Below are 71,014 nucleotides of genomic sequence, written 5' to 3'. Positions count from 1 at the left end.
CTGTACACACAGCAGCTTTCTGTGAGGGGGTACTGTACACACAGCAGCTCTCTGTGAGAGGGTACTGTACAGACAGCAGCTTTCTGTGAGGGATACTGTACACACAGCAGCTCTCTGTGAGAGGGTACTGTACAGGCAGCAGCTCTCTGTGAGGGGGTACTGTACAGGCAGCAGCTTTCTGTGACGGGTAAGGTACAGACAGCAGCTTTCTGTGAGGGGGTACTGTACAGGCAGCAACTGTCTGTGAGGGGTACTGTCCAGGCAGCAGCTTTCTGTGAGGGGTACTGTACAGGAAGCAGCTTTCTGTGAGGGGGTACTGTACACACAGCAGCTTTCTATGACGTGTACTGTACAGACAGCAGCTTTCTGTGAGGGGGTACTGTACACACATCAGCTTTCTGTGAGGGGGGACTGTACAGACAGCAGCTTTCTGTGAGGGGGTACTGTACACACAGCAGCTTTCTGTGAGAGGGTACTGTACAGGCAGCAGCTCTCTGTGAGGGGGTACTGTACACACAGCAGTTTTCTGTCAGAGGGTACTGTACAGACAGCAGCTTTCTGTGACGGGTACTGTACAGACAGCAGCTTTCTGTGAGGGGGTACTGTACACACAGCAGCTTTCTGTGAGGGGGTACTGTACAGACAGCAGCTTTCTGTGAGGGGTACTGTACAGGCAGCAGCTTTCTGTGAGGGGTACTGTACAGACAGCAGCTTTCTGTGAGGGGTACTGTACAGACAGCAGCTTTCTGTGAGGGGGTACTGTACAGGCAGCAGCTCTCTGTGAGGGGTACGGTACAGACAGCAGCTTTCTGTGTGGGGGTACTGTACACACAGCAGCTTTCTGTGAGGGGGTACTGTACAGGCAGCAGCTCTCTGTGAGGGGGTACTGTACACACAGCAGCTTTCTGTGAGGGGGTACTGTACACGCAGCAGCTCTCTGTGAGGGGTATGGTACAGACAGCAGCTTTCTGTGTGGGGGTACTGTACACACAGCAGCTTTCTGTGAGGGAGTACTGTACAGGCAGCAGCTCTCTGTGAGTGGGGACTGTACACACAGCAGCTCTCTGTGAGGGGGTACTGTACAGACAGCAGCTTTCTGTGAGGGGGTACTGTACAGGCAGCAGCTTTCTGTGAGGGGGTACTGTACACACAGCAGCTCTCTGTGAGGGGGTACTGTACAGACAGCAGCTTTCTGTGAGGGGGTACTGTACAGGCAGCAACTTTCTGTGAGGGGTACTGTACAGGCAGCAGCATTCTGTGACGGGTAAGGTACAGACAGCAGCTTTCTGTGAGGGGGTACTGTACAGGCAGCAACTGTCTGTGAGGGGTACTGTACAGGCAGCAGCTTTCTGTGAGGGGTACTGTACAGGAAGCAGCTTTCTGTGTGGGGGTACTGCACAGACAGGAGCTTTCTGTGAGGGGTACTGTACAGACAGCAGCTCTCTGTGAGGGGGTACTGTACAGACAGCAGCTTTCTGTGAGGGTGTACTGGACAGGCAGCAGCTTTCTGTGAGGGGCCACTGTACACACAGCAGCTCTCTGTGAGGGGGTACTGTACAGACAGCAGCTTTCTGTGAGGGGGTACTGTACAGGCAGCAGCTTTCTGTGAGGTGGTACTGTACACACAGCAGCTCTCTGTGAGGGGGTACTGTACAGACAGCAGCTTTCTGTGAGGGGGTACTGTACAGGCAGCAACTTTCTGTGAGGGGTACTGTACAGGCAGCAGCTTTCTGTGACGGGTAAGGTACAGAAAGCAGCTTTCTGTGAGGGGGTACTGTACAGGCAGCAACTGTCTGTGAGGGGTACTGTACAGGCAGCAGCTTTCTGTGAGGGGTACTGTACAGGAAGCAGCTTTCTGTGAGGGGGTACTGTACAGACAGCAGCTTTCTGTGTGGGGGTACTGTACACACAGCAGCTTTCTGTGAGGGGGTACTGTACAGGCAGCAGCTCTCTGTGAGGGGGTACTGTACACACAGCAGCTTTCTGTGAGGGGGTACTGTACAGGCAGCAGCTCTCTGTGAGTGGGTACTGTACACACAGCAGCTCTCTGTGAGGGGGTACTGTACAGACAGCAGCTCTCTGTGAGGGGGTACTGTACACACAGCAGCTTTCTGTGAGGGGGTACTGTACAGGCAGCAGCTTTCTGTGAGGGGGTACTGTACACACAGCAGCTCTCTGTGAGGGGGTACTGTACAGACAGCAGCTTTCTGTGAGGGGGTACTGTACAGGCAGCAGCTTTCTGTGAGGGGTACTGTACAGGCAGCAGCTTTCTGTGAGGGGGTACTGTACAGGTAGCAGCTTCCTGTGAGGGGTACGGTACAGACAGCAGCTTTCTGTGAGGGGTACTGTATAGACAGCAGCTTTCTGTGAGGGGTACTGTCCAGGCAGCAGTTTTCTGTGAGGGGGTACTGTACACACAGCAGCTTTCTGTGAGGGGGTAATGTACAGACAGCAGCTCTCTGTGAGGGGGTACTGTACAGACAGCAGCTTTCTGTGAGGGGTACTGTACAGGCAGCAGCTTTCTGTGAGGGGGTACTGTACACATAGCAGTTTTCTGTGAGGGGGTACTGTACAGACAGCAGCTCTCTGTGAGGGGGTACTGTACACACAGCAGGTCTCTGTGAGAGGGTACTGTACAGGCAGCAGCTCTCTGTGAGGGCGTACTATACAGCCAGCAGCTTTCTGTGAGGGGGTACTGTGCAGGCAGCAGCTCTCTGTGAGGGGTAATGTACAGGCAGCAGCTTTCTGTGAGGGGGTACTGTACACACAGCAGCTCTCTGTGAGGGGGTACTGTACAGACAGCAGCTCTCTGTGAGGGGTACTGTACACACAGCAGCTCTCTGTGAGGGGGTACTGTACAGACAGCAGCTTTCTGTGACGGGTACTGTACAGCCAGCAGCTTTCTGTGAGGGGGTACTGTGCAGGCAGCAGCTCTCTGTGACGGGTAAGGTACAGACAGCAGCTTTCTGTGAGGGGGTACTGTACAGGCAGCAACTGTCTGTGAGGGGTACTGTCCAGGCAGCAGCTTTCTGTGAGGGGTACTGTACAGGAAGCAGCTTTCTGTGAGGGGGTACTGTACACACAGCAGCTTTCTGTGACGTGTACTGTACAGACAGCAGCTTTCTGTGAGGGGGAACTGTACACACATCAGCTTTCTGTGAGGGGGTACTGTACAGACAGCAGCTTTCTGTGAGGGGGTACTGTACACACAGCAGCTTTCTGTGAGAGGGTACTGTACAGGCAGCAGCTCTCTGTGAGGGGGTACTGTACACACAGCAGCTCTCTGTGAGAGGGTACTGTACAGACAGCAGCTTTCTGTGAGGGATACTGTACACACAGCAGCTCTCTGTGAGAGGGTACTGTACAGGCAGCAGCTCTCTGTGAGGGGGTACTGTACAGGCAGCAGCTTTCTGTGACGGGTAAGGTACAGACAGCAGCTTTCTGTGAGGGGGTACTGTACAGGCAGCAACTGTCTGTGAGGGGTACTGTCCAGGCAGCAGCTTTCTGTGAGGGGTACTGTACAGGAAGCAGCTTTCTGTGAGGGGGTACTGTACACACAACAGCTTTCTGTGACGTGTACTGTACAGACAGCAGCTTTCTGTGAGGGGGAACTGTACACACATCAGCTTTCTGTGAGGGGGGACTGTACAGACAGCAGCTTTCTGTGAGGGGGTACTGTACACACAGCAGCTTTCTGTGAGAGGGTACTGTACAGGCAGCAGCTCTCTGTGAGGGGGTACTGTACACACAGCAGCTTTCTGTCAGAGGGTACTGTACAGACAGCAGCTTTCTGTGACGGGTACTGTACAGACAGCAGCTTTCTGTGAGGGGGTACTGTACACACAGCAGCTTTCTGTGAGGGGGTACTGTACAGACAGCAGCTTTCTGTGAGGGGTACTGTACAGACAGCAGCTTTCTGTGAGGGGGTACTGTACAGGCAGCAGCTCTCTGTGAGGGGTACGGTACAGACAGCAGCTTTCTGTGTGGGGGTACTGTACACACAGCAGCTTTCTGTGAGGGGGTACTGTACAGGCAGCAGCTCTCTGTGAGTGGGGACTGTACACACAGCAGCTCTCTGTGAGGGGGTACTGTACAGACAGCAGCTTTCTGTGAGGGGGTACTGTACAGGCAGCAGCTTTCTGTGAGGGGGTACTGTACACACAGCAGCTCTCTGTGAGGGGGTACTGTACAGACAGCAGCTTTCTGTGAGGGGGTACTGTACAGGCAGCAACTTTCTGTGAGGGGTACTGTACAGGCAGCAGCATTCTGTGACGGGTAAGGTACAGACAGCAGCTTTCTGTGAGGGGGTACTGTACAGGCAGCAACTGTCTGTGAGGTGTACTGTACAGGCAGCAGCTTTCTGTGAGGGGTACTGTACAGGAAGCAGCTTTCTGTGTGGGGGTACTGTACACACAGCAGCTTTCTGTGAGGGGGTACTGTACAGACAGCAGCTCTCTGTGAGGGGGTACTGTACAGACAGCAGCATTCTGTGAGGGTGTACTGGACAGGCAGCAGCTTTCTGTGAGGGGCCACTGTACACACAGCAGCTCTCTGTGAGGGGGTACTGTACAGACAGCAGCTTTCTGTGAGGGGGTACTGTACAGGCAGCAGCTTTCTGTGAGGTGGTACTGTACACACAGCAGCTCTCTGTGAGGGGGTACTGTACAGACAGCAGCTTTCTGTGAGGGCGTACTGTACAGGCAGCAACTTTCTGTGAGGGGTACTGTACAGGCAGCAGCTTTCTGTGACGGGTAAGGTACAGAAAGCAGCTTTCTGTGAGGGGGTACTGTACAGGCAGCAACTGTCTGTGAGGGGTACTGTACAGGCAGCAGCTTTCTGTGAGGGGTACTGTACAGGAAGCAGCTTTCTGTGAGGGGGTACTGTACAGACAGCAGCTTTCTGTGTGGGGGTACTGTACACACAGCAGCTTTCTGTGAGGGGGTACTGTACAGGCAGCAGCTCTCTGTGAGGGGGTACTGTACACACAGCAGCTTTCTGTGAGGGGGTACTGTACAGGCAGCAGCTCTCTGTGAGTGGGTACTGTACACACAGCAGCTCTCTGTGAGGGGGTACTGTACAGACAGCAGCTCTCTGTGAGGGGGTACTGTACACACAGCAGCTTTCTGTGAGGGGGTACTGTACAGGCAGCAGCTTTCTGTGAGGGGGTACTGTACACACAGCAGCTCTCTGTGAGGGGGTACTGTACAGACAGCAGCTTTCTGTGAGGGGGTACTGTACAGGCAGCAGCTTTCTGTGAGGGGTACTGTACACACAGCAGCTCTCTGTGAGGGGGTACTGTACAGACAGCAGCTTTCTGTGAGGGGGTAAAGTACAGGCAGCAACTTTCTGTGAGGGGTACTGTACAGGCAGCAGCTTTCTGTGACGGGTAAGGTACAGACAGCAGCTTTCTGTGAGGGGGTACTGTACAGGCAGCAACTGTCTGTGAGGGGTACTGTACAGGAAGCAGCTTTCTGTGAGGGGGTACTGTACAGGAAGCAGCTTTCTGTGAGGGGGTACTGTACACACAGCAGCTTTCTGTGACGTGTACTGTACAGACAGCAGCTTTCTGTGAGGGGGAACTGTACACACATCAGCTTTCTGTGAGGGGGTACTGTACAGACAGCAGCTTTCTGTGAGGGGGTACTGTACACACAGCAGCTTTCTGTGAGAGGGTACTGTACAGGCAGCAGCTCTCTGTGAGGGGGTACTGTACACACAGCAGCTTCCTGTGAGAGGGTACTGTACAGACAGCAGCTTTCTGTGAGGGAGTACTGTACACACAGCAGCTCTCTGTGAGAGGGTACTGTACAGGCAGCAGCTCTCTGTGAGGGGGTACTGTACAGACAGCAGCTTTCTGTGAGGGGTACTGTACAGACAGCAGCTTACTGTGAGGGAGTACTGTACACACAGCAGCTCTCTGTGAGGGGGTACTGTACAGGCAGCAGCTCTCTGTGAGGGGGTACTGTACACACAGCAGCTTTCTGTGAGGGGGTACTGTACAGACAGCAGCTTTCTGTGAGGGGTACTGTACAGACAGCAGCTTTCTGTGAGGGGGTACTGTACACACAGCAGCTTTCTGTGAGGGGGTACTGTACAGACAGCAGCTTTCTGTGAGGGGGTACTGTACAGACAGCAGCTTTCTGTGAGGGGTACTGTACAGACAGCAGCTTTCTGTGAGGGGTACTGTACAGACAGCAGCTTTCTGTGAGGGGGTACTGTACAGGCAGCAGCTCTCTGTGAGGGGTACGGTACAGACAGCAGCTTTCTGTGTGGGGGTACTGTAAACACAGCAGCTTTCTGTGAGGGGGTACTGTACAGGCAGCAGCTCTCTGTGAGGGGGTACTGTACACACAGCAGCTTTCTGTGAGGGGGTACTGTACAGGCAGCAGCTCTCTGTGAGGGGTACTGTACAGACAGCAGCTCTCTGTGTGGGGGTACTGTACAGACAGCAGCTTTCTGTGAGGGGTACTGTACAGACAGCAGCTTTCTGTGAGGGGTACTGTACAGACAGCAGCTTTCTGTGAGGGGGTACTGTACAGGCAGCAGCTCTCTGTGAGGGGTATGGTACAGACAGCAGCTTTCTGCGTGGGGGTACTGTACACACAGCAGCTTTCTGTGAGGGCGTACTGTACAGGCAGCAGCTCTCTGTGAGTGGGTACTGTACACACAGCAGCTCTCTGTGAGGGGGTACTGTACAGACAGCAGCTTTCTGTGAGGGGGTACTGTACAGGCAGCAGCTTTCTGTGAGGGGGTACTGTACACACAGCAGCTCTCTGTGAGGGGGTACTGTACAGACAGCAGCTTTCTGTGAGGGGGTACTGTACAGGCAGCAACTTTCTGTGAGGGGTACTGTACAGGCAGCAGCATTCTGTGACGGGTAAGGTACAGACAGCAGCTTTCTGTGAGGGGGTACTGTACAGGCAGCAACTGTCTGTGAGGGGTACTGTACAGGCAGCAGCTTTCTGTGAGGGGTACTGTACAGGAAGCAGCTTTCTGTGTGGGGGTACTGTACACACAGCAGCTTTCTGTGAGGGGGTACTGTACAGACAGCAGCTCTCTGTGAGGGGGTACTGTACAGACAGCAGCTTTCTGTGAGGGTGTACTGTACAGGCAGCAGCTTTCTGTGAGGGGGCACTGTACACACAGCAGCTCTCTGTGAGGGGGTACTGTACAGACAGCAGCTTTCTGTGAGGGGGTACTGTACAGGCAGCAGCTTTCTGTGAGGGGGTACTGTACACACAGCAGCTCTCTGTGAGGGGGTACTGTACAGACAGCAGCTTTCTGTGAGGGGGTACTGTACAGGCAGCAACATTCTGTGAGGGGTACTGTACAGGTAGCAGCTTTCTGTGACGGGTAAGGTACAGACAGCAGCTTTCTGTGAGGGGGTACTGTACAGGCAGCAACTGTCTGTGAGGGGTACTGTACAGGCAGCAGCTTTCTGTGAGGGGTACTGTACAGGAAGCAGCTTTCTGTGAGGGGGTACTGTACAGACAGCAGCTTTCTGTGTGGGGGTACTGTACACACAGCAGCTTTCTGTGAGGGGGTACTGTACAGGCAGCAGCTCTCTGTGAGGGGGTACTGTACACACAGCAGCTTTCTGTGAGGGGGTACTGTATAGGCAGCAGCTCTCTGTGAGTGGGTACTGTACACACAGCAGCTCTCTGTGAGGGGGTACTGTACAGACAGCAGCTCTCTGTGAGGGGGTACTGTACACACAGCAGCTTTCTGTGAGGGGGTACTGTACAGGCAGCAGCTTTCTGTGAGGGGGTACTGTACACACAGCAGCTCTCTGTGAGGGGGTACTGTACAGACAGCAGCTTTCTGTGAGGGGGTACTGTACAGGCAGCAACTTTCTGTGAGGGGTACTGTACAGGCAGCAGCTTTCTGTGACGGGTAAGGTACAGACAGCAGCTTTCTGTGAGGGGGTACTGTACAGGCAGCAACTGTCTGTGAGGGGTACTGTACAGGCAGCAGCCTTCTGTGAGGGGTAATGTACAGTCAGCAGCTTTCTGTGAGGGGGTACTCTACAGGCAGCAGCTCTCTGTGAGGGGTACTGTACTGGAAGCAGCTTTCTGTGTGGGGGTACTGTACACACAGCAGCTTTCTGTGAGGGGGTACTGTACAGACAGCAGCTCTCTGTGAGGGGGTACTGTACAGACAGCAGCTTTCTGTGAGGGGGTACTGTACAGGCAGCAGCTTTCTGTGAGGGGGTACTGTACACACAGCAGCTCTCTGTGAGGGGGTACTGTACAGACAGCAGCTTTCTGTGAGGGGTACTGTACAGGCAGCAGCTTTCTGTGACGGGTACTGTACAGGAAGCAGCTTTCTGTGAGGGGGTACTGTACAGACAGCAGCTTTCTGTGAGGGGGAACTGTACACACATCAGCTTTCTGTGAGGGGGTACTGTACAGACAGCAGCTTTCTGTGAGGGGGTACTGTACACACAGCAGTTTTCTGTGAGAGGGTACTGTACAGGCAGCAGCTCTCTGTGAGGGGGTACTGTACACACAGCAGCTTTCTGTCAGAGGGTACTGTACAGACAGCAGCTTTCTGTGAGGGAGTACTGTACACACAGCAGCTCTCTGTGAGAGGGTACTGTACAGGCAGCAGCTCTCTGTGAGGGGGTACTGTACAGGCAGCAGCTTTCTGTGACGGGTAAGGTACAGACAGCAGCTTTGTGTGAGGGGGTACTGTACACACAGCAGCTTTCTGTGAGGGGGTACTGTACACACAGCAGCTCTCTGTGAGAGGGTACTGTAAAGGCAGCAGCTCTCTGTGAGGGGGTACTGTACACACAGCAGCTTTCTGTGAGGGGGTACTGTACAGACAGCAGCTTTCTGTGAGGGGTACTGTACAGACAGCAGCTTTCTGTGAGGGGGTACTGTACACACAGCAGCTCTCTATGAGAGGGTACTGTACAGGCAGCAACTCTCAGTGAGGGGGTACTGTACAGACAGCAGCTTTCTGTGAGGGGTACTGTACAGACAGCAGCTTTCTGTGAGGGAGTACTGTACACACAGCAGCTCTCTGTGAGAGGGTACTGTACAAGCAGCAGCTCTCTGTGAGGGGGTACTGTACACATAGCAGCTTTCTGTGAGGGGTACTGTACACATAGCAGCTTTCTGTGAGGGGGTACTGTACAGACAGCAGCTTTCTGTGAGGGGTACTGTACACATAGCAGCTTTCTGTGAGGGGTACTGTACACATAGCAGCTTTCTGTGAGGGGTACTGTACACATAGCAGCTTTCTGTGAGGGGGTACTGTACACACAGCAGCTTTCTGTGAGGGGTACTGTACACATAGCAGCTTTCTGTGAGGGGGTACTGTACAGACAGCAGCTCTCTGTGAGTCGGTACTGTACAGACAGCAGCTTTCTGTGAGGGGTACTGTACAGGCAGCAGCTTTCTGTGAGGGGGTACTGTACACACAGCAGCTCTCTGTGAGGGGGTACTGTACAGACAGCAGCTTTCTGTGAGGGGGTACTGTACAGGCAGCAGCTTTCTGTGAGGGGGTACTGTACAGGTAGCAGCTTCCTGTGAGGGGTACGGTACAGACAGCAGCTTTCTGTGAGGGGTACTGTATAGACAGCAGCTTTCTGTGAGGGGGTACTGTCCAGGCAGCAGTTTTCTGTGAGGGGGTACTGTACACACAGCAGCTTTCTGTGAGGGGGTAATGTACAGACAGCAGCTCTCTGTGAGGGGGTACTGTACAGACAGCAGCTTTCTGTGAGGGGTACTGTACAGGCAGCAGCTTTCTGTGAGGGGGTACTGTACACATAGCAGTTTTCTGTGAGGGGGTACTGTACAGACAGCAGCTCTCTGTGAGGGGGTACTGTACACACAGCAGCTCTCTGTGAGAGGGTACTGTACAGGCAGCAGCTCTCTGTGAGGGCGTACTATACAGCCAGCAGCTTTCTGTGAGGGGGTACTGTGCAGGCAGCAGCTCTCTGTGAGGGGTAATGTACAGGCAGCAGCTTTCTGTGAGGGGGTACTGTACACACAGCAGCTCTCTGTGAGGGGGTACTGTACAGACAGCAGCTCTCTGTGAGGGGTACTGTACCGACAGCAGCTCTCTGTGAGGGGGTACTGTACAGACAGCAGCTTTCTGTGACGGGTACTGTACAGCCAGCAGCTTTCTGTGAGGGGGTACTGTGCAGGCAGCAGCTCTCTGTGACGGGTAAGGTACAGACAGCAGCTTTCTGTGAGGGGGTACTGTACAGACAGCAGCTTTCTGTGAGGGGTACTGTACAGACAGCAGCTCTCTGTGAGGGGGTACTGTACACATAGCAGCTTTCTGTGAGGGGGTACTGTACAGACAGCAGCTCTCTGTGAGTCGGTACTGTACAGGCAGCAACTGTCTGTGAGGGGTACTGTCCAGGCAGCAGCTTTCTGTGAGGGGGTACTGTACACACAGCAGCTTTCTGTGACGTGTACTGTACAGACAGCAGCTTTCTGTGAGGGGGAACTGTACACACATCAGCTTTCTGTGAGGGGGTACTGTACAGACAGCAGCTTTCTGTGAGGGGGTACTGTACACACAGCAGCTTTCTGTGAGAGGGTACTGTACAGGCAGCAGCTCTCTGTGAGGGGGTACTGTACACACAGCAGCTCTCTGTGAGAGGGTACTGTACAGACAGCAGCTTTCTGTGAGGGATACTGTACACACAGCAGCTCTCTGTGAGAGGGTACTGTACAGGCAGCAGCTCTCTGTGAGGGGGTACTGTACAGGCAGCAGCTTTCTGTGACGGGTAAGGTACAGACAGCAGCTTTCTGTGAGGGGGTACTGTACAGGCAGCAACTGTCTGTGAGGGGTACTGTCCAGGCAGCAGCTTTCTGTGAGGGGTACTGTACAGGAAGCAGCTTTCTGTGAGGGGGTACTGTACACACAGCAGCTTTCTGTGACGTGTACTGTACAGACAGCAGCTTTCTGTGAGGGGGAACTGTACACACATCAGCTTTCTGTGAGGGGGGACTGTACAGGCAGCAGCTTTCTGTGAGGGGGTACTGTACACACAGCAGCTTTCTGTGAGAGGGTACTGTACAGGCAGCAGCTCTCTGTGAGGGAGTACTGTACACACAGCAGCTTTCTGTCAGAGGGTACTGTACAGACAGCAGCTTTCTGTGAGGGAGAACTGTACACACAGCAGCTCTCTGTGAGAGGGTACTGTACAGGCAGCAGCTCTCTGTGAGGGGGTACTGTACACACAGCAGCTTTCTGTGAGGGGGTACTGTACAGACAGCAGCTTTCTGTGAGGGGTACTGTACAGACAGCAGCTTTCTGTGAGGGGGTACTGTACACACAGCAGCTCTCTGTGAGAGGGTACTGTACAGGCAGCAACTCTCAGTGAGGGGGTACTGTACAGACAGCAGCTTTCTGTGAGGGGTACTGTACAGACAGCAGCTTTCTGTGAGGGAGTACTGTACACACAGCAGCTCTCTGTGAGAGGGTACTGTACAGGCAGCAGCTCTCTGTGAGGGGTACTGTACACATAGCAGCTTTCTGTGAGGGGGTACTGTACAGACAGCAGCTCTCTGTGAGTCGGTACTGTACAGACAGCAGCTTTCTGTGAGGGGTACTGTACAGGCAGCAGCTTTCTGTGAGGGGGTACTGTACACACAGCAGCTCTCTGTGAGGGGGTACTGTACAGACAGCAGCTTTCTGTGAGGGGGTACTGTACAGGCAGCAGCTTTCTGTGAGGGGGTACTGTACAGGTAGCAGCTTCCGGTGAGGGGTACGGTACAGACAGCAGCTTTCTGTGAGGGGTACTGTATAGACAGCAGCTTTCTGTGAGGGGGTACTGTCCAGGCAGATGTTTTCTGTGAGGGGGTACTGTACACACAGCAGCTTTCTGTGAGGGGGTAATGTACAGACAGCAGCTCTCTGTGAGGGGGTACTGTACAGACAGCAGCTTTCTGTGAGGGGTACTGTACAGGCAGCAGCTTTCTGTGAGGGGGTACTGTACACATAGCAGTTTTCTGTGAGGGGGTACTGTACAGACAGCAGCTCTCTGTGAGGGGGTACTGTACACACAGCTGCTCTCTGTGAGAGGGTACTGTACAGGCAGCAGCTCTCTGTGAGGGCGTACTGTACAGCCAGCAGCTTTCTGTGAGGGGGTACTGTGCAGGCAGCAGCTCTCTGTGAGGGGTAATGTACAGGCAGCAGCTTTCTGTGAGGGGGTACTGTACACACAGCAGCTCTCTGTGAGGGGGTACTGTAGAGACAGCAGCTGTCTTTGAGGGGGTACTGTACAGACAGCAGCTCTCTGTGAGGGGGTACTGTACAGACAGCAGCTCTCTGTGAGGGGTACTGTACCGACAGCAGCTCTCTGTGAGGGGGTACTGTACAGACAGCAGCTTTCTGTGACGGGTACTGTACAGACAGCAGCTTTCTGTGAGGGGGTACTGTACACACAGCAGCTTTCTGTGAGGGGGTACTGTACAGATAGCAGCTTCCTGTGAGGGGGTACTGTACACACAGCAGCTCTCTGTGAGAGGGTACTGTACAGGCAGCAGCTCTCTGTGAGGGGGTACTGTACAGACAGCAGCTTTCTGTGAGGGGTACTGTACGGACAGCAGCTTTCTGTGAGGGAGTACTGTACACACAGCAGCTCTCTGTGAGAGGGTACTGTACAGGCAGCAGCTCTCTGTGAGGGGGTACTGTACAGGCAGCAGCTTTCTGTGAGGGGGTACTGTACAGACAGCAGCTTTCTGTGAGGGGGTACTGTACACACATCAGCTTTCTGTGAGGGGGTACTGTACAGGCAGCAGCTTTCTGTGAGGGGTAAGGTACAGACAGCAGCTTTCTGTGATGGTAACTGTACAGACAGCAGCTTTCTGTGAGGGGGTTCTGTGCAGGCAGCAGCTCTCTGTGAGGGGTACTGTACAGGCAGCAGCTTTCTGTGAGGGGTACTGTACAGACAGCAGCTCTCTGTGAGGGGGTACTGTGCAGGCAGCAGCTCTCTGTGAGGGGTCATGTACAGGCAGCAGCTTTCTGTGAGGGGGTACTGTACACACAGCAGCTGTCTGTGAGGGGGTACTGTACAGACAGCAGCTCTCTGTGAGGGGGTACTGTACCGACAGCAGCTTTCTGTGAGGGGTACTGTACAGACAGCAGCTTTCTGTGAGTGGGTACAGTACACACAGCAGCTTTCTGTGAGGGGGTACTGTACAGACAGCAGCTTTCTGTGAGAGGTACTGTACAGACAGCAGCTTTCTGTGAGGGAGTACTGTACACAAAGCAGCTCTCTGTGAGAGGGTACTATACAGGCAGGAGCTCTCTGTGAGGGGGTACTGTACACACAGCAGCTTTCTGTGAGGGGGTACTGTACACACAGCAGCTCTCTGTGACGGGTAAGGTACAGACAGCAGCTTTCTGTGAGGTGGTACTGTACAGGCAGCAACTTTCTGTGAGGGGTACTGTACAGGCAGCAACTTTCTGTGACGGGTAAGGTACAGACAGCAGCTTTCTGTGAGGGGTTACTATACAGGCAGAAGCTCTCTGTGAGGGGGTACTGTACAGGCAGCAGCTTTCTGTGAGGGGTACTGTACAGACAGCAGCTTTCTGTGAGGGGTACTGTACAGACAGCAGCTCTCTGTGAGGGGTTACTATACAGGCAGAAGCTCTCTGTGAGGGGGTACTGTACAGGCAGCAGCTTTCTGTGAGGGGGTACTGTACACACAGCAGCTCTCTGTGAGGGGGTACTGTACAGACAGCAGCTCTCTGTGAGGGGGTACTGTACAGACAGCAGCTCTCTGTGAGGGGGAACTGTACAGACAGCAGCTTTCTGTGACGGGTACTGTACAGACAGCAGCTTTCTGTGATGGGGTACTGTACACACAGCAGCTTTCCGTGAGGGGGTACTGTACACACAGCAGCTTTCTGTGAGGGGGTACTGTACAGGCAGCAGCTCTCTGTGAGGGGGTACTGTACACACAGCAACTCTCTGTGAGAGGGTACTGTACAGGCAGCAGCTCTCTGTGAGGGCGTACTGTACAGGCAGCAGCTTTCTGTGAGGGGTACTGTACAGGCAGCAGCTTTCTGTGAGGGGGTACTGTACACACAGCAGCTTTCTGTGAGGGGGTACTGTACACACAGCAGCTCTCTGTGAGAGGGTACTGTACAGGCAGCAGCTCTCTGTGACGGGTAAGGTACAGACAGCAGCTTTCTGTGACGGGGTACTGTACAGGCAGCAACTTTCTGTGAGGGGTACTGTACAGGCAGCAACTTTCTGTGAGGGGTAAGGTACAGACAGCAGCTTTCTGTGAGGGTAACTGTACAGACAGCAGCTTTCTGTGAGGGGGTACTGTGCAGGCAGCAGCTCTCTGTGAGGGGTAATGTACAGGCAGCAGCTTTCTGTGAGGGGTTACTGTACAGGCAGAAGCTCTCTGTGAGGGGGTACTGTACAGGCAGCAGCTTTCTGTGAGGGGGTACTGTACACACAGCAGCTCTCTGTGAGGTGGTACTGTAGAGACAGCAGCTCTCTTTGAGGGGGTACTGTACAGACAGCAGCTCTCTGTGAGGGGGTACTGTACAGACAGCAGCTTTCTGTGACGGGTACTGTACAGACAGCAGCTTTCTGTGAGGGGGTACTGTACACACAGCAGCTTTCTGTGAGGGGGTACTGGACAGACAGCAGCTTTCTGTGAGGGGTACTGTACAGACAGCAGCTTTCTGTGAGGGGGTACTGTACACACAGCAGCTCTCTGTGAGAGGGTACTGTACAGGCAGCAGCTCTCTGTGAGGGGGTACTGTACAGACAGCAGCTTTCTGTGAGGGGTACTGTACAGACAGCAGCTTTCTGTGAGGGAGTACTGTACACACAGCAGCTGTCTGTGAGAGGGTACTGTACAGGCAGCAGCTCACTGTGAGGGGGTACTGTACACACAGCAGCTTTCTGTGAGGGGGTACTGTACAGACAGCAGCTTTCTGTGAGGGGGTACTGTACACACATCAGCTTTCTGTGAGGGGGTACTGTACAGGCAGCAGCTCTCTGTGAGAGGGTACTGTACAGACAGCAGCTCTCTGTGAGGCGGTACTGTACAGACAGCAGCTTTCTGTGAGGGGGTACTGTACAGGCAGCAGCTTTCTGTGAGGGGGTACTGTACACACAGCAGCTCTCTGTGAGGGGGTACTATACAGACAGCAGCTTTCTGTGAGGGGGTACTGTACAGGCAGCAGCGTTCTCTGAGGTGGTACTGTACAGGCAGCAGCTCTCTGTGAGGGTGTACTGTACAGGCAGCAGCTTTCTGTGAGGGGTACTGTACAGGCAGCAGCTTTCTGTGAGGGGGTACTGTACACACAGCAGCTTTCCGTGAGGGGGTACTGTACACACAGCAGCTTTCTGTGAGGGGGTACTGTACAGACAGCAGCGTTCTGTGAGGGGGTACTGTACAGGCAGCAGCTTTCTGTGAGGGGTACTGTACAGGCAGCAGCTTTCTGTGAGGGGGTACTGTACACACAGCAGCTTTCTGTGAGGGGGTTCTGTTCAGGCAGCAGCTTTCTGTGAGGGGGTACTGTACAGACAGCAGCTCTGTGAGGCGGTACTGTACAGACAGCAGCTTTCTGTGAGGGGGTACTGTACAGGCAGCAGCTTTCTGTGAGGGGGTACTGTACAGGCAGCAGCTCTCTGTGAGGGGGTACTGTACAGGCAGCAGCGTTCTGTGAGGGGGTACTGTACAGGCAGCAGCTTTCTGTGAGGGGTACTGTACAGGCAGCAGCTTTCTGTGAGGGGGTACTGTACACACAGCAGCTTTCTGTGAGGGGGTACTGTACAGACAGCAGCTTTCTGTGAGGGGGTACTGTACACACAGCAGCGTTCTGTGAGGGGGTACTGTACAGGCAGCAGCTTTCTGTGAGGGGGTACTGTCCAGGCAGCAACTTTCTGTGAGGGGTACTGTACAGGCAGCAGCTTTCTGTGAGGTGTAAGGTACAGACAGCAGCTTTCTGTGAGGGGGGAACTGTACAGACAGCAGCTTTCTGTGAGGGGGTACTGTACAGGCAGCAGCTTTCTGTGAGGGGGTACTGTCCAGGCAGCAACTTTCTGTGAGGGGGTACTGTACAGGCAGCAGCTCTCTGTGAGGGGTAAGGTACAGACAGCAGCTTTCTGTGAGGGGGTACTGTACAGTCAGCAACCTTCTGTGAGGGGTACTGTACAGGCAGCAGCTTTCTGTGAGGGGTAAGGTACAGACAGCAGCTTTATGTGAGGGGGTACTGTACAGACAGCAGCTTTCTGTGAGGGGGTACTGTACAGGCAGCAGCTCTCTGTGAGGGGTAAGCTACAGACAGCAGCTTTCTGCGAGGGGGTACTGTACAGACAGCAGCTTTCTGTGAGGGGTACTGTACAAGCAGCAGCTCTTTGTGAGGGGGTACTGTACAGGCAGCAGCTCTCTGTGAGGGGTAAGCTACAGACAGCAGCTTTCTGCGAGGGGGTACTGTACACACAGCAGCTTTCTGTGAGGGGTACTGTACAAGCAGCAGCTTTCTGTGAGGGGGTACTGTACAGGCAGAAGCTCTCTGTGAGGGGTAAGGTACAGACAGCAGCTCTCTGTGAGGGGGTACTGTACAGGCAGCAGCCCTCTGTGAGCGGTAACTGTACAGACAGCAGCTTTCTGTCAGGGGGTACTATGCAGGCAGCAGCTCTCTGTGAGTGGTACTGTACACACAGCAGCTTTCTGTGAGGGGTACTGTACAAGCAGCAGCTCTCTGTGAGGGGGTACTGTACAGGCAGAAGCTCTCTGTGAGGGGGTACTGTACAGGCAGCAGCTCTCTGTGAGGGGGAACTGTACAGGCAGCAGCTCTCTGTGAGGGGTACTGTACAGGCAGCAGCTCTCTGTGAGGGGTACTGTACAGACAGCAGCTCTCTGTGAGGGGGTACTGTACAGACAGCAGCTCTCTGTGAGGGGTACTGTACAGACAGCAGCTTTCTGTGAGGGGTACTGTACAGACAGCAGCTTTCTGTGAGGGGGTACTGTACAGGCAGCAGCTCTCTGTGAGGGGTACGGTACAGACAGCAGCTTTCTGTGAGGGGGTACTGTACACACAGCAGCTTTCTGTGAGGGGGTACTGTACAGACAGCAGCTTTCTGTGAGGGGGTACTGTACAGGCAGCAGCTTTCTGTGAGGGGGTACTGTACAGGCAGCAGCTTTCTGTGAGGGGGTACTGTACAGGCAGCAGCTCTCTGTGAGGGGGTACTGTACAGACAGCAGCTTTCTGTGAGGGCGTACTGTACAGGCAGCAACTTTCTGTGAGGGGTACTGTACAGGCAGCAGCTTTCTGTGACGGGTAAGGTACAGACAGCAGCTTTCTGTGAGGGGGTACTGTACAGGCAGCAACTGTCTGTGAGGGGTACTGTACAGGCAGCAGCTTTCTGTGAGGGGTAATGTACAGTCAGCAGCTTTCTGTGAGGGGGTACTGTACAGGCAGCAGCTCTCTGTGAGGGGGTTCTGTACACACAGCAGCTTTCTGTGACGTGTACTGTACAGACAGCAGCTTTCTGTGAGGGGGAACTGTACACACATCAGCTTTCCGTGAGGGGGTACTGTACAGACAGCAGCTTTCTGTGAGGGGTACTGTACAGACAGCAGCTTTCTGTGAGGGAGTACTGTGCACACAGCAGCTCTCTGTGAGAGGGTACTGTACAGGCAGCAGCTCTCTGTGAGGGGGTACTGTACAGACAGCAGCTTTCTGTGAGGGGTACTGTACAGACAGCAGCTTACTGTGAGGGAGTACTGTACACACAGCAGCTCTCTGTGAGAGGGTACTGTACAGGCAGCAGCTCTCTGTGAGGGGGTACTGTACACACAGCAGCTTTCTGTGAGGGGGTACTGTACAGACAGCAGCTTTCTGTGAGGGGTACTGTACAGACAGCAGCTTTCTGTGAGGGGGTACTGTACACACAGCAGCTCTCTGTGAGGGGGTACTGTACAGACAGCAGCTTTCTGTGACGGGTACTGTACAGACAGCAGCTTTCTGTGAGGGGGTACTGTACACACAGTAGCTTTCTGTGAGGGGGTACTGTACAGATAGCAGCTTCCTGTGAGGGGGTACTGTACACACAGCAGCTCTCTGTGAGAGGGTACTGTACAGGCAGCAGCTCTCTGTGAGGGGGTACTGTACAGACAGCAGCTTTCTGTGAGGGGTACTGTACGGACAGCAGCTTTCTGTGAGGGAGTACTGTACACACAGCAGCTCTCTGTGAGAGGGTACTGTACAGGCAGCAGCTCTCTGTGAGGGGGTACTGTACAGGCAGCAGCTTTCTGTGAGGGGGTACTGTACAGACAGCAGCTTTCTGTGAGGGGGTACTGTACACACATCAGCTTTCTGTGAGGGGGTACTGTACAGGCAGCAGCTCTCTGTGAGAGTGTACTGTACAGGCAGCAGCTTTCTGTGAGGGGTAAGGTACAGACAGCAGCTTTCTGTGATGGTAACTGTACAGACAGCAGCTTTCTGTGAGGGGGTTCTGTGCAGGCAGCAGCTCTCTGTGAGGGGTACTGTACAGGCAGCAGCTTTCTGTGAGGGGTACTGTACAGACAGCAGCTCTCTGTGAGGGGGTACTGTGCAGGCAGCAGCTCTCTGTGAGGGGTCATGTACAGGCAGCAGCTTTCTGTGAGGGGGTACTGTACACACAGCAGCTGTCTGTGAGGGGGTACTGTACAGACAGCAGCTCTCTGTGAGGGGGTACTGTACCGACAGCAGCTTTCTGTGAGGGGTACTGTACAGACAGCAGCTTTCTGTGAGTGGGTACAGTACACACAGCAGCTTTCTGTGAGGGGGTACTGTACAGACAGCAGCTTTCTGTGAGAGGTACTGTACAGACAGCAGCTTTCTGTGAGGGAGTACTGTACACAAAGCAGCTCTCTGTGAGAGGGTACTATACAGGCAGGAGCTCTCTGTGAGGGGGTACTGTACACACAGCAGCTTTCTGTGAGGGGGTACTGTACACACAGCAGCTCTCTGTGACGGGTAAGGTACAGACAGCAGCTTTCTGTGAGGTGGTACTGTACAGGCAGCAACTTTCTGTGAGGGGTACTGTACAGGCAGCAACTTTCTGTGACGGGTAAGGTACAGACAGCAGCTTTCTGTGAGGGGTTACTATACAGGCAGAAGCTCTCTGTGAGGGGGTACTGTACAGGCAGCAGCTTTCTGTGAGGGGTACTGTACAGACAGCAGCTTTCTGTGAGGGGTACTGTACAGACAGCAGCTCTCTGTGAGGGGTTACTATACAGGCAGAAGCTCTCTGTGAGGGGGTACTGTACAGGCAGCAGCTTTCTGTGAGGGGGTACTGTACACACAGCAGCTCTCTGTGAGGGGGTACTGTACAGACAGCAGCTCTCTGTGAGGGGGTACTGTACAGACAGCAGCTCTCTGTGAGGGGGAACTGTACAGACAGCAGCTTTCTGTGACGGGTACTGTACAGACAGCAGCTTTCTGTGATGGGGTACTGTACACACAGCAGCTTTCCATGAGGGGGTACTGTACACACAGCAGCTTTCTGTGAGGGGGTACTGTACAGGCAGCAGCTCTCTGTGAGGGGGTACTGTACACACAGCAACTCTCTGTGAGAGGGTACTGTACAGGCAGCAGCTCTCTGTGAGGGCGTACTGTACAGGCAGCAGCTTTCTGTGAGGGGTACTGTACAGGCAGCAGCTTTCTGTGAGGGGGTACTGTACACACAGCAGCTTTCTGTGAGGGGGTACTGTACACACAGCAGCTCTCTGTGAGAGGGTACTGTACAGGCAGCAGCTCTCTGTGACGGGTAAGGTACAGACAGCAGCTTTCTGTGACGGGGTACTGTACAGGCAGCAACTTTCTGTGAGGGGTACTGTACAGGCAGCAACTTTCTGTGAGGGGTAAGGTACAGACAGCAGCTTTCTGTGAGGGTAACTGTACAGACAGCAGCTTTCTGTGAGGGGGTACTGTGCAGGCAGCAGCTCTCTGTGAGGGGTAATGTACAGGCAGCAGCTTTCTGTGAGGGGTTACTGTACAGGCAGAAGCTCTCTGTGAGGGGGTACTGTACAGGCAGCAGCTTTCTGTGAGGGGGTACTGTACACACAGCAGCTCTCTGTGAGGTGGTACTGTAGAGACAGCAGCTCTCTTTGAGGGGGTACTGTACAGACAGCAGCTCTCTGTGAGGGGGTACTGTACAGACAGCAGCTTTCTGTGACGGGTACTGTACAGACAGCAGCTTTCTGTGAGGGGGTACTGTACACACAGCAGCTTTCTGTGAGGGGGTACTGGACAGACAGCAGCTTTCTGTGAGGGGTACTGTACAGACAGCAGCTTTCTGTGAGGGGGTACTGTACACACAGCAGCTCTCTGTGAGAGGGTACTGTACAGGCAGCAGCTCTCTGTGAGGGGGTACTGTACAGACAGCAGCTTTCTGTGAGGGGTACTGTACAGACAGCAGCTTTCTGTGAGGGAGTACTGTACACACAGCAGCTGTCTGTGAGAGGGTACTGTACAGGCAGCAGCTCACTGTGAGGGGGTACTGTACACACAGCAGCTTTCTGTGAGGGGGTACTGTACAGACAGCAGCTTTCTGTGAGGGGGTACTGTACACACATCAGCTTTCTGTGAGGGGGTACTGTACAGGCAGCAGCTCTCTGTGAGAGGGTACTGTACAGACAGCAGCTCTCTGTGAGGCGGTACTGTACAGACAGCAGCTTTCTGTGAGGGGGTACTGTACAGGCAGCAGCTTTCTGTGAGGGGGTACTGTACACACAGCAGCTCTCTGTGAGGGGGTACTATACAGACAGCAGCTTTCTGTGAGGGGGTACTGTACAGGCAGCAGCGTTCTCTGAGGTGGTACTGTACAGGCAGCAGCTCTCTGTGAGGGTGTACTGTACAGGCAGCAGCTTTCTGTGAGGGGTACTGTACAGGCAGCAGCTTTCTGTGAGGGGGTACTGTACACACAGCAGCTTTCCGTGAGGGGGTACTGTACACACAGCAGCTTTCTGTGAGGGGGTACTGTACAGACAGCAGCGTTCTGTGAGGGGGTACTGTACAGGCAGCAGCTTTCTGTGAGGGGTACTGTACAGGCAGCAGCTTTCTGTGAGGGGGTACTGTACACACAGCAGCTTTCTGTGAGGGGGTTCTGTACAGGCAGCAGCTTTCTGTGAGGGGGTACTGTACAGACAGCAGCTCTGTGAGGCGGTACTGTACAGACAGCAGCTTTCTGTGAGGGGGTACTGTACAGGCAGCAGCTTTCTGTGAGGGGGTACTGTACAGGCAGCAGCTCTCTGTGAGGGGGTACTGTACAGGCAGCAGCGTTCTGTGAGGGGGTACTGTACAGGCAGCAGCTTTCTGTGAGGGGTACTGTACAGGCAGCAGCTTTCTGTGAGGGGGTACTGTACACACAGCAGCTTTCTGTGTGGGGGTACTGTACAGACAGCAGCTTTCTGTGAGGGGGTACTGTACACACAGCAGCGTTCTGTGAGGGGGTACTGTACAGGCAGCAGCTTTCTGTGAGGGGGTACTGTCCAGGCAGCAACTTTCTGTGAGGGGTACTGTACAGGCAGCAGCTTTCTGTGAGGTGTAAGGTACAGACAGCAGCTTTCTGTGAGGGGGGAACTGTACAGACAGCAGCTTTCTGTGAGGGGGTACTGTACAGGCAGCAGCTTTCTGTGAGGGGGTACTGTCCAGGCAGCAACTTTCTGTGAGGGGGTACTGTACAGGCAGCAGCTCTCTGTGAGGGGTAAGGTACAGACAGCAGCTTTCTGTGAGGGGGTACTGTACAGTCAGCAACCTTCTGTGAGGGGTACTGTACAGGCAGCAGCTTTCTGTGAGGGGTAAGGTACAGACAGCAGCTTTATGTGAGGGGGTACTGTACAGACAGCAGCTTTCTGTGAGGGGGTACTGTACAGGCAGCAGCTCTCTGTGAGGGGTAAGCTACAGACAGCAGCTTTCTGCGAGGGGGTACTGTACAGACAGCAGCTTTCTGTGAGGGGTACTGTACAAGCAGCAGCTCTTTGTGAGGGGGTACTGTACAGGCAGCAGCTCTCTGTGAGGGGTAAGCTACAGACAGCAGCTTTCTGCGAGGGGGTACTGTACACACAGCAGCTTTCTGTGAGGGGTACTGTACAAGCAGCAGCTTTCTGTGAGGGGGTACTGTACAGGCAGAAGCTCTCTGTGAGGGGTAAGGTACAGACAGCAGCTCTCTGTGAGGGGGTACTGTACAGGCAGCAGCCCTCTGTGAGGGGTAACTGTACAGACAGCAGCGTTCTGTCAGGGGGTACTGTGCAGGCAGCAGCTCTCTGTGAGTGGTACTGTACACACAGCAGCTTTCTGTGAGGGGTACTGTACAAGCAGAAGCTCTCTGTGAGGGGGTACTGTACAGGCAGAAGCTCTCTGTGAGGGGGTACTGTACAGGCAGCAGCTCTCTGTGAGGGGGAACTGTACAGGCAGCAGCTCTCTGTGAGGGGTACTGTACAGGCAGCAGCTCTCTGTGAGGGGTACTGTACAGACAGCAGCTCTCTGTGAGGGGGTACTGTACAGACAGCAGCTCTCTGTGAGGGGTACTGTACAGACAGCAGCTTTCTGTGAGGGGTACTGTACAGACAGCAGCTTTCTGTGAGGGGGTACTGTACAGGCAGCAGCTCTCTGTGAGGGGTACGGTACAGACAGCAGCTTTCTGTGAGGGGGTACTGTACACACAGCAGCTTTCTGTGAGGGGGTACTGTACAGACAGCAGCTTTCTGTGAGGGGGTACTGTACAGGCAGCAGCTTTCTGTGAGGGGGTACTGTACAGGCAGCAGCTTTCTGTGAGGGGGTACTGTACACACAGCAGCTCTCTGTGAGGGGGTACTGTACAGACAGCAGCTTTCTGTGAGGGCGTACTGTACAGGCAGCAACTTTCTGTGAGGGGTACTGTACAGGCAGCAGCTTTCTGTGACGGGTAAGGTACAGACAGCAGCTTTCTGTGAGGGGGTACTGTACAGGCAGCAACTGTCTGTGAGGGGTACTGTACAGGCAGCAGCTTTCTGTGAGGGGTAATGTACAGTCAGCAGCTTTCTGTGAGGGGGTACTGTACAGGCAGCAGCTCTCTGTGAGGGGGTTCTGTACACACAGCAGCTTTCTGTGACGTGTACTGTACAGACAGCAGCTTTCTGTGAGGGGGAACTGTACACACATCAGCTTTCCGTGAGGGGGTACTGTACAGACAGCAGCTTTCTGTGAGGGGTACTGTACAGACAGCAGCTTTCTGTGAGGGAGTACTGTGCACACAGCAGCTCTCTGTGAGAGGGTACTGTACAGGCAGCAGCTCTCTGTGAGGGGGTACTGTACAGACAGCAGCTTTCTGTGAGGGGTACTGTACAGACAGCAGCTTACTGTGAGGGAGTACTGTACACACAGCAGCTCTCTGTGAGAGGGTACTGTACAGGCAGCAGCTCTCTGTGAGGGGGTACTGTACACACAGCAGCTTTCTGTGAGGGGGTACTGTACAGACAGCAGCTTTCTGTGAGGGGTACTGTACAGACAGCAGCTTTCTGTGAGGGGGTACTGTACACACAGCAGCTTTCTGTGAGGGGGTACTGTAAAGACAGCAGCTTTCTGTGAGGGAGTACTGTACACACAGCAGCTCTCTGTGAGAGGGTACTGTACAGGCAGCATCTCTCTGTGAGGGGGTACTGTACAGACAGCAGCTTACTGTGAGGGAGTACTGTACAGACAGCAGCTTACTGTGAGGGAGTACTGTACAGACAGCAGCTTTCTGTGAGGGGTACTGTACAGACAGCAGCTTTCTGTGAGGGGGTACTGTACAGGCAGCAGTTTTCTGTGAGGGGGTACTGTACACACAGCAGCTTTCTGTGAGGGGGTAATGTACAGACAGCAGCTCTCTGTGAGGGGGTACTGTACAGACAGCAGCTTTCTGTGGGGGGTACTGTACAGGCAGCAGCTTTCTGTAAGGGGGTACTGTACACACAGCAGCTTTCTGTGAGGGGGTACTGTACACACAGCAGCTCTCTGTGAGAGGGTACTGTACAGGCAGCAGCTCTCTGTGACGGGTAAGGTACAGACAGCAGCTTTCTGTGACGGGGTACTGTACAGGCAGCAACTTTCTGTGAGGGGTACTGTACAGGCAGCAACTTTCTGTGAGGGGTAAGGTACAGACAGCAGCTTTCTGTGAGGGTAACTGTACAGACAGCAGCTTTCTGTGAGGGGGTACTGTGCAGGCAGCAGCTCTCTGTGAGGGGTAATGTACAGGCAGCAGCTTTCTGTGAGGGGTTACTGTACAGGCAGAAGCTCTCTGTGAGGGGGTACTGTACAGGCAGCAGCTTTCTGTGAGGGGGTACTGTACAGACAGCAGCTTTCTGTGAGGGGTACTGTACAGACAGCAGCTTTCTGTGAGGGGGTACTGTACACACAGCAGCTCTCTGTGAGAGGGTACTGTACAGGCAGCAGCTCTCTGTGAGGGGGTACTGTACAGACAGCAGCTTTCTGTGAGGGGTACTGTACAGACAGCAGCTTTCTGTGAGGGAGTACTGTACACACAGCAGCTGTCTGTGAGAGGGTACTGTACAGGCAGCAGCTCACTGTGAGGGGGTACTGTACACACAGCAGCTTTCTGTGAGGGGGTACTGTACAGACAGCAGCTTTCTGTGAGGGGGTACTGTACACACATCAGCTTTCTGTGAGGGGGTACTGTACAGGCAGCAGCTCTCTGTGAGAGGGTACTGTACAGACAGCAGCTCTCTGTGAGGCGGTACTGTACAGACAGCAGCTCTCTGTGAGGGGGTACTGTACAGGCAGCAGCTTTCTGTGAGGGGGTACTGTACACACAGCAGCTCTCTGTGAGGGGGTACTATACAGACAGCAGCTTTCTGTGAGGGGGTACTGTACAGGCAGCAGCGTTCTCTGAGGTGGTACTGTACAGGCAGCAGCTCTCTGTGAGGGTGTACTGTACAGGCAGCAGCTTTCTGTGAGGGGTACTGTACAGGCAGCAGCTTTCTGTGAGGGGGTACTGTACACACAGCAGCTTTCCGTGAGGGGGTACTGTACACACAGCAGCTTTCTGTGAGGGGGTACTGTACAGACAGCAGCGTTCTGTGAGGGGGTACTGTACAGGCAGCAGCTTTCTGTGAGGGGTACTGTACAGGCAGCAGCTTTCTGTGAGGGGGTACTGTACACACAGCAGCTTTCTGTGAGGGGGTTCTGTACAGGCAGCAGCTTTCTGTGAGGGGGTACTGTACAGACAGCAGCTCTCTGTGAGGGGGTACTGTACAGACAGCAGCTTTCTGTGAGGGGGTACTGTACAGGCAGCAGCTTTCTGTGAGGGGGTACTGTACAGGCAGCAGCTCTCTGTGAGGGGGTACTGTACAGGCAGCAGCGTTCTGTAAGGGGGTACTGTACAGGCAGCAGCTTTCTGTGAGGGGTACTGTACAGGCAGCAGCTTTCTGTGAGGGGGTACTGTACACACAGCAGCTTTCTGTGAGGGGGTACTGTACACACAGCAGCTATCTGTGAGGGGGTACTGTACACACAGCAGCGTTCTGTGAGGGGGTACTGTACAGGCAGCAGCTTTCTGTGAGGGGGTACTGTCCAGGCAGCAACTTTCTGTGAGGGGTACTGTACAGGCAGCAGCTTTCTGTGAGGTGTAAGGTACAGACAGCAGCTTTCTGTGAGGGGGGAACTGTACAGACAGCAGCTTTCTGTGAGGGGGTACTGTACAGGCAGCAGCTTTCTGTGAGGGGGTACTGTCCAGGCAGCAACTTTCTGTGAGGGGGTACTGTACAGGCAGCAGCTCTCTGTGAGGGGTAAGGTACAGACAGCAGCTTTCTGTGAGGGGGTACTGTACAGGCAGCAACCTTCTGTGAGGGGTACTGTACAGGCAGCAGCTTTCTGTGAGGGGTAAGGTACAGACAGCAGCTTTATGTGAGGGGGTACTGTACAGACAGCAGCTTTCTGTGAGGGGGTACTGTACAGGCAGCAGCTCTCTGTGAGGGGTAAGCTACAGACAGCAGCTTTCTGCGAGGGGGGACTGTACAGACAGCAGCTTTCTGTGAGGGGTACTGTACAAGCAGCAGCTCTTTGTGAGGGGGTACTGTACAGGCAGCAGCTCTCTGTGAGGGGTAAGCTACAGACAGCAGCTTTCTGCGAGGGGGTACTGTACACACAGCAGCTTTCTGTGAGGGGTACTGTACAAGCAGCAGCTTTCTGTGAGGGGGTACTGTACAGGCAGAAGCTCTCTGTGAGGGGTAAGGTACAGACAGCAGCTCTCTGTGAGGGGGTACTGTACAGGCAGCAGCCCTCTGTGAGAGGTAACTGTACAGACAGCAGCTTTCTGTCAGGGGGTACTGTGCAGGCAGCAGCTCTCTGTGAGGGGGTACTGTATAGGCAGCAGCTCTCTGTGAGGGGGAACTGTACAGGCAGCAGCTCTCTGTGAGGGGTACTGTACAGGCAGCAGCTCTCTGTGAGGGGTACTGTACAGACAGCAGCTCTCTGTGAGGGGGTACTGTACAGACAGCAGCTCTCTGTGAGGGGTACTGTACAGACAGCAGCTTTCTGTGAGGGGTACTGTACAGACAGCAGCTTTCTGTGAGGGGGTACTGTACAGGCAGCAGCTCTCTGTGAGGGGTACGGTACAGACAGCAGCTTTCTGTGAGGGGGTACTGTACACACAGCAGCTTTCTGTGAGGGGGTACTGTACAGACAGCAGCTTTCTGTGAGGGGGTACTGTACAGGCAGCAGCTTTCTGTGAGGGGGTACTGTACAGGCAGCAGCTTTCTGCGAGGGGGTACTGTACACACAGCAGCTCTCTGTGAGGGGGTACTGTACAGACAGCAGCTTTCTGTGAGGGCGTACTGTACAGGCAGCAACTTTCTGTGAGGGGTACTGTACAGGCAGCAACTGTCTGTGAGGGGTACTGTACAGGCAGCAGCTTTCTGTGAGGGGTAATGTACAGTCAGCAGCTTTCTGTGAGGGGGTACTGTACAGGCAGCAGCTCTCTGTGAGGGGGTACTGTACACACAGCAGCTTTCTGTGACGTGTACTGTACAGACAGCAGCTTTCTGTGAGGGGGAACTGTACACACATCAGCTTTCTGTGAGGGGGTACTGTACAGACAGCAGCTTTCTGTGAGGGGTACTGTACAGACAGCAGCTTTCTGTGAGGGAGTACTGTGCACACAGCAGCTCTCTGTGAGAGGGTACTGTACAGGCAGCAGCTCTCTGTGAGGGGGTACTGTACAGACAGCAGCTTTCTGTGAGGGGTACTGTACAGACAGCAGCTTACTGTGAGGGAGTACTGTACACACAGCAGCTCTCTGTGAGAGGGTACTGTACAGGCAGCAGCTCTCTGTGAGGGGGTACTGTACACACAGCAGCTTTCTGTGAGGGGGTACTGTACAGACAGCAGCTTTCTGTGAGGGGTACTGTACAGACAGCAGCTTTCTGTGAGGGGGTACTGTACACACAGCAGCTTTCTGTGAGGGGGTACTGTACAGACAGCAGCTTTCTGTGAGGGAGTACTGTACACACAGCAGCTCTCTGTGAGAGGGTACTGTACAGGCAGCAGCTCTCTGTGAGGGGGTACTGTACAGACAGCAGCTTACTGTGAGGGAGTACTGTACAGACAGCAGCTTACTGTGAGGGAGTACTGTACAGACAGCAGCTTTCTGTGAGGGGTACTGTACAGACAGCAGCTTTCTGTGAGGGGGTACTGTACAGGCAGCAGTTTTCTGTGAGGGGGTACTGTACACACAGCAGCTTTCTGTGAGGGGGTAATGTACAGACAGCAGCTCTCTGTGAGGGGGTACTGTACAGACAGCAGCTTTCTGTGGGGGGTACTGTACAGGCAGCAGCTTTCTGTGAGGGGGTACTGTACACACAGCAGTTTTCTGTGAGGGGGTACTGTACTGACAGCAGCTTTCTGTGAGGGGGTACTGTACACACAGCAGCTCTCTGTGAGAGGGTAGTGTACAGGCAGCAGCTCTCTGTGAGGGCGTACTGTACAGGCAGCAGCTTTCTGTGAGGGGTACTGTACAGGCAGCAGCTTTCTGTGAGGGGGTACTGTACACACAGCAGTTTTCTGTGAGGGGGTACTGTACTGACAGCAGCTCTCTGTGAGGGGGTACTGTACACACAGCAGCTCTCTGTGAGAGGGTACCGTACAGGCAGCAGCTCTCTGTGAGGGCGTACTGTACAGGCAGCAGCTTTCTGTGAGAAGTACTGTACAGGCAGCAGCTTTCTGTGAGGGGGTACTGTACACACAGCAGCTTTCTGTGAGGGGGTACTGTACAGGCAGCAACTTTCTGTGAGGGGTACTGTACAGGCAGCAGCTTTCTGTGACGGGTAAGGTACAGACAGCAGCTTTCTGTGAGGGGGTACTGGACAGGCAGCAACTGTCTGTGAGGGGTACTGTACAGGCAGCAGCTTTCTGTGAGGGGTAATGTACAGTCAGCAGCTTTCTGTGAGGGGGTACTGTACAGGCAGCAGCTCTCTGTGAGGGGGTACTCTACACACAGCAGCTTTCTGTGAGGGGGTACTGTACAGACAGCAGCTTTCTGTGAGGGGTACTGTACAGACAGCAGCTTTCTGTGAGGGAGTACTGTACACACAGCAGCTCTCAGTGAGAGGGTACTGTACAGGCAGCAGCTCTCTGTGAGGGGGTACTGTACAGACAGCAGCTTTCTGTGATGGGTTCTGTACAGACAGCAGCTAACTGTGAGGGAGTACTGTACAGGCAGCAGCTTTCTGTGAGGTGGTACTGTACACACAGCAGCTTTCTGTGAGGGGGTACTGTACAGACAGCAGCTTTCTGTGAGGGGTACTGTACAGACAGCAGCTTTCTGTGAGGGGGTACTGTACACACAGCAGCTTTCTGTGAGGGGGTACTGTACAGACAGCAGCTTTCTGTGAGGGGTACTGTACAGACAGCAGCTTTCTGTGAGGGGGTACTGTACACACACCAGCTCTCTGTAAGAGGGTACTGTACAGGCAGCAACTCTCTGTGAGGGGGTACTGTACAGACAGCAGCTTTCTGTGAGGGGTACTGTACAGACAGCAGCTTTCTGTGAGGGAGTACTGTACACACAGCAGCTCTCTGTGAGAGGGTACTGTACAGGCAGCAGCTCTCTGTGAGGGGTACGGTACAGAAAGCAGCTTTCTGTGAGGGAGTACTGTACACACAGCAGCTTACTGTGAGGGGGTACTGTACAGGCAGCAGCTCTCTGTGCGAGGGTACTGTACAGACAGCAGCTCTCTGTGAGGCGGTACTGTACAGACAGCAGCTTTCTGTGAGGGGTACTGTACAGGCAGCAGCTTACTGTGAGGGGGTACTGTACAGGCAGCAGCTCTCTGTGCGAGGGTACTGTACAGACAGCAGCTCTCTGTGAGGCGGTACTGTACAGACAGCAGCTTTCTGTGAGGGGGTACTGTACAGACAGCAGCTTTCTGTGAGGGGTACTGTACAGACAGCAGCTTTCTGTGAGGGGGTACTGTACAGGCAGCAGTTTTCTGTGAGGGGGTACTGTACACACAGCAGCTTTCTGTGAGGGGGTAATGTACAGACAGCAGCTCTCTGTGAGGGGGTACTGTACAGACAGCAGCTTTCTGTGAGGGGTACTGTACAGGCAGCAGCTTTCTGTGAGGGGATACTGTACACACAGCAGTTTTCTGTGAGGGGGTACTGTACAGACAGCAGCTCTCTGTGAGGGGGTACTGTACACACAGCAGCTCTCTGTGAGAGGGTACTGTACAGGCAGCAGCTCTCTGTGAGGGCGTACTGTACAGGCAGCTGCTTTCTGTGAGGGGTACTGTACAGGCAGCAGCTTTCTGTGAGGGGGTACTGTACACACAGCAGCTTTCTGTGAGAGGGTACTGTACAGGCAGCAACTCTCTGTGAGGGGGTACTGTACACACAGCAGCTCTCTGTGAGAGGGTACTGTACAGGCAGCAGCTCTCTGTGAGGGCGTACTGTACAGGCAGCAGCTCTCTGTGACGGGTAAGGTACAGACAGCAGCTTTCTGTGAGGGGGTACTGTACAGGCAGCAACTTTCTGTGAGGGGTACTGTACATGCAGCAGCTCTCAGTGAGGGGTAAGGTACAGGCAGCAGCTTTCTGTGAGGGGGTACTGTACACACAGCAGCTCTCTGTGAGGGGGTACTGTACAGACAGCAGCTCTCTGTGAGGGGGTACTGTACAGACAGCAGCTCTCTGTGAGGGGGTACTGTACAGACAGCAGCTTTCTGTGAGGGGTACTGTACAGACAGCAGCTTTCTGTGAGGGGGTACTGTACACACAGCAGCTCTCTGTGAGAGGGTACTGTACAGGCAGCAGCTCTCTGTGAGGGGGTACTGTACAGACAGCAGCTTTCTGTGAGGGGTACTGTACAGACAGCAGCTTTCTGTGAGGGAGTACTGTACACACAGCAGCTGTCTGTGAGAGGGTACTGTACAGGCAGCAGCTCACTGTGAGGGGGTACTGTACACACAGCAGCTTTCTGTGAGGGGGTACTGTACAGACAGCAGCTTTCTGTGAGGGGGTACTGTACAGACAGCAGCTTTCTGTGAGGGGGTACTGTACAGGCAGCAGCTCTCTGTGAGAGGGTACTGTACAGACAGCAGCTCTCTGTGAGGCGGTACTGTACAGACAGCAGCTCTCTGTGAGGGGGTACTGTACAGGCAGCAGCTTTCTGTGAGGGGGTACTGTACACACAGCAGCTCTCTGTGAGGGGGTACTATACAGACAGCAGCTTTCTGTGAGGGGGTACTGTACAGGCAGCAGCGTTCTCTGAGGTGGTACTGTACAGGCAGCAGCTCTCTGTGAGGGTGTACTGTACAGGCAGCAGCTTTCTGTGAGGGGTACTGTACAGGCAGCAGCTTTCTGTGAGGGGGTACTGTACACACAGCAGCTTTCCGTGAGGGGGTACTGTACACACAGCAGCTTTCTGTGAGGGGGTACTGTACAGACAGCAGCGTTCTGTGAGGGGGTACTGTACAGGCAGCAGCTTTCTGTGAGGGGTACTGTACAGGCAGCAGCTTTCTGTGAGGGGGTACTGTACACACAGCAGCTTTCTGTGAGGGGGTTCTGTACAGGCAGCAGCTTTCTGTGAGGGGGTACTGTACAGACAGCAGCTCTCTGTGAGGGGGTACTGTACAGACAGCAGCTTTCTGTGAGGGGGTACTGTACAGGCAGCAGCTTTCTGTGAGGGGGTACTGTACAGGCAGCAGCTCTCTGTGAGGGGGTACTGTACAGGCAGCAGCGTTCTGTAAGGGGGTACTGTACAGGCAGCAGCTTTCTGTGAGGGGTACTGTACAGGCAGCAGCTTTCTGTGAGGGGGTACTGTACACACAGCAGCTTTCTGTGAGGGGGTACTGTACACACAGCAGCTATCTGTGAGGGGGTACTGTACACACAGCAGCGTTCTGTGAGGGGGTACTGTACAGGCAGCAGCTTTCTGTGAGGGGGTACTGTCCAGGCAGCAACTTTCTGTGAGGGGTACTGTACAGGCAGCAGCTTTCTGTGAGGTGTAAGGTACAGACAGCAGCTTTCTGTGAGGGGGGAACTGTACAGACAGCAGCTTTCTGTGAGGGGGTACTGTACAGGCAGCAGCTTTCTGTGAGGGGGTACTGTCCAGGCAGCAACTTTCTGTGAGGGGGTACTGTACAGGCAGCAGCTCTCTGTGAGGGGTAAGGTACAGACAGCAGCTTTCTGTGAGGGGGTACTGTACAGGCAGCAACCTTCTGTGAGGGGTACTGTACAGGCAGCAGCTTTCTGTGAGGGGTAAGGTACAGACAGCAGCTTTATGTGAGGGGGTACTGTACAGACAGCAGCTTTCTGTGAGGGGGTACTGTACAGGCAGCAGCTCTCTGTGAGGGGTAAGCTACAGACAGCAGCTTTCTGCGAGGGGGTACTGTACAGACAGCAGCTTTCTGTGAGGGGTACTGTACAAGCAGCAGCTCTTTGTGAGGGGGTACTGTACAGGCAGCAGCTCTCTGTGAGGGGTAAGCTACAGACAGCAGCTTTCTGCGAGGGGGTACTGTACACACAGCAGCTTTCTGTGAGGGGTACTGTACAAGCAGCAGCTTTCTGTGAGGGGGTACTGTACAGGCAGAAGCTCTCTGTGAGGGGTAAGGTACAGACAGCAGCTCTCTGTGAGGGGGTACTGTACAGGCAGCAGCCCTCTGTGAGAGGTAACTGTACAGACAGCAGCTTTCTGTCAGGGGGTACTGTGCAGGCAGCAGCTCTCTGTGAGGGGGTACTGTATAGGCAGCAGCTCTCTGTGAGGGGGAACTGTACAGGCAGCAGCTCTCTGTGAGGGGTACTGTACAGGCAGCAGCTCTCTGTGAGGGGTACTGTACAGACAGCAGCTCTCTGTGAGGGGGTACTGTACAGACAGCAGCTCTCTGTGAGGGGTACTGTACAGACAGCAGCTTTCTGTGAGGGGTACTGTACAGACAGCAGCTTTCTGTGAGGGGGTACTGTACAGGCAGCAGCTCTCTGTGAGGGGTACGGTACAGACAGCAGCTTTCTGTGAGGGGGTACTGTACACACAGCAGCTTTCTGTGAGGGGGTACTGTACAGACAGCAGCTTTCTGTGAGGGGGTACTGTACAGGCAGCAGCTTTCTGTGAGGGGGTACTGTACAGGCAGCAGCTTTCTGCGAGGGGGTACTGTACACACAGCAGCTCTCTGTGAGGGGGTACTGTACAGACAGCAGCTTTCTGTGAGGGCGTACTGTACAGGCAGCAACTTTCTGTGAGGGGTACTGTACAGGCAGCAACTGTCTGTGAGGGGTACTGTACAGGCAGCAGCTTTCTGTGAGGGGTAATGTACAGTCAGCAGCTTTCTGTGAGGGGGTACTGTACAGGCAGCAGCTCTCTGTGAGGGGGTACTGTACACACAGCAGCTTTCTGTGACGTGTACTGTACAGACAGCAGCTTTCTGTGAGGGGGAACTGTACACACATCAGCTTTCTGTGAGGGGGTACTGTACAGACAGCAGCTTTCTGTGAGGGGTACTGTACAGACAGCAGCTTTCTGTGAGGGAGTACTGTGCACACAGCAGCTCTCTGTGAGAGGGTACTGTACAGGCAGCAGCTCTCTGTGAGGGGGTACTGTACAGACAGCAGCTTTCTGTGAGGGGTACTGTACAGACAGCAGCTTACTGTGAGGGAGTACTGTACACACAGCAGCTCTCTGTGAGAGGGTACTGTACAGGCAGCAGCTCTCTGTGAGGGGGTACTGTACACACAGCAGCTTTCTGTGAGGGGGTACTGTACAGACAGCAGCTTTCTGTGAGGGGTACTGTACAGACAGCAGCTTTCTGTGAGGGGGTACTGTACACACAGCAGCTTTCTGTGAGGGGGTACTGTACAGACAGCAGCTTTCTGTGAGGGAGTACTGTACACACAGCAGCTCTCTGTGAGAGGGTACTGTACAGGCAGCAGCTCTCTGTGAGGGGGTACTGTACAGACAGCAGCTTACTGTGAGGGAGTACTGTACAGACAGCAGCTTACTGTGAGGGAGTACTGTACAGACAGCAGCTTTCTGTGAGGGGTACTGTACAGACAGCAGCTTTCTGTGAGGGGGTACTGTACAGGCAGCAGTTTTCTGTGAGGGGGTACTGTACACACAGCAGCTTTCTGTGAGGGGGTAATGTACAGACAGCAGCTCTCTGTGAGGGGGTACTGTACAGACAGCAGCTTTCTGTGGGGGGTACTGTACAGGCAGCAGCTTTCTGTGAGGGGGTACTGTACACACAGCAGTTTTCTGTGAGGGGGTACTGTACTGACAGCAGCTTTCTGTGAGGGGGTACTGTACACACAGCAGCTCTCTGTGAGAGGGTAGTGTACAGGCAGCAGCTCTCTGTGAGGGCGTACTGTACAGGCAGCAGCTTTCTGTGAGGGGTACTGTACAGGCAGCAGCTTTCTGTGAGGGGGTACTGTACACACAGCAGTTTTCTGTGAGGGGGTACTGTACTGACAGCAGCTCTCTGTGAGGGGGTACTGTACACACAGCAGCTCTCTGTGAGAGGGTACCGTACAGGCAGCAGCTCTCTGTGAGGGCGTACTGTACAGGCAGCAGCTTTCTGTGAGGGGTACTGTACAGGCAGCAGCTTTCTGTGAGGGGGTACTGTACACACAGCAGCTTTCTGTGAGGGGGTACTGTACAGGCAGCAACTTTCTGTGAGGGGTACTGTACAGGCAGCAGCTTTCTGTGACGGGTAAGGTACAGACAGCAGCTTCCTGTGAGGGGGTACTGGACAGGCAGCAACTGTCTGTGAGGGGTACTGTACAGGCAGCAGCTTTCTGTGAGGGGTAATGTACAGTCAGCAGCTTTCTGTGAGGGGGTACTGTACAGGCAGCAGCTCTCTGTGAGGGGGTACTGTACACACAGCAGCTTTCTGTGAGGGGGTACTGTACAGACAGCAGCTTTCTGTGAGGGGTACTGTACAGACAGCAGCTTTCTGTGAGGGAGTACTGTACACACAGCAGCTCTCAGTGAGAGGGTACTGTACAGGCAGCAGCTCTCTGTGAGGGGGTACTGTACAGACAGCAGCTTTCTGTGATGGGTTCTGTACAGACAGCAGCTAACTGTGAGGGAGTACTGTACAGGCAGCAGCTTTCTGTGAGGTGGTACTGTACACACAGCAGCTTTCTGTGAGGGGGTACTGTACAGACAGCAGCTTTCTGTGAGGGGTACTGTACAGACAGCAGCTTTCTGTGAGGGGGTACTGTACACACAGCAGCTTTCTGTGAGGGGGTACTGTACAGACAGCAGCTTTCTGTGAGGGGTACTGTACAGACAGCAGCTTTCTGTGAGGGGGTACTGTACACACACCAGCTCTCTGTAAGAGGGTACTGTACAGGCAGCAACTCTCTGTGAGGGGGTACTGTACAGACAGCAGCTTTCTGTGAGGGGTACTGTACAGACAGCAGCTTTCTGTGAGGGAGTACTGTACACACAGCAGCTCTCTGTGAGAGGGTACTGTACAGGCAGCAGCTCTCTGTGAGGGGTACGGTACAGAAAGCAGCTTTCTGTGAGGGAGTACTGTACACACAGCAGCTTACTGTGAGGGGGTACTGTACAGGCAGCAGCTCTCTGTGCGAGGGTACTGTACAGACAGCAGCTCTCTGTGAGGCGGTACTGTACAGACAGCAGCTTTCTGTGAGGGGTACTGTACAGGCAGCAGCTTACTGTGAGGGGGTACTGTACAGGCAGCAGCTCTCTGTGCGAGGGTACTGTACAGACAGCAGCTCTCTGTGAGGCGGTACTGTACAGACAGCAGCTTTCTGTGAGGGGGTACTGTACAGACAGCAGCTTTCTGTGAGGGGTACTGTACAGACAGCAGCTTTCTGTGAGGGGGTACTGTACAGGCAGCAGTTTTCTGTGAGGGGGTACTGTACACACAGCAGCTTTCTGTGAGGGGGTAATGTACAGACAGCAGCTCTCTGTGAGGGGGTACTGTACAGACAGCAGCTTTCTGTGAGGGGTACTGTACAGGCAGCAGCTTTCTGTGAGGGGATACTGTACACACAGCAGTTTTCTGTGAGGGGGTACTGTACAGACAGCAGCTCTCTGTGAGGGGGTACTGTACACACAGCAGCTCTCTGTGAGAGGGTACTGTACAGGCAGCAGCTCTCTGTGAGGGCGTACTGTACAGGCAGCTGCTTTCTGTGAGGGGTACTGTACAGGCAGCAGCTTTCTGTGAGGGGGTACTGTACACACAGCAGCTTTCTGTGAGAGGGTACTGTACAGGCAGCAGCTCTCTGTGAGGGGGTACTGTACACACAGCAGCTCTCTGTGAGAGGGTACTGTACAGGCAGCAGCTCTCTGTGAGGGCGTACTGTACAGGCAGCAGCTCTCTGTGACGGGTAAGGTACAGACAGCAGCTTTCTGTGAGGGGGTACTGTACAGGCAGCAACTTTCTGTGAGGGGTACTGTACATGCAGCAGCTCTCAGTGAGGGGTAAGGTACAGGCAGCAGCTTTCTGTGAGGGGGTACTGTACACACAGCAGCTCTCTGTGAGGGGGTACTGTACAGACAGCAGCTCTCTGTGAGGGGGTACTGTACAGGCAGCAGCTCTCTGTGAGAGGGTACTGTACAGACAGCAGCTTTCTGTGACGGGTACTGTACAGACAGCAGCTTTCTGTGAGGGGGTACTGTACAGACAGCAGCTTTCTGTGAGGGGTACTGTACAGACAGCAGCTTTCTGTGAGGGGGTACTGTACACACAGCACCTCTCTGTGAGAGGGTACTGTACACACAGCAGCTTTCTGTGAGGGTGTACTGTACAGACAGCAGCTTTCTGTGAGGGGTACTGTACAGACAGCAGCTTTCTGTGAGGGGGTACTGTACACACAGCAGCTCTCTGTGAGAGGGTACTGTACAGGCAGCAGCTCTCTGTGAGGGGGTACTGTACAGACAGCAGCTTTCTGTGAGGTGTACTGTACAGACAGCAGCTTTCTGTGAGGGAGTACTGTACACACAGCAGCTGTCTGTGAGAGGGTACTGTACAGGCAGCAGCTCTCTGTGAGGGGGTACTGTACACACAGCAGCTTTCTGTGAGGGGGTACTGTACAGACAGCAGCTTTCTGTGAGGGGGTACTGTACACACAGCAGCTTTCTGTGAGGGGGTACTGTACACACAGCAGCTTTCTGTGAGGGGGTACTGTACACACAGCAGCTTTCTGTGAGGGGGTACTGTACACACATCAGATTTCTGTGTGGGGGTACTGTACAGGCAGCAGCTCTCTGTGAGGCGTTACTGTACAGACAGCAGCTTTCTGTGAGGTGGTACTGTACAGGCAGCAGCTTTCTGTGAGGGGGTACTGTACAGGCAGCAGCTTTCTGTGAGGGGGTACTGTACACACAGCAGCTTTCTGTGAGGGGGTACTGTACACACAGCAGCTCTCTGTGAGGGGTACTGTACAGGCAGCAGCTCTCTGTGAGGGGGTACTGTACAGGCAGCAGCTTTCTGTGAGGGGGTACTGTACACACAGCAGCTCTCTGTGAGGGGGTACTGTACAGACAGCAGCTTTCTGTGAGGGGGTACTGTACAGGCAGCAGCGTTCTGTGAGGGGGTACTGTACAGTCAGCAGCTCTCTGTGAGGGTGTACTGTACAGGCAGCAGCTTTCTGTGAGGGGTACTGTACAGGCAGCAGCTTTCTGTGAGGGGGTACTGTACACACAGCAGCTTTCCGTGAGGGGGTACTGTACAGACAGCAGCGTTCTGTGAGGGGGTACTGTTCAGGCAGCAGCTTTCTGTGACGGGTACTGTTCAGGCAGCAGCTTTCTGTGAGGGGGTACTGTACACACAGCAGCTTTCCGTGAGGGGGTACTGTACACACAGCAGCGTTCTGTGAGGAGGTACTGTACAGGCAGCAGCTTTCTGTGACGGGTACTGTACAGGCAGCAGCTTTCTGTGAGGGGGTACTGTACACACAGCAGCTTTATGTGAGGGGGTTCTGTACACACAGCAGCTCTCTGTGAGAGGGTACTGTACAGACAGCAGCTCTCTGTGAGGCGGTACTGTACAGACAGCAGCTTTCTGTGAGGGGGTACTGTACACACAGCAGCTCTCTGTGAGGGGGTACTGTACAGACAGCAGCTTTCTGTGAGGGGGTACTGTACAGGCAGCAGCTTTCCGTGAGGGGGTACTGTACAGGCAGCAGCTTTCTGTGAGGGGGTACTGTACAGGCAGCAGCTCTCTGTGAGGGGGTACTGTACAGGCAGCAGCTTTCTGTGAGTGGTACTGTACAGGCAGCAGCTTTCTGTGAGGGGGTACTGTACAGGCAGCAACCTTCTGTGAGGGGGTACTGTACAGACAGCAGCTTTCTGTGAGGGGGTACTGTACAGGCAGCAACCTTCTGTGAGGGGGTACTGTACAGGCAGCAGCTCTCTGTGAGGGGGTACTGTACACACAGCAGCTCTCTGTGAGGCGGTACTGTACAGACAGCAGCTTTCTGTGAGGGGTACTGTACACACAGCAGCTTTCTGTGAGAGGGTACTGTACAGGCAGCAGCTCTCTGTGAGTGGGTACTGTCCACACAGCAGCTCTCTGTGAGGGGGTACTGTACAGACAGCAGCTCTCTGTGAGGGGGTACTGTACAGACAGCAGCTTTCTGTGAGGGGGTACTGTACAGGCAGCAGCTTTCTGTGAGGGGGTACTGTACACACAGCAGCTCTCTGTGAGGGGGTACTGTACAGACAGCAGCTCTCTGTGAGGGCGTACTGTACAGGCAGCAACTTTCTGTGAGGGGTACTGTACAGGCAGCAGCTTTCTGTGACGGGTAAGGTACAGACAGCAGCTTTCTGTGAGGGGGTACTGTACCGGCAGCAACTGTCTGTGAGGGGTACTGTACAGGCAGCAGCTTTCTGTGAGGGGTAATGTACAGTCAGCAGCTTTCTGTGAGGGGGTACTGTACAGGCAGCAGCTCTCTGTGAGGGGTACTGTACATGAAGCAGCTTTCTGTGAGGGGGTACTGTACACACATCAGCTTTCTGTGAGGGGGTACTGTACAGACAGCAGCTTTCTGTGAGGGGTACTGTACAGACAGCAGCTTTCTGTGAGGGGGAACTGTACACACATCAGCTTTCTGTGAGGGGGTACTGTACAGACAGCAGCTTTCTGTGAGGGGTACTGTACAGACAACAGCTTTCTGTGAGGGAGTACTGTACACACAGCAGCTCTCTGTGAGAGGGTACTGTACAGGCAGCAGCTCTCTGTGAGGGGGTACTGTACAGACAGCAGCTTTCTGTGAGGGGTACTGTACAGACAGCAGCTTACTGTGAGGGAGTACTGTACACACAGCAGCTCTCTGTGAGAGGGTACTGTACAGGCAGCAGCTCTCTGTGAGGGGGTTCTGTACACACAGCAGCTTTCTGTGAGGGGGTACTGTACAGACAGGAGCTTTCTGTGAGGGGTACTGTACAGACAGCAGCTTTCTGTGAGGGGGTACTGTACACACAGTAGCTTTCTGTGAGGGGGTACTGTACAGACAGCAGCTTTCTGTGAGGGGTACTGTACAGACAGCAGCTTTCTGTGAGGGGGTACTGTACACACAGCAGCTCTCTGTGAGACGGTACTGTACAGGCAGCAGCTCTCTGTGACGGGTAAGGTACAGACAGCAGCTTTCTGTGAGGGGGTACTGTACAGGCAGCAACTTTCTGTGAGGGGTACTGTACATGCAGCAGCTCTCAGTGAGGGGTAATGTACAGGCAGCAGCTTTCTGTGCGGGGGTACTGTACAGGCAGAAGCTCTCTGTGAGTGGGTACTGTACAGGCAGCAGCTTTCTGTGAGGGGGTACTGTACACACAGCAGCTCTCTGTGAGGGGGTACTGTACAGACAGCAGCTCTCTGTGAGGGGGTACTGTACAGAGAGCAGTTCTCTGTGAGGGGGTACTGTAGAGACAGCAGCTTTCTGTGACGGGTACTGTACACACAGCAGCTTTCTGTGAGGGGGTACTGTACACACAGCAGCATTCTGTGAGGGGGTACTGTACAGACAGCAGCTTTCTGTGAGGGGTACTGTACAGACAGCAGCTTTCTGTGAGGGGGTACTGTACACACAGCAGCTCTCTGTGAGAGGGTACTGTACAGGCAGCAGCTCTCTGTGAGGGGGTACTGTACAGACAGCAGCTTTCTGTGAGGGGTACTGTACAGACAGTAGCTTTCTGTGAGGGAGTACTGTACACACAGCAGCTGTCTGTGAGAGGGTACTGTACAGGCAGCAGCTCTCTGTGAGGGGGTACTGTACACACAGCAGCTTTCTGTGAGGGGGTACTGTACAGACAGCAACTTTCTGTGAGGGGGTACTGTACACACAGCAGCTTTCTGTGAGGGGGTACTGTACACACAGCAGCTTTCTGTGAGGGGGTACTGTACACACATCAGATTTCTGTGAGGGGGTACTGTACAGGCAGCAGCTCTCTGTGAGGCGTTACTGTCCAGACAGCAGCTTTCTGTGAGGGGGTACTGTACAGGCAGCAGCTTTCTGTGAGGGGGTACTGTACAGGCAGCAGCTTTCTGTGAGGGGGTACTGTACACACAGCAGCTTTCTGTGAGGGGGTACTGTACACACAGCAGCTCTCTGTGAGGGGTACTGTACAGGCAGCAGCTCTCTGTGAGGGGGTACTGTACAGGCAGCAGCTTTCTGTGAGGGGGTACTGTACACACAGCAGCTCTCTGTGAGGGGGTACTGTACAGACAGCAGCTTTCTGTGAGGGGGTACTGTACAGGCAGCAGCGTTCTGTGAGGGGGTACTGTACAGGCAGCAGCTCTCTGTGAGGGTGTACTGTACAGGCAGCAGCTTTCTGTGAGGGGTACCGTACAGGCAGCAGCTTTCTGTGAGGGGGTACTGTACACACAGCAGCTTTCCGTGAGGGGGTACTGTACAGACAGCAGCGTTCTGTGAGGGGGTACTGTACACACAGCAGCGTTCTGTGAGGAGGTACTGTACAGGCAGCAGCTTTCTGTGACGGGTACTGTACAGGCAGCAGCTTTCTGTGAGGGGGTACTGTACACACAGCAGCTTTCTGTGAGGGGGTTCTGTACACACAGCAGCTCTCTGTGAGAGGGTACTGTACAGACAGCAGCTCTCTGTGAGGCGGTACTGTACAGACAGCAGCTTTCTGTGAGGGGGTACTGTACACACAGCAGCTCTCTGTGAGGGGGTACTGTACAGACAGCAGCTCTCTGTGAGGGGGTACTGTACAGACAGCAGCTCTCTGTGATGGCGTACTGTACAGGCAGCAACTTTCTGTGAGGGGTACTGTACAGGCAGCAGCTTTCTGTGACGGGTAAGGTACAGACAGCAGCTTTCTGTGAGGGGGTACTGTACAGGCAGCAACTGTCTGTGAGGGGTACTGTACAGTCAGCAGCTTTCTGTGAGGGGTAATGTACAGTCAGCAGCTTTCTGTGAGGGGGTACTGTACAGGCAGCAGCTCTCTGTGAGGGGTACTGTACAGGAAGCAGCTTTCTGTGAGGGGGTACTGTACACACAGCAGCTTTCTGTGACATGAACTGTACAGACAGCAGCTTTCTGTGAGGGGGAACTGTACACACATCAGCTTTCTGTGAGGGGGTACTGTACAGACAGCAGCTTTCTGTGAGGGGTACTGTACAGACAGCAGCTTTCTGTGAGGGGGTACTGTACACACAGCAGCTCTCTGTGAGAGGGTACTGTACAGGCAGCAGCTCTCTGTGAGGGGGTACTGTACAGACAGCAGCTTTCTGTGAGGGGGTACTGTACAGGCAGCAACTTTCTGTGAGGGGTACTGTACATGCAGCAGCTCTCAGTGAGGGGTAATGTACAGGCAGCAGCTTTCTGTGAGGGGGTACTGTACAGACAGCAGCTCTCTGTGAGGGGGTACTGTACAGACAGCAGCTTTCTGTGAGGGGTACTGGACAGGCAGCAGCTTTCTGTGAGGGGTACTGTACAGGCAGCAGCTCTCTGTGAGGGTGTACTGTACAGGCAGCAGCTTTCTGTGAGGGGTACCGTACAGGCAGCAGCTTTCTGTGAGGGGGTACTGGACAGGCAGCAACTGTCTGTGAGGGGTACTGTACAGGCAGCAGCTTTCTGTGAGGGGTAATGTACAGTCAGCAGCTTTCTGTGAGGGGGTACTGTACAGGCAGCAGCTCTCTGTGAGGGGGTACTGTACACACAGCAGCTTTCTGTGAGGGGGTACTGTACAGACAGCAGCTTTCTGTGAGGGGTACTGTACAGACAGCAGCTTTCTGTGAGGGAGTACTGTACACACAGCAGCTCTCAGTGAGAGGGTACTGTACAGGCAGCAGCTCTCTGTGAGGGGGTACTGTACAGACAGCAGCTTTCTGTGATGGGTTCTGTACAGACAGCAGCTAACTGTGAGGGAGTACTGTACAGGCAGCAGCTTTCTGTGAGGTGGTACTGTACACACAGCAGCTTTCTGTGAGGGGGTACTGTACAGACAGCAGCTTTCTGTGAGGGGTACTGTACAGACAGCAGCTTTCTGTGAGGGGGTACTGTACACACAGCAGCTTTCTGTGAGGGGGTACTGTACAGACAGCAGCTTTCTGTGAGGGGTACTGTACAGACAGCAGCTTTCTGTGAGGGGGTACTGTACACACACCAGCTCTCTGTAAGAGGGTACTGTACAGGCAGCAACTCTCTGTGAGGGGGTACTGTACAGACAGCAGCTTTCTGTGAGGGGTACTGTACAGACAGCAGCTTTCTGTGAGGGAGTACTGTACACACAGCAGCTCTCTGTGAGAGGGTACTGTACAGGCAGCAGCTCTCTGTGAGGGGTACGGTACAGAAAGCAGCTTTCTGTGAGGGAGTACTGTACACACAGCAGCTTACTGTGAGGGGGTACTGTACAGGCAGCAGCTCTCTGTGCGAGGGTACTGTACAGACAGCAGCTCTCTGTGAGGCGGTACTGTACAGACAGCAGCTTTCTGTGAGGGGTACTGTACAGGCAGCAGCTTACTGTGAGGGGGTACTGTACAGGCAGCAGCTCTCTGTGCGAGGGTACTGTACAGACAGCAGCTCTCTGTGAGGCGGTACTGTACAGACAGCAGCTTTCTGTGAGGGGGTACTGTACAGACAGCAGCTTTCTGTGAGGGGTACTGTACAGACAGCAGCTTTCTGTGAGGGGGTACTGTACAGGCAGCAGTTTTCTGTGAGGGGGTACTGTACACACAGCAGCTTTCTGTGAGGGGGTAATGTACAGACAGCAGCTCTCTGTGAGGGGGTACTGTACAGACAGCAGCTTTCTGTGAGGGGTACTGTACAGGCAGCAGCTTTCTGTGAGGGGATACTGTACACACAGCAGTTTTCTGTGAGGGGGTACTGTACAGACAGCAGCTCTCTGTGAGGGGGTACTGTACACACAGCAGCTTCTGTGAGAGGGTACTGTACAGGCAGCAGCTCTCTGTGAGGGCGTACTGTACAGGCAGCTGCTTTCTGTGAGGGGTACTGTACAGGCAGCAGCTTTCTGTGAGGGGGTACTGTACACACAGCAGCTTTCTGTGAGAGGGTACTGTACAGGCAGCAGCTCTCTGTGAGGGGGTACTGTACACACAGCAGCTCTCTGTGAGAGGGTACTGTACAGGCAGCAGCTCTCTGTGAGGGCGTACTGTACAGGCAGCAGCTCTCTGTGACGGGTAAGGTACAGACAGCAGCTTTCTGTGAGGGGGTACTGTACAGGCAGCAACTTTCTGTGAGGGGTACTGTACATGCAGCAGCTCTCAGTGAGGGGTAAGGTACAGGCAGCAGCTTTCTGTGAGGGGGTACTGTACACACAGCAGCTCTCTGTGAGGGGGTACTGTACAGACAGCAGCTCTCTGTGAGGGGGTACTGTACAGGCAGCAGCTCTCTGTGAGAGGGTACTGTACAGACAGCAGCTTTCTGTGACGGGTACTGTACAGACAGCAGCTTTCTGTGAGGGGGTACTGTACAGACAGCAGCTTTCTGTGAGGGGTACTGTACAGACAGCAGCTTTCTGTGAGGGGGTACTGTACACACAGCACCTCTCTGTGAGAGGGTACTGTACACACAGCAGCTTTCTGTGAGGGTGTACTGTACAGACAGCAGCTTTCTGTGAGGGGGTACTGTACACACAGCAGCTCTCTGTGAGAGGGTACTGTACAGGCAGCAGCTCTCTGTGAGGGGGTACTGTACAGACAGCAGCTTTCTGTGAGGTGTACTGTACAGACAGCAGCTTTCTGTGAGGGAGTACTGTACACACAGCAGCTGTCTGTGAGAGGGTACTGTACAGGCAGCAGCTCTCTGTGAGGGGGTACTGTACACACAGCAGCTTTCTGTGAGGGGGTACTGTACAGACAGCAGCTTTCTGTGAGGGGGTACTGTACACACAGCAGCTTTCTGTGAGGGGGTACTGTACACACAGCAGCTTTCTGTGAGGGGGTACTGTACACACAGCAGCTTTCTGTGAGGGGGTACTGTACACACATCAGATTTCTGTGTGGGGGTACTGTACAGGCAGCAGCTCTCTGTGAGGCGTTACTGTACAGACAGCAGCTTTCTGTGAGGTGGTACTGTACAGGCAGCAGCTTTCTGTGAGGGGGTACTGTACAGGCAGCAGCTTTCTGTGAGGGGGTACTGTACACACAGCAGCTTTCTGTGAGGGGGTACTGTACACACAGCAGCTCTCTGTGAGGGGTACTGTACAGGCAGCAGCTCTCTGTGAGGGGGTACTGTACAGGCAGCAGCTTTCTGTGAGGGGGTACTGTACACACAGCAGCTCTCTGTGAGGGGGTACTGTACAGACAGCAGCTTTCTGTGAGGGGGTACTGTACAGGCAGCAGCGTTCTGTGAGGGGGTACTGTACAGTCAGCAGCTCTCTGTGAGGGTGTACTGTACAGGCAGCAGCTTTCTGTGAGGGGTACTGTACAGGCAGCAGCTTTCTGTGAGGGGGTACTGTACACACAGCAGCTTTCCGTGAGGGGGTACTGTACAGACAGCAGCGTTCTGTGAGGGGGTACTGTTCAGGCAGCAGCTTTCTGTGACGGGTACTGTTCAGGCAGCAGCTTTCTGTGAGGGGGTACTGTACACACAGCAGCTTTCCGTGAGGGGGTACTGTACACACAGCAGCGTTCTGTGAGGAGGTACTGTACAGGCAGCAGCTTTCTGTGACGGGTACTGTACAGGCAGCAGCTTTCTGTGAGGGGGTACTGTACACACAGCAGCTTTATGTGAGGGGGTACTGTACACACAGCAGCTCTCTGTGAGAGGGTACTGTACAGACAGCAGCTCTCTGTGAGGCGGTACTGTACAGACAGCAGCTTTCTGTGAGGGGGTACTGTACACACAGCAGCTCTCTGTGAGGGGGTACTGTACAGACAGCAGCTTTCTGTGAGGGGGTACTGTACAGGCAGCAGCTTTCCGTGAGGGGGTACTGTACAGGCAGCAGCTTTCTGTGAGGGGGTACTGTACAGGCAGCAGCTCTCTGTGAGGGGGTACTGTACAGGCAGCAGCTTTCTGTGAGTGGTACTGTACAGGCAGCAGCTTTCTGTGAGGGGGTACTGTACAGGCAGCAACCTTCTGTGAGGGGGTACTGTACAGACAGCAGCTTTCTGTGAGGGGGTACTGTACAGGCAGCAACCTTCTGTGAGGGGGTACTGTACAGGCAGCAGCTCTCTGTGAGGGGGTACTGTACACACAGCAGCTCTCTGTGAGGCGGTACTGTACAGACAGCAGCTTTCTGTGAGGGGTACTGTACACACAGCAGCTTTCTGTGAGAGGGTACTGTACAGGCAGCAGCTCTCTGTGAGTGGGTACTGTCCACACAGCAGCTCTCTGTGAGGGGGTACTGTACAGACAGCAGCTCTCTGTGAGGGGGTACTGTACAGACAGCAGCTTTCTGTGAGGGGGTACTGTACAGGCAGCAGCTTTCTGTGAGGGGGTACTGTACACACAGCAGCTCTCTGTGAGGGGGTACTGTACAGACAGCAGCTCTCTGTGAGGGCGTACTGTACAGGCAGCAACTTTCTGTGAGGGGTACTGTACAGGCAGCAGCTTTCTGTGACGGGTAAGGTACAGACAGCAGCTTTCTGTGAGGGGGTACTGTACCGGCAGCAACTGTCTGTGAGGGGTACTGTACAGGCAGCAGCTTTCTGTGAGGGGTAATGTACAGTCAGCAGCTTTCTGTGAGGGGGTACTGTACAGGCAGCAGCTCTCTGTGAGGGGTACTGTACAGGAAGCAGCTTTCTGTGAGGGGGTACTGTACACACATCAGCTTTCTGTGAGGGGGTACTGTACAGACAGCAGCTTTCTGTGAGGGGTACTGTACAGACAGCAGCTTTCTGTGAGGGGGAACTGTACACACATCAGCTTTCTGTGAGGGGGTACTGTACAGACAGCAGCTTTCTGTGAGGGGTACTGTACAGACAACAGCTTTCTGTGAGGGAGTACTGTACACACAGCAGCTCTCTGTGAGAGGGTACTGTACAGGCAGCAGCTCTCTGTGAGGGGGTACTGTACAGACAGCAGCTTTCTGTGAGGGGTACTGTACAGACAGCAGCTTACTGTGAGGGAGTACTGTACACACAGCAGCTCTCTGTGAGAGGGTACTGTACAGGCAGCAGCTCTCTGTGAGGGGGTTCTGTACACACAGCAGCTTTCTGTGAGGGGGTACTGTACAGACAGGAGCTTTCTGTGAGGGGTACTGTACAGACAGCAGCTTTCTGTGAGGGGGTACTGTACACACAGTAGCTTTCCGTGAGGGGGTACTCTACAGACAGCAGCGTTCTGTGAGGGGGTACTGTTCAGGCAGCAGCTTTCTGTGACGGGTACTGTTCAGGCAGCAGCTTTCTGTGAGGGGGTACTGTACACACAGCAGCTTTCCGTGAGGGGGTACTGTACACACAGCAGCGTTCTGTGAGGAGGTACTGTACAGGCAGCAGCTTTCTGTGACGGGTACTGTACAGGCAGCAGCTTTCTGTGAGGGGGTACTGTACACACAGCAGATTTATGTGAGGGGGTTCTGTACACACAGCAGCTCTCTGTGAGAGGGTACTGTACAGACAGCAGCTCTCTGTGAGGCGGTACTGTACAGACAGCAGCTTTCTGTGAGGGGGTACTGTACACACAGCAGCTCTCTGTGAGGGGGTACTGTACAGACAGCAGCTTTCTGTGAGGGGGTACTGTACAGGCAGCAGCTTTCCGTGAGGGGGTACTGTACAGGCAGCAGCTTTCTGTGAGGGGGTACTGTACAGGCAGCAGCTCTCTGTGAGGGGGTACTGTACAGGCAGCAGCTTTCTGTGAGTGGTACTGTACAGGCAGCAGCTTTCTGTGAGGGGGTACTGTACAGGCAGCAACCTTCTGTGAGGGGGTACTGTACAGACAGCAGCTTTCTGTGAGGGGGTACTGTACAGGCAGCAACCTTCTGTGAGGGGGTACTGTACAGGCAGCAGCTCTCTGTGAGGGGGTACTGTACACACAGCAGCTCTCTGTGAGGCGGTACTGTACAGACAGCAGCTTTCTGTGAGGGGTACTGTACACACAGCAGCTTTCTGTGAGAGGGTACTGTACAGGCAGCAGCTCTCTGTGAGTGGGTACTGTCCACACAGCAGCTCTCTGTGAGGGGGTACTGTACAGACAGCAGCTCTCTGTGAGGGGGTACTGTACAGACAGCAGCTTTCTGTGAGGGGGTACTGTACAGGCAGCAGCTTTCTGTGAGGGGGTACTGTACACACAGCAGCTCTCTGTGAGGGGGTACTGTACAGACAGCAGCTCTCTGTGAGGGCGTACTGTACAGGCAGCAACTTTCTGTGAGGGGTACTGTACAGGCAGCAGCTTTCTGTGACGGGTAAGGTACAGACAGCAGCTTTCTGTGAGGGGGTACTGTACCGGCAGCAACTGTCTGTGAGGGGTACTGTACAGGCAGCAGCTTTCTGTGAGGGGTAATGTACAGTCAGCAGCTTTCTGTGAGGGGGTACTGTACAGGCAGCAGCTCTCTGTGAGGGGTACTGTACATGAAGCAGCTTTCTGTGAGGGGGTACTGTACACACATCAGCTTTCTGTGAGGGGGTACTGTACAGACAGCAGCTTTCTGTGAGGGGTACTGTACAGACAGCAGCTTTCTGTGAGGGGGAACTGTACACACATCAGCTTTCTGTGAGGGGGTACTGTACAGACAGCAGCTTTCTGTGAGGGGTACTGTACAGACAACAGCTTTCTGTGAGGGAGTACTGTACACACAGCAGCTCTCTGTGAGAGGGTACTGTACAGGCAGCAGCTCTCTGTGAGGGGGTACTGTACAGACAGCAGCTTTCTGTGAGGGGTACTGTACAGACAGCAGCTTACTGTGAGGGAGTACTGTACACACAGCAGCTCTCTGTGAGAGGGTACTGTACAGGCAGCAGCTCTCTGTGAGGGGGTTCTGTACACACAGCAGCTTTCTGTGAGGGGGTACTGTACAGACAGGAGCTTTCTGTGAGGGGTACTGTACAGACAGCAGCTTTCTGTGAGGGGGTACTGTACACACAGTAGCTTTCTGTGAGGGGGTACTGTACAGACAGCAGCTTTCTGTGAGGGGTACTGTACAGACAGCAGCTTTCTGTGAGGGGGTACTGTACACACAGCAGCTCTCTGTGAGACGGTACTGTACAGGCAGCAGCTCTCTGTGACGGGTAAGGTACAGACAGCAGCTTTCTGTGAGGGGGTACTGTACAGGCAGCAACTTTCTGTGAGGGGTACTGTACATGCAGCAGCTCTCAGTGAGGGGTAATGTACAGGCAGCAGCTTTCTGTGCGGGGGTACTGTACAGGCAGAAGCTCTCTGTGAGTGGGTACTGTACAGGCAGCAGCTTTCTGTGAGGGGGTACTGTACACACAGCAGCTCTCTGTGAGGGGGTACTGTACAGACAGCAGCTCTCTGTGAGGGGGTACTGTACAGAGAGCAGTTCTCTGTGAGGGGGTACTGTAGAGACAGCAGCTTTCTGTGACGGGTACTGTACACACAGCAGCTTTCTGTGAGGGGGTACTGTACACACAGCAGCTTTCTGTGAGGGGGTACTGTACAGACAGCAGCTTTCTGTGAGGGGTACTGTACAGACAGCAGCTTTCTGTGAGGGGGTACTGTACACACAGCAGCTCTCTGTGAGAGGGTACTGTACAGGCAGCAGCTCTCTGTGAGGGGGTACTGTACAGACAGCAGCTTTCTGTGAGGGGTACTGTACAGACAGTAGCTATCTGTGAGGGAGTACTGTACACACAGCAGCTGTCTGTGAGAGGGTACTGTACAGGCAGCAGCTCTCTGTGAGGGGGTACTGTACACACAGCAGCTTTCTGTGAGGGGGTACTGTACACACAGCAGCTTTCTGTGAGGGGGTACTGTACACACAGCAGCTTTCTGTGAGGGGGTACTGTACACACAGCAGCTTTCTGTGAGGGGGTACTGTACACACATCAGATTTCTGTGAGGGGGTACTGTACAGGCAGCAGCTCTCTGTGAGGCGTTACTGTCCAGACAGCAGCTTTCTGTGAGGGGGTACTGTACAGGCAGCAGCTTTCTGTGAGGGGGTACTGTACAGGCAGCAGCTTTCTGTGAGGGGGTACTGTACACACAGCAGCTTTCTGTGAGGGGGTACTGTACACACAGCAGCTCTCTGTGAGGGGTACTGTACAGGCAGCAGCTCTCTGTGAGGGGGTACTGTACAGGCAGCAGCTTTCTGTGAGGGGGTACTGTACACACAGCAGCTCTCTGTGAGGGGGTACTGTACAGACAGCAGCTTTCTGTGAGGGGGTACTGTACAGGCAGCAGCGTTCTGTGAGGGGGTACTGTACAGGCAGCAGCTCTCTGTGAGGGTGTACTGTACAGGCAGCAGCTTTCTGTGAGGGGTACCGTACAGGCAGCAGCTTTCTGTGAGGGGGTACTGTACACACAGCAGCTTTCCGTGAGGGGGTACTGTACAGACAGCAGCGTTCTGTGAGGGGGTACTGTACACACAGCAGCGTTCTGTGAGGAGGTACTGTACAGGCAGCAGCTTTCTGTGACGGGTACTGTACAGGCAGCAGCTTTCTGTGAGGGGGTACTGTACACACAGCAGCTTTCTGTGAGGGGGTTCTGTACACACAGCAGCTCTCTGTGAGAGGGTACTGTACAGACAGCAGCTCTCTGTGAGGCGGTACTGTACAGACAGCAGCTTTCTGTGAGGGGGTACTGTACACACAGCAGCTCTCTGTGAGGGGGTACTGTACAGACAGCAGCTCTCTGTGAGGGGGTACAGACAGCAGCTCTCTGTGATGGCGTACTGTACAGGCAGCAACTTTCTGTGAGGGGTACTGTACAGGCAGCAGCTTTCTGTGACGGGTAAGGTACAGACAGCAGCTTTCTGTGAGGGGGTACTGTACAGGCAGCAACTGTCTGTGAGGGGTACTGTACAGGCAGCAGCTTTCTGTGAGGGGTAATGTACAGTCAGCAGCTTTCTGTGAGGGGGTACTGTACAGGCAGCAGCTCTCTGTGAGGGGTACTGTACAGGAAGCAGCTTTCTGTGAGGGGGTACTGTACACACAGCAGCTTTCTGTGACATGAACTGTACAGACAGCAGCTTTCTGTGAGGGGGAACTGTACACACATCAGCTTTCTGTGAGGGGGTACTGTACAGACAGCAGCTTTCTGTGAGGGGTACTGTACAGACAGCAGCTTTCTGTGAGGGGGTACTGTACACACAGCAGCTCTCTGTGAGAGGGTACTGTACAGGCAGCAGCTCTCTGTGAGGGGGTACTGTACAGACAGCAGCTTTCTGTGAGGGGGTACTGTACAGGCAGCAACTTTCTGTGAGGGGTACTGTACATGCAGCAGCTCTCAGTGAGGGGTAATGTACAGGCAGCAGCTTTCTGTGAGGGGGTACTGTACAGACAGCAGCTCTCTGTGAGGGGGTACTGTACAGACAGCAGCTTTCTGTGAGGGGTACTGGACAGGCAGCAGCTTTCTGTGAGGGGTACTGTACAGGCAGCAGCTCTCTGTGAGGGTGTACTGTACAGGCAGCAGCTTTCTGTGAGGGGTACCGTACAGGCAGCAGCTTTCTGTGAGGGGGTACTGGACAGGCAGCAACTGTCTGTGAGGGGTACTGTACAGGCAGCAGCTTTCTGTGAGGGGTAATGTACAGTCAGCAGCTTTCTGTGAGGGGGTACTGTACAGGCAGCAGCTCTCTGTGAGGGGGTACTGTACACACAGCAGCTTTCTGTGAGGGGGTACTGTACAGACAGCAGCTTTCTGTGAGGGGTACTGTACAGACAGCAGCTTTCTGTGAGGGAGTACTGTACACACAGCAGCTCTCAGTGAGAGGGTACTGTACAGGCAGCAGCTCTCTGTGAGGGGGTACTGTACAGACAGCAGCTTTCTGTGATGGGTTCTGTACAGACAGCAGCTAACTGTGAGGGAGTACTGTACAGGCAGCAGCTTTCTGTGAGGTGGTACTGTACACACAGCAGCTTTCTGTGAGGGGGTACTGTACAGACAGCAGCTTTCTGTGAGGGGTACTGTACAGACAGCAGCTTTCTGTGAGGGGGTACTGTACACACAGCAGCTTTCTGTGAGGGGGTACTGTACAGACAGCAGCTTTCTGTGAGGGGTACTGTACAGACAGCAGCTTTCTGTGAGGGGGTACTGTACACACACCAGCTCTCTGTAAGAGGGTACTGTACAGGCAGCAACTCTCTGTGAGGGGGTACTGTACAGACAGCAGCTTTCTGTGAGGGGTACTGTACAGACAGCAGCTTTCTGTGAGGGAGTACTGTACACACAGCAGCTCTCTGTGAGAGGGTACTGTACAGGCAGCAGCTCTCTGTGAGGGGTACGGTACAGAAAGCAGCTTTCTGTGAGGGAGTACTGTACACACAGCAGCTTACTGTGAGGGGGTACTGTACAGGCAGCAGCTCTCTGTGCGAGGGTACTGTACAGACAGCAGCTCTCTGTGAGGCGGTACTGTACAGACAGCAGCTTTCTGTGAGGGGTACTGTACAGGCAGCAGCTTACTGTGAGGGGGTACTGTACAGGCAGCAGCTCTCTGTGCGAGGGTACTGTACAGACAGCAGCTCTCTGTGAGGCGGTACTGTACAGACAGCAGCTTTCTGTGAGGGGGTACTGTACAGACAGCAGCTTTCTGTGAGGGGTACTGTACAGACAGCAGCTTTCTGTGAGGGGGTACTGTACAGGCAGCAGTTTTCTGTGAGGGGGTACTGTACACACAGCAGCTTTCTGTGAGGGGGTAATGTACAGACAGCAGCTCTCTGTGAGGGGGTACTGTACAGACAGCAGCTTTCTGTGAGGGGTACTGTACAGGCAGCAGCTTTCTGTGAGGGGATACTGTACACACAGCAGTTTTCTGTGAGGGGGTACTGTACAGACAGCAGCTCTCTGTGAGGGGGTACTGTACACACAGCAGCTCTCTGTGAGAGGGTACTGTACAGGCAGCAGCTCTCTGTGAGGGCGTACTGTACAGGCAGCTGCTTTCTGTGAGGGGTACTGTACAGGCAGCAGCTTTCTGTGAGGGGGTACTGTACACACAGCAGCTTTCTGTGAGAGGGTACTGTACAGGCAGCAGCTCTCTGTGAGGGGGTACTGTACACACAGCAGCTCTCTGTGAGAGGGTACTGTACAGGCAGCAGCTCTCTGTGAGGGCGTACTGTACAGGCAGCAGCTCTCTGTGACGGGTAAGGTACAGACAGCAGCTTTCTGTGAGGGGGTACTGTACAGGCAGCAACTTTCTGTGAGGGGTACTGTACATGCAGCAGCTCTCAGTGAGGGGTAAGGTACAGGCAGCAGCTTTCTGTGAGGGGGTACTGTACACACAGCAGCTCTCTGTGAGGGGGTACTGTACAGACAGCAGCTCTCTGTGAGGGGGTACTGTACAGGCAGCAGCTCTCTGTGAGAGGGTACTGTACAGACAGCAGCTTTCTGTGACGGGTACTGTACAGACAGCAGCTTTCTGTGAGGGGGTACTGTACAGACAGCAGCTTTCTGTGAGGGGTACTGTACAGACAGCAGCTTTCTGTGAGGGGGTACTGTACACACAGCACCTCTCTGTGAGAGGGTACTGTACACACAGCAGCTTTCTGTGAGGGTGTACTGTACAGACAGCAGCTTTCTGTGAGGGGTACTGTACAGACAGCAGCTTTCTGTGAGGGGGTACTGTACACACAGCAGCTCTCTGTGAGAGGGTACTGTACAGGCAGCAGCTCTCTGTGAGGGGGTACTGTACAGACAGCAGCTTTCTGTGAGGTGTACTGTACAGACAGCAGCTTTCTGTGAGGGAGTACTGTACACACAGCAGCTGTCTGTGAGAGGGTACTGTACAGGCAGCAGCTCTCTGTGAGGGGGTACTGTACACACAGCAGCTTTCTGTGAGGGGGTACTGTACAGACAGCAGCTTTCTGTGAGGGGGTACTGTACACACAGCAGCTTTCTGTGAGGGGGTACTGTACACACAGCAGCTTTCTGTGAGGGGGTACTGTACACACAGCAGCTTTCTGTGAGGGGGTACTGTACACACATCAGATTTCTGTGTGGGGATACTGTACAGGCAGCAGCTCTCTGTGAGGCGTTACTGTACAGACAGCAGCTTTCTGTGAGGTGGTACTGTACAGGCAGCAGCTTTCTGTGAGGGGGTACTGTACAGGCAGCAGCTTTCTGTGAGGGGGTACTGTACACACAGCAGCTTTCTGTGAGGGGGTACTGTACACACAGCAGCTCTCTGTGAGGGGTACTGTACAGGCAGCAGCTCTCTGTGAGGGGGTACTGTACAGGCAGCAGCTTTCTGTGAGGGGGTACTGTACACACAGCAGCTCTCTGTGAGGGGGTACTGTACAGACAGCAGCTTTCTGTGAGGGGGTACTGTACAGGCAGCAGCGTTCTGTGAGGGGGTACTGTACAGTCAGCAGCTCTCTGTGAGGGTGTACTGTACAGGCAGCAGCTTTCTGTGAGGGGTACTGTACAGGCAGCAGCTTTCTGTGAGGGGGTACTGTACACACAGCAGCTTTCCGTGAGGGGGTACTGTACAGACAGCAGCGTTCTGTGAGGGGGTACTGTTCAGGCAGCAGCTTTCTGTGACGGGTACTGTTCAGGCAGCAGCTTTCTGTGAGGGGGTACTGTACACACAGCAGCTTTCCGTGAGGGGGTACTGTACACACAGCAGCGTTCTGTGAGGAGGTACTGTACAGGCAGCAGCTTTCTGTGACGGGTACTGTACAGGCAGCAGCTTTCTGTGAGGGGGTACTGTACACACAGCAGCTTTATGTGAGGGGGTACTGTACACACAGCAGCTCTCTGTGAGAGGGTACTGTACAGACAGCAGCTCTCTGTGAGGCGGTACTGTACAGACAGCAGCTTTCTGTGAGGGGGTACTGTACACACAGCAGCTCTCTGTGAGGGGGTACTGTACAGACAGCAGCTTTCTGTGAGGGGGTACTGTACAGGCAGCAGCTTTCCGTGAGGGGGTACTGTACAGGCAGCAGCTTTCTGTGAGGGGGTACTGTACAGGCAGCAGCTCTCTGTGAGGGGGTACTGTACAGGCAGCAGCTTTCTGTGAGTGGTACTGTACAGGCAGCAGCTTTCTGTGAGGGGGTACTGTACAGGCAGCAACCTTCTGTGAGGGGGTACTGTACAGACAGCAGCTTTCTGTGAGGGGGTACTGTACAGGCAGCAACCTTCTGTGAGGGGGTACTGTACAGGCAGCAGCTCTCTGTGAGGGGGTACTGTACACACAGCAGCTCTCTGTGAGGCGGTACTGTACAGACAGCAGCTTTCTGTGAGGGGTACTGTACACACAGCAGCTTTCTGTGAGAGGGTACTGTACAGGCAGCAGCTCTCTGTGAGTGGGTACTGTCCACACAGCAGCTCTCTGTGAGGGGGTACTGTACAGACAGCAGCTCTCTGTGAGGGGGTACTGTACAGACAGCAGCTTTCTGTGAGGGGGTACTGTACAGGCAGCAGCTTTCTGTGAGGGGGTACTGTACACACAGCAGCTCTCTGTGAGGGGGTACTGTACAGACAGCAGCTCTCTGTGAGGGCGTACTGTACAGGCAGCAACTTTCTGTGAGGGGTACTGTACAGGCAGCAGCTTTCTGTGACGGGTAAGGTACAGACAGCAGCTTTCTGTGAGGGGGTACTGTACCGGCAGCAACTGTCTGTGAGGGGTACTGTACAGGCAGCAGCTTTCTGTGAGGGGTAATGTACAGTCAGCAGCTTTCTGTGAGGGGGTACTGTACAGGCAGCAGCTCTCTGTGAGGGGTACTGTACAGGAAGCAGCTTTCTGTGAGGGGGTACTGTACACACATCAGCTTTCTGTGAGGGGGTACTGTACAGACAGCAGCTTTCTGTGAGGGGTACTGTACAGACAGCAGCTTTCTGTGAGGGGGAACTGTACACACATCAGCTTTCTGTGAGGGGGTACTGTACAGACAGCAGCTTTCTGTGAGGGGTACTGTACAGACAACAGCTTTCTGTGAGGGAGTACTGTACACACAGCAGCTCTCTGTGAGAGGGTACTGTACAGGCAGCAGCTCTCTGTGAGGGGGTACTGTACAGACAGCAGCTTTCTGTGAGGGGTACTGTACAGACAGCAGCTTACTGTGAGGGAGTACTGTACACACAGCAGCTCTCTGTGAGAGGGTACTGTACAGGCAGCAGCTCTCTGTGAGGGGGTTCTGTACACACAGCAGCTTTCTGTGAGGGGGTACTGTACAGACAGGAGCTTTCTGTGAGGGGTACTGTACAGACAGCAGCTTTCTGTGAGGGGGTACTGTACACACAGTAGCTTTCTGTGAGGGGGTACTGTACAGACAGCAGCTTTCTGTGAGGGGTACTGTACAGACAGCAGCTTTCTGTGAGGGGGTACTGTACACACAGCAGCTCTCTGTGAGACGGTACTGTACAGGCAGCAGCTCTCTGTGACGGGTAAGGTACAGACAGCAGCTTTCTGTGAGGGGGTACTGTACAGGCAGCAACTTTCTGTGAGGGGTACTGTACATGCAGCAGCTCTCAGTGAGGGGTAATGTACAGGCAGCAGCTTTCTGTGCGGGGGTACTGTACAGGCAGAAGCTCTCTGTGAGTGGGTACTGTACAGGCAGCAGCTTTCTGTGAGGGGGTACTGTACACACAGCAGCTCTCTGTGAGGGGGTACTGTACAGACAGCAGCTCTCTGTGAGGGGGTACTGTACAGAGAGCAGTTCTCTGTGAGGGGGTACTGTAGAGACAGCAGCTTTCTGTGACGGGTACTGTACACACAGCAGCTTTCTGTGAGGGGGTACTGTACACACAGCAGCTTTCTGTGAGGGGGTACTGTACAGACAGCAGCTTTCTGTGAGGGGTACTGTACAGACAGCAGCTTTTTGTGAGGGGGTACTGTACACACAGCAGCTCTCTGTGAGAGGGTACTGTACAGGCAGCAGCTCTCTGTGAGGGGGTACTGTACAGACAGCAGCTTTCTGTGAGGGGTACTGTACAGACAGTAGCTTTCTGTGAGGGAGTACTGTACACACAGCAGCTGTCTGTGAGAGGGTACTGTACAGGCAGCAGCTCTCTGTGAGGGGGTACTGTACACACAGCAGCTTTCTGTGAGGGGGTACTGTACACACAGCAGCTTTCTGTGAGGGGGTACTGTACACACAGCAGCTTTCTGTGAGGGGGTACTGTACACACAGCAGCTTTCTGTGAGGGGGTACTGTACACACATCAGATTTCTGTGAGGGGGTACTGTACAGGCAGCAGCTCTCTGTGAGGCGTTACTGTCCAGACAGCAGCTTTCTGTGAGGGGGTACTGTACAGGCAGCAGCTTTCTGTGAGGGGGTACTGTACAGGCAGCAGCTTTCTGTGAGGGGGTACTGTACACACAGCAGCTTTCTGTGAGGGGGTACTGTACACACAGCAGCTCTCTGTGAGGGGTACTGTACAGGCAGCAGCTCTCTGTGAGGGGGTACTGTACAGGCAGCAGCTTTCTGTGAGGGGGTACTGTACACACAGCAGCTCTCTGTGAGGGGGTACTGTACAGACAGCAGCTTTCTGTGAGGGGGTACTGTACAGGCAGCAGCGTTCTGTGAGGGGGTACTGTACAGGCAGCAGCTCTCTGTGAGGGTGTACTGTACAGGCAGCAGCTTTCTGTGAGGGGTACCGTACAGGCAGCAGCTTTCTGTGAGGGGGTACTGTACACACAGCAGCTTTCCGTGAGGGGGTACTGTACAGACAGCAGCGTTCTGTGAGGGGGTACTGTACACACAGCAGCGTTCTGTGAGGAGGTACTGTACAGGCAGCAGCTTTCTGTGACGGGTACTGTACAGGCAGCAGCTTTCTGTGAGTGGGTACTGTACACACAGCAGCTTTCTGTGAGGGGGTTCTGTACACACAGCAGCTCTCTGTGAGAGGGTACTGTACAGACAGCAGCTCTCTGTGAGGCGGTACTGTACAGACAGCAGCTTTCTGTGAGGGGGTACTGTACACACAGCAGCTCTCTGTGAGGGGGTACTGTACAGACAGCAGCTCTCTGTGAGGGGGTACTGTACAGACAGCAGCTCTCTGTGATGGCGTACTGTACAGGCAGCAACTTTCTGTGAGGGGTACTGTACAGGCAGCAGCTTTCTGTGACGGGTAAGGTACAGACAGCAGCTTTCTGTGAGGGGGTACTGTACAGGCAGCAACTGTCTGTGAGGGGTACTGTACAGGCAGCAGCTTTCTGTGAGGGGTAATGTACAGTCAGCAGCTTTCTGTGAGGGGGTACTGTACAGGCAGCAGCTCTCTGTGAGGGGTACTGTACAGGAAGCAGCTTTCTGTGAGGGGGTACTGTACACACAGCAGCTTTCTGTGACATGAACTGTACAGACAGCAGCTTTCTGTGAGGGGGAACTGTACACACATCAGCTTTCTGTGAGGGGGTACTGTACAGACAGCAGCTTTCTGTGAGGGGTACTGTACAGACAGCAGCTTTCTGTGAGGGGGTACTGTACACACAGCAGCTCTCTGTGAGAGGGTACTGTACAGGCAGCAGCTCTCTGTGAGGGGGTACTGTACAGACAGCAGCTTTCTGTGAGGGGGTACTGTACAGGCAGCAACTTTCTGTGAGGGGTACTGTACATGCAGCAGCTCTCAGTGAGGGGTAATGTACAGGCAGCAGCTTTCTGTGAGGGGGTACTGTACAGACAGCAGCTCTCTGTGAGGGGGTACTGTACAGACAGCAGCTTTCTGTGAGGGGTACTGGACAGGCAGCAGCTTTCTGTGAGGGGTACTGTACAGGCAGCAGCTCTCTGTGAGGGTGTACTGTACAGGCAGCAGCTTTCTGTGAGGGGTACCGTACAGGCAGCAGCTTTCTGTGAGGGGGTACTGTACACACAGCAGCTTTCCGTGAGGGGGTACTGTACAGACAGCAGCGTTCTGTGAGGGGGTACTGTACACACAGCAGCGTTCTGTGAGGAGGTACTGTACAGGCAGCAGCTTTCTGTGACGGGTACTGTACAGGCAGCAGCTTTCTGTGAGGGGGTACTGTACACACAGCAGCTTTCTGTGAGGGGGTTCTGTACACACAGCAGCTCTCTGTGAGAGGGTACTGTACAGACAGCAGCTCTCTGTGAGGCGGTACTGTACAGACAGCAGCTTTCTGTGAGGGGGTACTGTACACACAGCAGCTCTCTGTGAGGGGGTACTGTACAGGCAGCAGCTTTCTGTGAGGGGGCACTGTACAGGCAGCAGCTCTCTGTGAGGGGGTACTGTACAGACAGCAGCTTTCTGTGAGGGGGCACTGTACAGGCAGCAGCTTTCTGTGAGGGGGTACTGTAAAGGCAGCAGCTTTCTGTGAGGGGGTACTGTACAGGCAGCAGCTTTCTGTGAGGGGGTACTGTACAGGCAGCAGCTTTCTGTGAGGGGGTACTGTACAGGCAGCAGCTCTCTGTGAGGGCGTACTGTACAGGCAGCAGCTTTCTGTGAGGGGTACTGTACAGGCAGCAGCTTTCTGTGAGGGGGTACTGTACACACAGCAGCTTTCTGTGAGAGGGTACTGTACAGGCAGCAGCTCTCTGTGAGTGGGTACTGTACACACAGCAGCTCTCTGTGAGGGGGTACTGTACAGACAGCAGCTCTCTGTGAGGGGGTACTGTACAGACAGCAGCTTTCTGTGAGGGGGTACTGTACAGGCAGCAGCTTTCTGTGAGGGGGTACTGTACACACAGCAGCTCTCTGTGAGGGGGTACTGTACAGACAGCAGCTCTCTGTGATGGCGTACTGTACAGGCAGCAACTTTCTGTGAGGGGTACTGTACAGGCAGCAGCGTTCTGTGACGGGTAAGGTACAGACAGCAGCTTTCTGTGAGGGGGTACTGTACAGGCAGCAACTGTCTGTGAGGGGTACTGTACAGGCAGCAGCTTTCTGTGAGGGGTAATGTACAGTCAGTAGCTTTCTGTGAGGGGGTACTGTACACACAGCAGCTCTCTGTGAGAGGGTACTGTACAGACAGCAGCTCTCTGTGAGGGGGTACTGTACAGACAGCAGCTTTCTGTGAGGGGTACTGTATAGACAGCAGCTTACTGTGAGGGAGTACTGTACACACAGCAGCTCTCTGTGAGAGGGTACTGTACAGGCAGCAGCTCTCTGTGAGGGGGTTCTGTACACACAGCAGCTTTCTGTGAGGGGGTACTGTACAGACAGCAGCTTTCTGTGAGGGGTACTGTACAGACAGCAGCTTTCTGTGAGGGGGTACTGTACACACAGCAGCTTTCTGTGAGGGGGTACTGTACAGACAGCAGCTTTCTGTGAGGGTAACTGTACAGACAGCAGCTTTCTGTGAGGGGGTACTGTACACACAGCAGCTCTCTGTGAGAGGGTACTGTACAGGCAGCAACTCTCTGTGAGGGGGTACTGTACAGACAGCAGCTTTCTGTGAGGGGTATTGTACAGACAGCAGCTTTCTGTGAGGGAGTGCTGTACACACAGCAGCTCTCTGTGAGAGGGTACTGTACAGGCAGCAGCTCTCTGTGAGGGGGTTCTGTACACACAGCAGCTTTCTGTGAGGGGGTACTGTACAGGCAGCAGTTTTCTGTGAGGGGGTACTGTACACACAGCAGCTTTCTGTGAGGGGGTAATGTACAGACAGCAGCTCTCTGTGAGGGGGTACTGTACAGACAGCAGCTTTCTGTGAGGGGGTACTGTACAGACAGCAGCTCTCTGTGAGGGGGTACTGTACACACAGCAGCTCTCTGTGAGAGGGTACTGTACAGACAGCAGCTCTCTGTGAGGGGTACTGTACACACAGCAGCTCTCTGTGAGAGGGTACTGTACAGGCAGCAGCTATCTGTGAGGGCGTACTGTACAGGCAGCAGCTTTCTGTGAGGGGTACTGTACAGGCAGCAGCTTTCTGTGAGGGGGTACTGTACACACAGCAGCTTTCTGTGAGAGGGTACTGTACACACAGCAGCTCTCTGTGAGAGGGTACTGTACAGGCAGCAGCTCTCTGTGAGGGCGTACTGTACAGGCAGCAGCTTTCTGTGAGGGGTACTGTACAGGCAGCAGCTTTCTGTGAGGGGGTACTGTACACACAGCAGCTTTCTGTGAGGGGGTACTGTACACACAGCAGCTCTCTGTGAGACGTCTACTGTACAGGCAGCAGCTCTCTGTGACGGGTAAGGTACAGACAGCAGCTTTCTGTGAGGGGGTACTGTACAGGCAGCAACTTTCTGTGAGGGGTACTGTACAGGCAGCAACTTTCTGTGAGGGGTAAGGTACAGACAGCAGCTTTCTGTGAGGGTAACTGTACAGACAGCAGCTTTCTGTGAGGGGGTACTGTGCAGGCAGCAGCTCTCAGTGAGGGGTAATGTACAGGCAGCAGCTTTCTGTGCGGGGGTACTGTACAGCCAGAAGCTCTCTGTGAGGGGGTACTGTACAGGCAGCAGCTTTCTGTGAAGGGGTACTGTACACACAGCAGCTCTCTGTGAGGGGGTACTGTACAGACAGCAGCTCTCTGTGAGGGGGTACTGTACAGACAGCAGCTCTCTGTGAGGGGGTACTGTAGAGACAGCAGCTTTCTGTGACGGGTACTGTACAGACAGCAGCTTTCTGTGAGGGGGTACTGTACACACAGCAGCTTTCTGTGAGGGGGTACTGTACAGACAGCAGCTTTCTGTGAGGGGTACTGTACAGACAGCAGCTTTCTGTGAGGGGGTACTGTACACACAGCAGCTCTCTGTGAGAGGGTACTGTACAGGCAGCAGGTCTCTGTGAGGGGGTACTGTACAGACAGCAGCTTTCTGTGAGGGGTACTGTACAGACAGCAGCTTTCGGTGAGGGAGTACTGTACACACAGCAGCTGTCTGTGAGAGGGTACTGTACAGGCAGCAGCTCTCTGTGAGGGGGTACTGTACAGACAGCAGCTCTCTGTGAGGGGGTACTGTACAGACAGCAGCTTTCTGTGAGGGGGTACTGTACAGGCAGCAGCTTTCTGTGAGGGGGTACTGTACACACAGCAGCTTTCTGTGAGGGGGTACTGTACACACAGCAGCTTTCTGTGAGGGGGTACTGTACAGGCAGCAACTTTCTGTGAGGGGTACTGTACAGGCAGAAGCTTTCTGTGACGGGTAAGGTACAGACAGCAGCTTTCTGTGAGGGGGTACTGTACAGGCAGCAACTGTCTGTGAGGGGTACTGTACAGGCAGCAGCTTTCTGTGAGGGGTAATGTACAGTCAGCAGCTTTCTGTGAGGGGGTACTGTACAGGCAGCAGCTCTCTGTGAGGGGTACTGTACAGGAAGCAGCTTTCTGTGAGGGGTTCTGTACACACAACAGCTTTCTGTGACGTGTACTGTACAGACAGCAGCTTTCTGTGAGGGGGAACTGTACAGGCAGCAGCTTTCTGTGAGGGGGTACTGTACAGACAGCAGCTTTCTGTGAGGGGGTACTGTACAGACAGCAGCTTTCTGTGAGGGAGTACTGTACACACAGCAGCTCTCTGTGAGAGGGTACTGTACAGGCAGCAGCTCTCTGTGAGGGGGTACTGTACAGACAGCAGCTTTCTGTGAGGGGTACTGTACAGACATCAGCTTACTGTGAGGAGTACTGTACACACAGCAGCTCTCTGTGAGAGGGTACTGTACAGGCAGCAGCTCTCTGTGAGGGGGTACTGTACACACAGCAGCTTTCTGTGAGGGGGTACTGTACAGACAGCAGCTTTCTGTGAGGGGTACTGTACAGACAGCAGCTTTCTGTGAGGGGGTACTGTACACACAGCAGCTTTCTGTGAGGGGGTACTGTACAGACAGCAGCTTTCTGTGAGGGGTACTGTACAGACAGCAGCTTTCTGTGAGGGGGTACTGTACACACAGCAGCTCTCTGTGAGAGGGTACTGTACAGGCAGCAGTTTTCTGTGAGGGGGTACTGTACACACAGCAGCTTTCTGTGAGGGGGTAATGTACAGACAGCAGCTCTCTGTGAGGGGGTACTGTACAGACAGCAGCTTTCTGTGAGGGGTACTGTGCAGGCAGCAGCTTTCTGTGAGGGGGTACTGTACACACAGCAGTTTTCTGTGAGGGGGTACTGTACAGACAGCAGCTCTCTGTGAGGGGGTACTGTACACACAGCAGCTCTCTGTGAGAGCGTACTGTACAGGCAGCAGCTTTCTTTGAGGTGTACTGTACAGGCAGCAGCTTTCTGTGAGGGGGTACTGTACACACAGCAGCTTTCTGTGAGAGGGTACTGTACAGGCAGCAGCTCTCTGTGAGGGGGTACTGTACACACAGCAGCTCTCTGTGAGAGGGTACTGTACAGGCAGCAGCTCTCTGTGAGGGCGTACTGTACAGGCAGCAGCTTTCTGTGAGGGGTACTGTACAGGCGGCAGCTTTCTGTGAGGGGGTACTGTACACACAGCAGCTTTCTGTGAGGGGGTACTGTACACACAGCAGCTCTCTGTGAGACGGTACTGTACAGGCAGCAGCTCTCTGTGACGGGTAAGGTACAGACAGCAGCTTTCTGTGAGGGGGTACTGTACAGGCAGCAACTTTCTGTGAGGGGTACTGTACAGGCAGCAACTTTCTGTGAGGGGTAAGGTACAGACAGCAGCTTTCTGTGAGGGTAACTGTACAGACAGCAGCTTTCTGTGAGGGGGTACTGTGCAGGCAGCAGCTCTCAGTGAGGGGTAATGTACATGCAGCAGCTTTCTGTGCGGGGGTACTGTACAGGCAGAAGCTCTCTGTGAGGGGGTACTGTACAGGCAGCAGCTTTCTGTGAGGGGGTACTGTACACACAGCAGCTCTCTGTGAGGGGGTACTGTACAGACAGCAGCTCTCTGTGAGGGGGTACTGTACAGACAGCAGCTCTCTGTGAGGGGGTACTGTAGAGACAGCAGCTTTCTGTGACGGGTACTGTACAGACAGCAGCCTTCTGTGAGGGGGTACTGTACAGACAGCAGCTTTCTGTGAGGGGTACTGTACAGACAGCAGCTTTCTGTGAGGGGGTACTGTACACACAGCAGCTCTCTGTGAGAGGGTACTGTACAGGCAGCAGGTCTCTGTGAGGGGGTACTGTACAGACAGCAGCTTTCTGTGAGGGGTACTGTACAGACAGCAGCTTTCTGTGAGGGAGTACTGTACACACAGCAGCTGTCTGTGAGAGGGTACTGTACAGGCAGCAGCTCTCTGTGAGGGGGTACTGTACACATAGCAGCTTTCTGTGAGGGGGTACTGTACACACAGCAGCTTTCTGTGAGGGGGTACTGTACACACATCAGATTTCTGTGAGGGGGTACTGTACAGGCAGCAGCTCTCTGTGAGGCGGTACTGTACAGACAGCAGCTTTCTGTGAGGGGGTACTGTACAGGCAGCAGCTTTCTGTGAGGGGTACTGTACAGGCAGCAGCTTTCTGTGAGGGGGTACTGTACACACAGCAGCTTTCTGTGAGCGGGTACTGTACACACAGCAGCGTTCTGTGAGGAGGTACTGTACAGGCAGCAGCTTTCTGTGAGGGGGTACTGTACAGGCAGCAGCTTTCTGTGAGGGGGTACTGTACAGGCAGCAGCTTTCTGTGAGGGGATACTGTACAGGCAGCTGCTTTCTGTGAGGGGGTACTGTACAGGCAGCAGCGTTCTGTGAGGGGGTACTGTACAGGCAGCAGCTCTCTGTGAGGGTGTACTGTACAGGCAGCAGCTTTCTGTGAGGGGTACTTTACATGCAGCAGCTTTCTGTGAGGGGGTAATGTACAGACAGCAGCTTTCTGTGAGGGGTACTCTACAGGCAGCAGCTTTCTGTGATGGGTACTGTACAGGCAGCAGCTTTCTGTGAGGGGGTACTGTACACAGAGCAGCTTTCTGTGAGGGGGTTCTGTACACACAGCAGCTCTCTGTGAGGGGGTACTGTACACACAGCAGCTCTCTGTGAGGCGGTACTGTACAGACAGCAGCTTTCTGTGAGGGGGTACTGTACACACAGCAGCTCTCTGTGAGGGGGTACTGTACAGGCAGCAGCTTTCTGTGAGGGGGTACTGTACAGGCAGCAGCTTTCTGTGAGGGGGTACTGTACACACAGCAGCTTTCTGTGAGGGGGTACTGTACACACAGCAGCTTTCTGTGAGGGGGTACTTTACACACAGCAGCGTTCTGTGAGGGGGTACTGTACAGGCCGCAGCTTTCTGTGAGGGGGTAATGTGCAGGCAGGAACTTTCTGTGAGGGGTACTGTACAGGCAGCAGCTTTCTGTGACGTGTAAGGTACAGACAGCAGCTTTCTCTGAGCGGGTACTGTACAGACAGCAGCTCTCTGTGAGGGGGTACTGTACAGGCAGCAGCTCTCTGTGAGGGGTAAGGTACAGACAGCAGCTTTCTGTGAGGGGGTACTGTACAGGCAGCAACCTTCTGTGAGGGGTACTGTACAGGCAGCAGCTTTCTGTGAGGGGTAAGGTACAGACAGCAGCTTTCTGTGAGGGGGTACTGTACAGACAGCAGCTTTCTGTGAGGGGTACTGTACAAGCAGCAGCTCTCTGTGAGGGGGTACTGTACAGGCAGCAGCTCTCTGTGAGGGGTAAGGTACAGACAGCAGCTCTCTGTGAGGGGGTACTGTACAGGCAGCAGCCCTCTGTGAGGGGTAACTGTACAGACAGCAGCTTTCTGTGAGGGGGTACTGTGCAGGCAGCAGCTCTCTGTGAGGGGTACTGTACAGACAGCAGCTTTCTGTGAGGGGGTACTGTACAGGCAGCAGCTTTCTGTGAGGGAGTACTGTACACACAGCAGCTGTCTGTGAGAGGGTACTGTACAGGCAGCAGCTCTCTGTGAGGGGGTACTGTACACACAGCAGCTTTCTGTGAGGGGGTACTGTACACACAGGAGCTTTCTGTGAGGGGGTACTGTACAGGCCGCAGCTTTCTGTGAGGGGGTACTGTGCAGGCAGGAACTTTCTGTGACGGGGTACTGTACAGACAGCAGCTTTCTGTGAGGGGGTACTGTACAGGCAGCAGCTTTCTCTGAGCGGGTACTGTACAGACAGCAGCTTTCTGTGAGGGGGTACTGTACAGGCAGCAGCTCTCTGTGATGGGTAAGGTACAGACAGCAGCTTTCTGTGAGGGGGTACTGTACAGGCAGCAACCTTCTGTGAGGGGTACTGTACAGGCAGCAGCTTTCTGTGAGGGGTAAGGTACAGACAGCAGCTTTCTGTGAGGGGGTACTGTACAGACAGCAGCTTTCTGTGAGGGGTACTGTACAAGCAGCAGCTCTCTGTGAGGGGGTACTGTCCATGCAGCAGCTCTCTGTGAGGGGTAAGGTACAGACAGCAGCTCTCTGTGAGGGGGTACTGTACAGGCAGCAGCCCTCTGTGAGGGTTAACTGTACAGACAGCAGCTTTCTGTGAGGGGGTACTGTGCAGGCAGCAGCTCTCTGTGAGGGGTACTGTACACACAGCAGCTTTCTGTGAGGGGGTACTGTACACACAGCAGCTCGCTGTGAGACGGTACTGTACAGGCAGCAGCTTTCTGTGAGGGGTACTGTACAGGCAGCAGCTTTCTGTGAGGGAGTACTGTACACACAGCAGCTGTCTGTGAGAGGGTACTGTACAGGCAGCAGCTCTCTGTGAGGGGGTTTTGTACACACAGCAGCTTTCTGTGAGGGCGTACTGTACAGACAGCAGCTTTCTGTGAGGGGGTACTGTACACACATCAGATTTCTGTGAGGGGGTACTGTACAGGCAGCAGCTCTCTGTGAGGCGGTACTGTACAGACAGCAGCTTTCTGTGAGGGGGTACTGTACAGGCAGCAGCTTTCTGTGAGGGGGTACTGTACACACAGCAGCTTTCTGTGAGGGGGTACTGTACAGGCAGCAGCTCTCTGTGAGAGGGTACTGTACACACAGCAGCTTTCTGTGAAGGGTACTGTACACACAGCAGCGTTCTGTGAGGGGGTACTGTACAGGCAGCAGCTTTCTGTGAGGGTACTGTACAGGCAGCAGCTTTCTGTGAGGGGGTACTGTACAGGCAGCAGCTTTCTGTGAGGGGGTACTGTACAGGCAGCAGCTTTTTGTGAGGGGGTACTGTACACACAGCAGCTCTCTGTGAGGGGGTACTGTACAGACAGCAGCTTTCTGTGAGGGGGTACTGTACAGGTAGCAGCGTTCTGTGAGGGGGTACTGCACAGGCAGCAGCTCTCTGTGAGGGTGTACTGTTCAGGCAGCAGCTTTCTGTGAGGGGTACTGTACAGGCAGCAGCTTTCTGTGAGGGGGTACTGTACACACAGCAGCTTTCCGTGAGGGGGTACTGTACACACAGCAGCTTTCTGTGAGGGGGTACTGTACAGGCAGCAGCTTTCTGTGAGGGGTACTGTACAGGCAGCAGCTTTCTGTGAGGGGGTACTGTACACACAGCAGCGTTCTGTGAGGAGGTACTGTACAGGCAGCAGCTTTCTGTGAGGGGGTACTGTACACACAGCAGCTTTCTGTGAGGGGGTTCTGTACACACAGCAGCTCTCTGTGAGAGGGTACTGTACAGACAGCAGCTCTCTGTGAGGCGGTACTGTACAGACAGCAGCTTTCTGTGAGGGGGTACTGTACACACAGCAGCTCTCTGTGAGGGGGTACTGTACAGACAGCAGCTTTCTGTGAGGGGGTACTGTACAGGCAGCAGCTTTCTGTGAGGGGTACTGTACAGGCAGCAGCTTTCTGTGAGGGGGTACTGTACAGGCAGCAGCTTTCTGTGAGGGGGTACTGTACACACAGCAGCTTTCTGTGAGGGGGTACTATACACACAGCAGCTTTCTGTGAGGGGGTACTGTACACACAGCAGCGTTCTGTGAGGGGGTACTGTACAGGCCGCAGCTTTCTGTGAGGGGGTACTGTGCAGGCAGGAACTTTCTGTATGGGATACTGTACAGGCAGCAGCTTTCTGTGACGTGTAAGGTACAGACAGCAGCTTTCTCTGAGCGGGTACTGTACAGACAGCAGCTTTCTGTGAGGGGGTACTGTACAGGCAGCAGCTCTCTGTGAGGGGTAAGGTACAGACAGCAGCTTTCTGTGAGGGGGTACTGTACAGGCAGCAACCTTCTGCGAGGGGTACTGTACAGGCAGCAGCTTTCTGTGAGGGGTAAGGTACAGACAGCAGCTTTCTGTGAGGGGGTACTGTACAGACAGCAGCTTTCTGTGAGCGGTACTGTACAAGCAGCAGCTCTCTGTGAGGGGGTACTGTACAGGCAGCAGCTCTCTGTGAGGGGTAAGGTACAGACAGCAGCTCTCTGTGAGGGGGTACTGTACAGGCAGCAGCCCTCTGTGAGGGGTAAGGTACAGACAGCAGCTCTCTGTGAGGGGTAAGGTACAGACAGCAGCTCTCTGTGAGGGGTACTGTACAGACAGCAGCTTTCTGTGAGGGGGTACTGTGCAGGCAGCAGCTCTCTGTGAGGGGTACTGTACAGACAGCAGCTTTCTGTGAGGGGGTACTGTACAGGCAGCAGCTTTCTGTGAGGGGGTACTGTACACACAGCAGCTGTCTGTGAGAGGGTACTGTACAGGCAGCAGCTCTCTGTGAGGGGGTACTGTACACACAGCAGCTTTCTGTGAGGGGGTACTGTACACACAGCAGCTCTCTGTGAGGGGGTACTGTACAGGCCGCAGCTTTCTGTGAGGGGGTACTGTGCAGGCAGGAACTTTCTGTGAGGGGGTACTGTACAGACAGCAGCTTTCTGTGAGGGGGTACTGTACAGGCAGCAGCTTTCTCTGAGCGTGTACTGTACAGACAGCAGCTTTCTGTGAGGGGGTACTGTACAGGCAGCAGCTCTCTGTGAGGGGTAAGGTACAGACAGCAGCTTTCTGTGAGGGGGTACTGTACAGGCAGCAACCTTCTGTGAGGGGTACTGTACAGGCAGCAGCTTTCTGTGAGGGGGTACTGTACAGACAGCAGCTTTCTGTGAGGTGTACTGTACAAGCAGCAGCTCTCTGTGAGGGGGTACTGTACAGGCAGCAGCTCTCTGTGAGGGGTTACTGTACAGGCAGCAGCTCTCTGTGAGGGGTAAGGTACAGACAGCAGCTTTCTGTGAGGGGGTACTGTACAGACAACAGCTCTCTGTGAGGGGTTACTGTACAGGCAGCAGCCCACTGTGAGGGGTAACTGTACAGACAGCAGCTTTCTGTGAGGGGGTACTGTGCAGGCAGCAGCTCTCTGTGAGGGAGTACTGTACACACAGCAGCTTTGTGTGAGGGGGTACTGTACACACAGCAGCTCGCTGTGAGACGGTACTGTACAGGCAGCAGCTCTCTGTGAGGGGGTACTGTACAGGCAGCAGCTTTCTGTGAGGGAGTACTGTACACACAGCAGCTGTCTGTGAGAGGGTACTGTACAGGCAGCAGCTCTCTGTGAGGGGGTACTGTGCAGGCAGGAACTTTCTGTGATGGGGTACTGTACAGACAGCAGCTTTCTGTGAGGGGGTACTGTACAGGCAGCAGCTTTCTGTGAGGGGGTACTGTACACACAGCAGCTCTCTGTGAGGGGGTACTGTACAGACAGCAGCTTTCTGTGAGGGGGTACTGTACAGGTAGCAGCGTTCTGTGAGGGGGTACTGCACAGGCAGCAGCTCTCTGTGAGGGTGTACTGTTCAGGCAGCAGCTTTCTGTGAGGGGTACTGTACAGGCAGCAGCTTTCTGTGAGGGGGTACTGTACACACAGCAGCTTTCCGTGAGGGGGTACTGTACACACAGCAGCTTTCTGTGAGGGGGTACTGTACAGGCAGCAGCTTTCTGTGAGGGGTACTGTACACACAGCAGCTTTCTGTGAGGGGGTACTGTACACACAGCAGCTTTCTGTGAGGGGGTTCTGTACACATAGCAGCTCTCTGTGAGAGGGTACTGTACAGACAGCAGCTCTCTGTGAGGCGGTACTGTACAGACAGCAGCTTTCTGTGAGGGGGTACTGTACACACAGCAGCTCTCTGTGAGGGGGTACTGTACAGACAGCAGCTTTCTGTGAGGGGGTACTGTACAGGCAGCAGCATTCTGTGAGGGGTACTGTACACACAGCAGCTCTCTGTGAGGGGGTACTGTACAGGCAGCAGCGTTCTGTGAGGGGGTACTGGACAGGCAGCAGCTTTCTGTGAGGGGTACTGTACAGGCAGCAGCTTTCTGTGAGGGGGTACTGTACAGGCAGCAGCTTTCTGTGAGGGGGTACTGTACACACAGCAGCTTTCTGTGAGGGGGTACTGTACACACAGCAGCTTTCTGTGAGGGGGTACTGTACACACAGCAGCGTTCTGTGAGGGGGTACTGTACAGGCCGCAGCTTTCTGTGAGGGGGTACTGTGCAGGCAGGAACTTTCTGTATGGGATACTGTACAGGCAGCAGCTTTCTGTGACGTGTAAGGTACAGACAGCAGCTTTCTCTGAGCGGGTACTGTACAGGCAGCAGCTCTCTGTGAGGGGTAAGGTACAGACAGCAGCTTTCTGTGAGGGGGTACTGTACAGGCAGCAACCTTCTGCGAGGGGTACTGTACAGGCAGCAGCTTTCTGTGAGGGGTAAGGTACAGACAGCAGCTTTCTGTGAGGGGGTACTGTACAGACAGCAGCTTTCTGTGAGGGGTACTGTACAAGCAGCAGCTCTCTGTGAGGGGGTACTGTACAGGCAGCAGCTCTCTGTGAGGGGTAAGGTACAGACAGCAGCTCTCTGTGAGGGGGTACTGTACAGGCAGCAGCCCACTGTGAGGGGTAAGGTACAGACAGCAGCTCTCTGTGAGGGGTAAGGTACAGACAGCAGCTCTCTGTGAGGGGTACTGTACAGACAGCAGCTTTCTGTGAGGGGGTACTGTGCAGGCAGCAGCTCTCTGTGAGGGGTACTGTACAGACAGCAGCTTTCTGTGAGGGGGTACTGTACAGGCAGCAGCTTTCTGTGAGGGAGTACTGTACACACAGCAGCTGTCTGTGAGAGGGTACTGTACAGGCAGCAGCTCTCTGTGAGGGGGTACTGTACACACAGCAGCTTTCTGTGAGGGGGTACTGTACACACAGCAGCTCTCTGTGAGGGGGTACTGTACAGGCCGCAGCTTTCTGTGAGGGGGTACTGTGCAGGCAGGAACTTTCTGTGAGGGGGTACTGTACAGACAGCAGCTTTCTGTGAGGGGGTACTGTACAGGCAGAAGCTTTCTCTGAGCGTATACTGTACAGACAGCAGCTTTCTGTGAGGGGGTACTGTACAGGCAGCAGCTCTCTGTGAGGGGTAAGGTACAGACAGCAGCTTTCTGTGAGGGGGTACTGTACAGGCAGCAACCTTCTGTGAGGGGTACTGTACAGGCAGCAGCTTTCTGTGAGGGGGTACTGTACAGACAGCAGCTTTCTGTGAGGGGTACTGTACAAGCAGCAGCTCTCTGTGAGGGGGTACTGTACAGGCAGCAGCTCTCTGTGAGGGGTAAGGTACAGACAGCAGCTCTCTGTGAGGGTGTACTGTACAGGCAGCAGCCCACTGTGAGGGGTAACTGTACAGACAGCAGCTTTCTGTGAGGGGGTACTGTGCAGGCAGCAGCCCACTGTGAGGGGTAACTGTACACACAGCAGCTTTCTGTGAGGGGGTACTGTACACACAGCAGCTCGCTGTGAGACGGTACTGTACAGGCAGCAGCTCTCTGTGACGGGTAAGGTACAGACAGCAGCTTTCTGTGAGGGGGTACTGTACACACAGCAGCTCGCTGTGAGACGGTACTGTACAGGCAGCAGCTCTCTGTGACGGGTAAGGTACAGACAGCAGCTTTCTGTGAGGGGGTACTGTACAAGCAGCAACTTTCTGTGAGGGGTAAGGTACAGACAGCAGCTTTCTGTGAGGGTAACTGTACAGACAGCAGCTTTCTGTGAGGGGGTACTGTGCAGGCAGCAGCTCTCAGTGAGGGGTAATGTACAGGCAGCAGCTTTCTGTGAGGGGGTACTGTACAGGCAGAAGCTCTCTGTGAGGGGGTACTGTACAGGCAGCAGCTTTCTGTGAGGGGGTACTGTACACACTGCAGCTCTCTGTGAGGGGGTACTGTACAGACAGCAGCTCTCTGTGAGGGGGTACTGTAGAGACAGCAGCTTTCTGTGACGGGTACTGTACAGACAGCAGCTTTCTGTGAGGGAGTATTGTACACACAGCAGCTTTCTGTGAGGGGGTACTGTACAGACAGCAGCTTTCTGTGA

The sequence above is a fragment of the Chiloscyllium punctatum genome, chromosome 15, assembly GCF_047496795.1.
Source record: "Chiloscyllium punctatum isolate Juve2018m chromosome 15, sChiPun1.3, whole genome shotgun sequence".
Lineage (NCBI taxonomy): Eukaryota > Metazoa > Chordata > Chondrichthyes > Orectolobiformes > Hemiscylliidae > Chiloscyllium > Chiloscyllium punctatum.
The sequence above is the reverse complement of the archived record's forward strand: the minus strand, read 5'-3'. Positions refer to the sequence as shown.